Source organism: Melospiza melodia, chromosome 7 (assembly GCF_035770615.1).
Source record: "Melospiza melodia melodia isolate bMelMel2 chromosome 7, bMelMel2.pri, whole genome shotgun sequence".
In the NCBI taxonomy this organism is placed as follows: Eukaryota; Metazoa; Chordata; class Aves; order Passeriformes; family Passerellidae; genus Melospiza; species Melospiza melodia.
The window spans coordinates 10,149,890-10,221,649 of record NC_086200.1 but is presented as its reverse complement, the minus strand read 5'-3'; positions in this window follow the sequence as shown (position 1 = coordinate 10,221,649).

Genomic DNA, 71,760 nt, shown 5'->3' with positions numbered 1-71,760 from the left:
GCTCAGGGCTTCCTAGTTTTAAAAATCCGAGCCCTAGGCCTAAATCCACCACTAACCCTTGGGAGGTAAATCAGCCTGGTGTTAGGGTTCTTCCCAAGGAAAAAGCCGTGAAAGCTGCCATGTTGTGGCACTTTTGCACTCCATTTGGGATGCCTTTTGCAGCTGCATTAAGCCTGGAACTCAGGGCTTCCTGATTTTAAAAATCCTAGCCCTAGGCCTAAAACCAACCCTAAGACTCAAAGCCAAATCAGCCAGGAATTAGGGATGTTAAAAGGAAATAGCTGTGGAGGCAGGCATGTTGTGGTACTTTTGCGCTCTTCTTGAGTAGTCCATTGCAGCTGCTGTGTTCTTGGAACTCAGGGCTTTCTGGTTAAAAAACTACTAAAAATCCAGTATGTCTGGCAGGGAGAAACTCTGCCAGCACAGAAAACATGCCTCATCGTGTTCCAGAAGTTGCAGAGAGGTCTGCCAAGTGTTTGGATGGAAGAAAAGAAAAGATGTACAAAACGGCTTCCAATTGAATGTTCATGTGATTGGAAAAGTCAGGAGAGTGGTAACGTACTGTTTTCTATCAGTTCGCAAGCAGCGCACACAATCCCAGTGTTGTACAGCTTCCTTCTTCACCTTTCTGAAGGTGCCGCTCTCTCCAGCTCTCGGATACAAAGAAGCGCCTTCTTCGCGCAAAGACGATTGTGCCGGTCACGGTGCTCTCCTTAGCGCGGCTTCTGCCGAAAGAGGGCCATTAGCGGCGCTTGGCTGCGGGGAGCAACGTACCTTCATCTTTAGGGTCTTCTGTGGTCTACATCTAAGCAGAAAGCTTTTCCACTATGTCTAGTCGGGAAAAACGTTGCCAGCACAGAAAACATTTCCCATCGTGTTCTAGACTTTGCACGGAGGTCTGCCGAGTGTTTGGCAGGGAGAAAAGAAAAGTTATCCAAAACACCTTCCAATCGAATGTTCATGTGATTGGAAAAGTCGGGAGAGTGGTACGGTACTGTTTTCTATCAGTTGGCAAGCTGCGCACACAATCCCAGTGTTGTACAGCTTCCTTCTTCACCTTTCCGAAGCTGCCGCTCTCGCTGGCTCCCAGAGGCGAAGAAGCGGCTTCTTCCCGCAAAGACGATTGTGCCGCTCACAGTGCTCTCCAGATCTCAGCTTCTGCCGAAAGACGCCCGGGAGCGGCGCTTAGCTCCAGAGAGCATCGTACCTTCGTCTTTAGCGTCTTTTGTAGTCTACATCTTAGCAGAAAGTTTTTCCACTATGTCTGGCTAGGAAAAACTGTGCCAGTACAGAAAACCACACCCATCGTGTTCTAGAAGTTGCAGAGTTGTCACTTTTGCGCTCTCCTTGGGAAGTCTTTCGCAGCTGCAGTGGGCCGGGAGCTCAGAGCTTACTCATTTAAAAAACCCTTTCCCTATCCAGCACTGGTGGCAGGTAAATCAGCCTAGGTATAGGGATGTTCCTAAGGAAAAAGAGGTGGAGGCAGCCATGTTGCACCACTTTTGCTCTCCCCTGGGGATGCCTTTCGCAGCTCTGCAGTGCGCCTGCAGCTCAGGGCTTCCTAGTTTTAAAAATCCTAGCCCTAGGCCTAAGCCCACCTCTAACCCTAGGGAGGGAAATCAGCCTGGTATTAGGGTTCCTCCCAAGGAAAAAGCTGTGAAAGCAGCCATGTGTGGCACTTTTGCGCTCCCTTTGGGATGCCTTTGGCAGCTGCAGTAAGCCTGGAACTCAGGGCTTCCTGGTTAAAAAAACCCTAGCCCTCGGGTGAACCCTAACCCTAAACATAGGCAGATAAATCAGCCTAGGTATAGGGATGGTGCCAAGGAAAAAGCGCTGTGAAAGCAGCCATGTTGTGGCACTTTTGAGCTCCCCTTGGGATGTCTATCGCAGCTGCAGTGTGCCTTGAGATCAGGGCTTCTTCATTATAAAAATCATAATCCTACGACTATCCCTAAGGCTAACCCTAGGAAGGTAAATCAGGCTGGGATTAGGGATGTTCCCAAGGAAAAAGCCCCGGAGGGAGCAAGTTGAGGCAATTTTGCGCTGCCCTAGGGAATTCTTTCGCAGCTGCAGTGGGCCTGGAGCTCAGAGCTTACTCATTTAAAAAACCCTTTCCCTATCCTGCACTGGAGGCAGGTAAATCAGACTAGGTATAGGGATGTTGCCAAGGAAAAAGAGGTGGAGGCAGCCATGTTGCACCACTTTTGCTCTCCCCTTGGGATGACTTTCGCAGCTCTGCAGTCTTCCTGGAGCTCAGGGCCTCTTGCTTTAAAAACCCTATCTCTAACCCTAACTGGAGGCATGTAAATAAGCCTAGGGGTAGGCATGGTCCCAGGGAAAAAGCTGTGGAGGCAGGCATGTTGTGGTACTTTTGCGCTCCTCTTGGGTAGTCCTTGGCAGCTGCTGTGTTCTTGGAACTCAGGGCTTTCTGGTTTAAAAACCACTAAAAATCCACTAGTTCTGGCAGGGAGAAACTCTGCCAGCACAGAAAACATCTCCCATCGTGTTCTAGAGTTTGCACGGAGATCTGCCAAGTGTTTGGCAGGGAGAAAAGGAAAGTTGTCCAAAACAGCTTCCAATTGAATGTTCATGTGATTGGAAAAGTCAGGAGAGTGGTAAGGTACTGTTTTCTATCAGTTGGCAAGCTGCGCACACAATCCCAGTGTTGTACAGCTTCCTTCTTCACCTTTCCGAAGCTGCCGCTCTCTCCGGCTCCTGGAGGCGAAGAAGCGGCTTCTTCGCGCAAAGACGATTGTGCCGCTCACAGTGCTCTCCTTAGCGCGGCTTCTGCCGAGAGACGCCCGGGAGCGACCCTTAGCTCCAGAGAGCACCGTACCTTCCCATTCTATTTTTAGGCTCGACAAACGAAATGGTATACTTGCAGCAGTAGGGCGGGACATTGAACTGGACTTTCTCCTTTTAGAGAGAAGCTAATGGAAAAGTTTCACCGGAATCAGAGCAGGCTGTAAAAGAAGAAAAGTGTCATGAAAATAAGCCAGCCTTATCCTCTTAGTCTTGCTTGTTGTGATTGGCCAAGAATGAAATGTGTCAACTCTGTGTTTTTGGGTTTCACATCAGTAACAGGTACTTCAGCTGCTGTACTTCTCTCCTAAAGTTAAGAACAGAATCCAAGGAATTGTGATTCCATGGTCTCAATTCACCCTATGGTGCCGAAAAAGGAGTGGAAGGTGCACGGGTCAATTAACTTGAATGGCCTATGTAAATCAGCGGCCACTGATTTCCTGAAGGCTTCAACAGGTTAGTTGCCTATGTTTTTCTTGGAATTGTTTTAACCTTTGGTCATGTTTTTCTTGCGATTCTTTTACCCTTTCCCCATTAGTTCAGCCTTTGCTCTCAAGCCTTTGCTGACATTTCCAATATCTCGGTAGCCTGGAAAAGTGTTGTCTTTATTGATCACATCATTATTCCCTTCCAAGGGTTGTTTGCCTCAAGTCTCAGTTTGGCTGGTTTTCTGCTAGTTGATTGTCAGAGGGCAGCAGGTGTTTTGTAAGAGCAAGTACACAATCCCATAGCTTGCTTTTCTTTGGATTTGGCCTGTCTAGAAAATGGAATGACTGAACATCTCTGAGAGGCTTTTCTCTCCTCATTAGGTTTCACTGGAAGGGCAGATGCAAATGGTCTACCTGAAGTCTTGGCACAGAAGAAAGTAGTGGTTTGCTGCTGCATAGAGCTAGAAGCTTACAAAAGGAAGGCCTTGGGCTGAGGCCCATTACTTTGGCTAAGTAGAAAAGGACTGTGGGAAGGTGAGGCAGCTGAATTCGAGGTAGATCAACAAGTTCTAGAACCATCGTGTGTTCACAGCGTGGCGCATGGTGGTTGGTTGAATTGTGTTTGTTATGGCTTAAAGCTATGGAACTGAGAAAGGCCTAAGTGTTTCAAAAGCCTGGTTTTTGTAAGAAAGCAGCTCTCCTTTGTGTCTGCCTGGAGACTCTGCATCACCACGGACCCTCACTGCCAGTTTGCCAAGGAGATGATCAGTAGGAATGTTGCAGAGCTGCTGTGTGCATCTGAATGGAATGGCAGAGAGCGAAGCGCTGGACATTTCTGGCTTTAGTTACAATGCTGCTGCATTGGTGCCAGTTGAGTTGGTTTTCCATCAGTGGCCTTTCTGTCTAGAAGTACACTGCCCAGAGTATTTGATGCCATTTCCTTCCTGTTGTTTTCATACCTTCCTTCAGTTGAAAGGATGATACAACCTTTCCATTTTGAAGATCCCTGTTAGGAAACACTATGCCAGAGGAGTCATCGCTCCCTTTTCTTCTGCCTCCTTTGCCATTTTCAGAGACTCATTTCAAATTTCTGCTCATGTCAAGAAGAATACTGAGACTACTTAGCAGGGTTGACGCTCTCAGCTGCTTTCTTTCCTCTTTCATACTGCTTCATACTGGATGTGACTTCAAGGCCTCGTTTTGTCATCTGCATTTTGCCGTGATCCAAAGCTTCCAGGCCTGTGATTCCAGGCCTGTGAACACAAAAAGAACTCTTAGTCTTTTGCAAGAACTACCCCTAGGAGGATTTGTGTTCACTTTGATCTCTACAGTGTTTCAGAAAAAAGGAGATTGTACTCTCTTCTTGTGTACTCTCTTCTTGTGCTCTCATTTCCCTCTCTCTGCCTTGCATGCCCTAGTTAATCTACCGGCATGAATCATTTGGCATCATCTCACGGTGCAAATTCTGCATAGTTTCATGTCCTTACAAATGCCAGTTGCCAAGGAGCCTATCTAACCATTCAAGGGGCAAAGAATTGCAGGGCTGTCCAGTTCAGGTGCTGAAACTGTAAGTCATGCCATATCAAAGTGACAGAGCAAATCAATTGATCTAGGACTTTCAGCTGGACACCTCTGAGAATAGCAGCTTGTCAGCAATGACACAGCCATCTTCCTCGCTGTATTCCAGAAAGAGGAAAGGGATACCTTCAACGGTTAATATGTTTGGCATGAGAAAACAGCAAGAAATGTACCGCAAAATACTTGAGTCAGATCAAGTGCGTTTCTCTAGTGAGAATTTTGCTCTTGTTCTTTCTTGTCTGTGCCTTTACTTTTCACAGAAGACAGGGGAGCATTTCATTATTACTGTTCTTTTGTTTTCTCTTGTTGGCCTCCCTCTTTCCACCTGCAATTAACAAATTTGCCTTTCTTTACTGGCTTCTCTTTCTTTACTTCTACAAGTTGACATGAGGTCATCCAACCTTACCATCAATGTTCTCAGACAGTGGAGGGAAGTAGAAAGTACAGCTAAATGGATAAAAGAAACCCACAAAAATAGACAGGTTTTTACAGTCTTCTGTGAGAACATTAGGACACAAGATGTCTTTGAACTGAGTAATGCTCTATTGATTTAACTTTTAGTCCACTCTATTATTATTACTATTATTACATGTGTTTGGCCTTTAGTACAGAGCCTTGGAACTAATCCAGGCCAATACTTTGGCTAATTTTGTTTTATTTCTAGTGAGGACTTTGTTTCTTAAGGAATAGTCCAGAGAAAGAGCGTCCATGGTACAGTTACGGGTCATAAATTTCTGGTACAGTTTGTGCTGGTAATACATCTAGGAAAGAAAGGTTTGACATCTTGTTTGACTTTCAAATGGAACCATGATTTGAAAAACCTAAGAGTTGCGGTTCCCCCCCCACCCCACACCCCAAGTACTTCTCTTTGCACTGTTACTCAGGAATTACACATAAAAGCCCACCCTGTAAAATACGTTGCAGATACTTTGCAAGAAGTGCAGCTTAGCAGCTAGAGATGATAACGTGGGTTAAATAACATTGCTTCTGCAGTGATGGAAACTCTGTCTACGCAGACATACTCAACAAAGGTTACGATGGCTTAGCTCCTGGGCTCAAGTGAACGTGCATTTTAGAACTTCCCAAGAAGGTGAATTCAACCTCCTTCATTGCTCTCTGCTGGAGTCCCAAGAGAATTTCAGTCTGCTTTTTGTCATTTACAGCTGTCACTGCCTAGCTCTTGAACATGAGACTCCCTCATGACTGATGAAAGTTGTCTAGTTAAGAGTGGGTGAAAGACATGCTCTTGCTCTAGAAGGAGATGAGAAGGTTTCTGCAGTCTTTGTCATCTCTACTGCTTGTGATTTCTATACAAAACCAGCGGGAAGTTTTCTGAAGGCAGTCCAGAAGCTGGCAATATGGACAGCTTACAGCCGAACACTTGCTGCAGTGCAACCATGGTGACACCAGAAAGGACTTCAAAAATTTAAAAGGGCAAACAAAGCAGTTGGAAGGAAAAGAACATGAACCATTATTCCATTTTTCTAATCTATCTTTCTTTCAATCATCATTTTCGTGCAGTTTCGCGGCTTGCGTTGCTATCCCTCCGAAGGAATCTGAGACAGAGTAAGCTTTTGAATGGAGTAGAGGTGAGAAACGCAGGCCAAGTTGCCTTTTTTGCCATCAAATACCAGTTACGCTTGAACTACCCTTTGCTTAAGGTGCTTAGCTTACACTAAGAATTGATTAGCACATTTTGATGTGAGCAAATTTTACTGTCATGACTGAGTAAATTTTGCTGTCGTCTGAATAGCAATGTTTGTGTCAAAATAGTATTTTGTCTCCTGTATCTGCAGCAGGTAAGCCTTTTGCTGTCAGCAGTGTTGCTTAACCTTTCATGTCGTATCCCTCTTCACATCCATCCTCTGCTTAAGGCTTATTAATCTACTTTAGAATTGGCACGTGGAATAAGACTACTTTTCATTTTTGAAAGCTAATGTCATTTGACCTACTTACAGCAAATAATTCATTAATTGCAAGTCCCCAGCTAGCATCTTTTTGGCATATTCTAAACTTCTAAAGAAGTAACAAAAGCACTCTCCAATACTTGACTTTAATATCACAGTGGGAACGCTGGTCTTGTTTCCAATAAACAATCATGGGTATGGTAAAACAAAAGGAGGGGTTAGAGTTTTCTCTGTTAACCTATAGTGAGCTTGGATTTTGCAATATGCATGAAGTTAATTAACACTGTTATATAAAATGGCTAATTTAATCAATAAATTGGAGTCAATGCTGATCAACGACAAGGTGGATAGGCTTCCCTTCGCTTTCAACACAGTGCCAAGTCAGGCTGGTTTTATAGTACCAAGTGGCTCCTGCAATCTGCCATCCAGAAGAGGGGCAGGTGAGTTTTGTTTGCCAGAGAAAAGGGCCGTGGTTTGTGTTTGGGGGCCTGTGGCTGGGAGTGACCGGCTGGCCCCTGAAAATCCACGATACGCAGGATGGTTCCCAGACCCAAGGCGGCACCAGTGCCAAGTCGGGCTGGTTTGATAGTACCAAGTGGCTCCTGCAATCTCCCATGATCACATGAAGAAATACTTTCTGGTGTCTGTACTGGCCCATATGCTCTTTCTTCTCTCCCTCAACTTCTCCATCACCTCTCATCTGTTTCACATGCACTATCTTCAAGGTCCACAGGCTACTTTTCACAGAATCTTCAGGCCTGATGCAGTAAGATGGATGAATAAAACAGAGCTGGGATCTATTTTCCAGTTTGGATAAAATGCATTCTGCACACAAATCCAAGGAGAAGGTGCTGCCCGATGCCCAGAAAAACTTTCACTACTGCTAGTGTTCTACGTCAACCGCAACTTAGTCTGAAAGAAAAGCTTTTTCTCTGAGAGCATCTGAGAGGTTTGCATGAAGCACTGATATCTGACATATGCAATTTTGAATTGGAGAGGAAAAAGAAAATGGCAAGAAGTTTTTAATTTTAGTGGTTTCAATTTTAATTTCCGTGTACTTTTTCAAAACTTGTCAGCTCAAATGCCCATCTACATCTTTTAGTCATCTGTAAGTCAGTATTCATATAAAATGTGCTTCAAATCAAAAGAATTTCAAATTTGCACTCCAAGTTTCTATGCCTAGATTTATGATTTCCTACACATATTAGATGAAAGGAAGGCCTTTTTTACTGAGGGAGTGCTGGAACACTGGAACAGGTTGCCCAGAGAAGTTGTGGATGTCCCATGCCTGAAAGTATTCAAGGTCAGCTTGGACGGGACTTGGAGCAGCAACAAAGGAGAAGCTTGACGGTAGAGAAACAAAGTTGGACTATAGAAGAAACTGGGATTGAAGTATAGGAGCAAGTTTTCTCTCAGCTCTTGGGGTAAATTCAAAGTTGTACAAAATGACATTTATCTGTGATATTCACTACTGTAACAGAAAGGTTCATGAAAACTGTACAGAAGATAGCAAATTTCAAAAGAGATAAGAATTACAGCATAAAATCCACGGGATGGGTTACAACATGAGACACTCTCTAAGAGAAAATCTCTGTGTTTCAGCACTTCATCATGGTAAGATTTCATGAAGTGCCAAAGAAGGCGGCAAAATATCATTCGGGACATTATGGACTGGAATTCAGCCTGGCCATTAGTAGGAACTGGCTTTGAACACATCATGTAGATATACCACACACACTTTCCCTTCACTGAAAAATGACTGTTTACAACGAATAAGCAATTGACGATCACAATTGATTGAAAGCATCTTAAACATGTCAAGTATTTCATTGTAGATGATCTGTGATCCAAATGCTTCTTCCACCTTAGAGAGGGACAGAACAATTCTTCCATATCATGATGGTTTAAAATTGTATCAACCAATGTTTTCTGCTGAAAAGATATCATCTATTTTTTTCTATTTTTGGAAGAAAATATTCCTAGACATACAACAGGTGAGAACTAAGTAATTTTAAAGAAACAAATGAAATGAAAGTATTCTGTAAATAGAATTAAATGAAAAGCTGTGTTTTAAATAGGAGCTAAATATTAAACAGAATTTTTGTACCAGGCATTTGAATTACTGCACCAGCTCTTTTGCCCATAAAGAGAGCATTTCAGTCTTTTCCTGCCTGCTGCCCCTTTGGAGACAGCTGTGGCCCTAGGATTTGCGTCTGAGGGAGAGCTCCATCCTTGGACCTCCTGATCTTTCCCAAGTGGCCAAATGGGGATGCACCAGCAGCACTGCTGGGAAGGTGCTGGCTCAGTGGCTGTTTTTTGAGACTGTGCCCCCCATATCAGCTTTATGTGTGTGTGTGTGGGGGGGGGTGCTCTGGTGGCTGTGGTTACACACTCACTGGCCTTGGCAGAGCACAAGTCGGAACCTTTGAAGGTTCCAGCTGCTGTGAGGCGCAGGAGGCAGAGCTGGTGCTAGGCACAGTGTGGTACTGTGCTGAGGGAAAGGTGAATACAGTTAATAATCCACCCTCAGCTAATCACTGAGGGCTGATGGGAGGCACAGGCTTGGTGGAGTTGCTCAGACACTGCGGCTCCGCCGTGCAAAGCAGCATGGCTGAGCTGGTTGTTGGTCAGGTAAGGGCTCAAATATATTTCCTGCAACTTGCTCCAGCACAGTTCAGCCTGGAAAAAAGGCATTTTTCCAAGTGTAGGGGAGTCAAGCTCCAATAAATGTCAGCTGAGCCCTGGTGCTTGCTCCCCTGCATGAAGCCTCAGTGAGGCACCAGGGCCTCCTGTCAGCAGGAGGGGAAGGGAGATCAGAGTTGTTGGAAGAATACATGACTGAAGGCTGAGCACAGGGTTGGTGGTGCTTTGCGTGGCTCTTGCATGACATCCAGGCTGGGTGTTGCAGTGTGAGCTAACCTTTTGTTTTGCATCAGGCGTTATGCCAGAGCCAGCCCCAGGCTGCACATTTTCACCCAAATCCATTTTTGTTGTTGCAAGACTGCTATACCTGCCACTGGGTTTCAACCAGTGTTACCAGCAACACAGGTCTGTTGGTGTGAGTGAAACACCCACACAAGCTCTTTACAGCTTCAGCACAAATTGCAATACAGGAAAGAGGCCTTCTCCTCACAGCCCCAACAGATAAGGCTGAGTAAGAATCCCAAGCCAGGACAAACTTCTCTGCCATCCCTAACCCATGCCACACATAGATTGAGGGATAGGAGTTTGCAACAACTGGAAACTGCCCTTGACCCACTGCTTTACCTGGAGAGGATGCAGCTGTTCCAGCTGAGGGTTCCCACATGGGCGCAATGGCTGGTCATGGTTCGGAGACGTTTCTGCTGCTCAACGTCCCATAGCTTATAGGGGCCTGAGTAAATATATGTATTGCAGTAAAAGATCTCTGTATTGTATAAGTGACCCTGCCCTGATTCTAGTTATTGTAAATGGGCTGCAGCTGCAATGTCCTTGATTGGGCAGTAGCCTGTGGAGGTGGCTGGGATAAAAGGGGGTGGGGCATTCAGGGAGGGCTGTAGAGGAGCCCTGGCTGAGAAGGAACAACAGCACTGCTGTGAAGAGCTGCTGTGAGAAAACCACCCAGAAGGTATGAGACCCTAGAAATATTATATACAACAATGTAAATGCAACAATAGCTGGAGAGGCAAAGTAAAAAGTTCTTCAGAAGAAACCAAATCCTGTTTCTATGCCCTAGGAACCTCACTGCACAGGCTCTGGCATTCAGCTTTCTCAGTAAGGGAACAGAGAAAATGTGTATCTCATGACTATAGCACAGAAGGTAATGCTGCTTATCAGAAAACGCCCAAATCAAACCCTGCCTTGCACACTGGGCAGTTCCACCCCACACCAGGGAAGACAAGTCAGGTGCATGGCATCCTTCCTCTGCCAGCCAAGGTTTTGTCCCCAGGCCCCACAGTTCTGTCAATCCCTTGAAAACACCTCTAGTTTTACTCCTGCATTCACCTGAATCTCAGCACTACTTGTGCCAACAGCAAGGTAGTCTCCTTCTTTAATCCATGATGCAGAGGAAATGTAAACATCTGGATGCTCCGTCTGCAGCAGGGGGATAATCTCCCTAGTAGCGTGATTCCACAGATAAACAGTGTCATCCAGAGCCACTGCCAGGAAGTTCTGGGAGCTCCAGTCTATGAGATTCAGATCTACACTTTGAAAGAGCAATGCAGGTCACACCATGATGGCTAGAGAGCCCTGCCCTTCACCCGTGCTGCTGCAGCAGGTGTGGGTGCACACGTGCACACACACACGTGCAGGTGAGGGGCAGCCTTCTGAGTGTCACTATGCCCAGCTGCTGGGGCCAGGTACCCTGCTCCAAGGCACCTACACAGTGCCCTAGACCACTGTGCCTGTAAGGCCACACAGGGACACTCCAGAAGTGGTCTGTGCTAGCCTGGGTACACAAAATAATACAGACAGCCCAGTTACCCTGTCCTAGGAACAGCAATCCAGTGCAGAATGTTCTGGATGCCCAGCACTCAACCCTGTAGCCTACTTACAGTAGTCGTTGAATATCTCTGGTGCATCCAAGACCCGTTCTGGCTTTGAGGGAATATATCTGCTCTTCTTCCTGCTCAATCCAGGTGCCATTTTCTGACTGTAGAGCACTTTCAGGTTATTCTGATAGTCTGTGTGCAGGGGAACAGGTTTGTTAACCTGAGTTAGTTTCCTCCCAGCTGAGTGCTGCTCACCCAACTAGGAATCCCTTGGAGTGAAAATAAAGTCCTAAGAGAAACACTCACAAGCCTGCAGTGCACTAAAATCACTGGCAGAATGAACTGCTGAGCAGGGGTGAGCTACAATTTCCTCATTCATGGAAACAAATTCAACAAACACTTGGGTTTTTGAATCCCATTATATTTAGTTGCAGTTTAAGCTAGAAAGTGCACAGCAGAGGGTTTGATGCTCTTACAGACTTCATGAACGTTTGGAACCTGCAGTACCGGTAACTGTCACCGACATCTTTCCATAAAAATCCTTTCTTTAGGATTTTTCCCCCTTCTGAGAAGCTGTGGCCTCAGCAACAAAAGGTAAACAATGGTTATCTGCTGCTGGGGAATGCAACAGGTGGATGCGTGATCAGTCTTGGGTGAATGTTTGGATTTACTGACCACTCACAGCGGAGCTGGGTCTCACCCTCTGCTGAGAAACAGCCCTTTGTTTATTCATTCTTTTCCTATTCTTAGCTTAGCTAGCTTCTGAGAACTTTCCTTCTATTTGTTTTAGTATAGTAATAATGTAATATATATCATAAAATATTAAATCAAGCCTTCTGAACATGAGGTCAAGATTCTCATCTCTCTCTCCACCCTGAAGACCCTTGCAAGCCCTGTGACAGGTGACCAACTGGCAGTCATAGCAACTCTCCTAAATAAATTCACTTAACTGTTATGCCCTCCCTCGACCTCAGGAACCTTAAGAAAGGAGACTCCAGCCTGTACAGCTCTCAGAAACCAGTTGATTTCTCCTGTGACCACACACAGAGCCTCTGTGTTGCTGTTCCCCTGACCTGATCCCTCCTGCTGATTCAGCTCACACGGAGCCTGTATCATACCTTCTGGAGCATTCTGTGGTTTTCCTCTGAGGTGGAGGATCTTTGCCGCTTCCACATCAAAACCATTCAGATTCACTGCCCAGGCTTTCTGTTGCTCCTACAGAGACAAATCACCCTCAGTGCAATGCATTTAAAACAATTCCCACAGTACAATTTAAACAGACATCTAAGTCCCCTTCTCTTAGAATCTGAAGATGTTTGACTGTGCTGCAAGGGTCAGTCACACAGAGGCAGGTCAAAGCAGTTTTCCTCAGACTTTCATACATTGTCCTGCTCACATTTTCAAACAATGGCAAATTCAGTGTCATTGCCAGAGGGAAAAGCCACAGCCACAAAGCGACCAAATGCTTCACAAACAGATTTCAGAACACAGTGTAAAACATTCCAGAAGTGTTCCCGGTGGAGACCTTGTCCTAGAATAGCTACCACCAGCAGTTTCACTTTGCATAGGCTTACAGCTTTGTGTTTTTGTTGCCTGCTACATTTTAAAGCCTCGTTAGTCAAAAGCTAAATTTTGCTACCAGAAGCAGCATAGGCTTCGAGTGCATGGCAGTCTCTACAGCTTCAGTCTCATCCTAGGCTCCTGAAGCCCAGAGCTGCAAGTAGTGATGGCTGGGACTTGTCAGTCCCGTGTGCCCCCTTGATAGAACCTATTGTTCACTGCTCTGTAAAGGGGCAGGAAGGCGTAGCAGTTATTGAAGTAATTGTAACTTAGCAACATGCTCACCTTCTTGGTAGGGGAATCCTCAGCAGGGTCATTCTCTTTGGTTAGGAGGAAATTTGCCATCTCCATCTGCATAGTGCTGCGTTTGGGAATGTAGCGATCCCCCCCAGCCTTTGCTGGGGTGCTTTGAATTTTGGATCCAGATTTACCTGCATTCACATATGAAAATATTGTCTTACAGCTATTTAACAGCCTGTATTCGAGCTTTCACGGGAGCAAACCCAACACACTTGCACATCACACCCACCAGACAAGTAGGACTCTGAGGTCTCATGCCACCCAGTCCCAACTAACTTATATTTTCCTCCCTGCCACCAAGTTGGTTAGGGACTGTGTGGTGCAACTCCTTGGGTCTAGTGCAACAATTCCAGAGTCCAGAGATAAGGGGAAGATACAAAAACGCTCACAGGATGTAAAGCTGTCAGCTGACAGTCCTGCCCACACTCGTCCTAGCATACAGCTGTGCCAGCAAGGCTCAGCTGGGCGAACAGCAGCTCGCCAGCCCCAGTGCTCAGAGCTCTGCCCCTCATGCTGGCAAGGAGGTGGGTGGCTGTCAGGAGCACAGCCCACCTCCTCCTGCCTGAGCAGCAGCCGGTAGGGCAGCGTGGCAGGGAGCCCAGGGCCCCGTGGCTACGGACAAGCAGCCTGGGCCAGGCTCCCGCACTCAACCTCTGCCGCCGGTGGCCGGCGCTCACCGGGTGTCTTGGACGGCGTCTTGCTGGGGCTGTGGGAGCGACATGCCGGCTTTATGGGGGACACGCCGACAGGGCTGGGCCCGGGGCCGCTCTCCTTGGCCTTGCGCTGCCATGGCGCAGGCGGCGCGTTCGGGATCAGCGTGTCCAGCTTCAGCAGCCCGTGCAGGTCCGCCTCCAACAGGAACTGCACCGTGGTCCTGCGGGCGGGCAGGGTGAGCCGTGCCCACCGGCCGGGCTGAGCCTACTCCGACTGCCCCGCCGGCCTCCCCACCACCGGACCGTGCAAGCGCTCCGGCTGCTCCTCCCCACTAAGGGACACCCCCACTCTCCCCAGCCGCTCCTCGGGACACCCCATCAGCCGATACGCCCTCCCTCCGCTTCTCGGGGGTCCTTGATCAGGCAGCACCCCTTCCAGCCGCTCTTTGGGGCTTCTTCCGATAAGCAACATTCTCCCTTCCCCTGCCTTTCAAGGGCAATCTCGTCCCTGCTCTTTCTCCTCCCCACCGTGCTTTGCCTCTGCCCTGTGCCCCTGGGGCTGCTCTTGGCCAGGCAGCCTCAGTGGGAGCCAGCACTGGCTGCAGCCCCAGCAGGGCCCCGGGACAAGGCCCAGCATTTAGGAGGCCAATGAAAGCTCTGGGCAGCAGCAGAACCCTCAGCAGAGTTCTTTGGACAATCAAGGACTGGCCACCCCTACACTGCAACCTCACTGGGAATGTTTTCTGTCTGACGTAGACTTTCAAAAGAAGCTGTTTGAGGGAAAGGTGAACTAAACACTCACCCTTTTCTCTTCCAGCAAGTCCAACTTCGGACAGAGCATAAGATGAAGATCAGCTCCAAGACAAGCAGGCCTGCCAGTAACCCTAGCCAGAAGCCTGTTCCCTGACAGAAACCCCTTCCAAGGCCCTTCTGGGAATCAGGAACATGTGCTGTGGTTCCAGCTGCACCTGTGGGAGCGATGGGGAGCGTCAGCCCGTGCTGTGCTGCACTGCTGAGCTGGCAGCACGGTGGATGCGGGCAGGACATTCTCCGTTTCCCCCAGAGCTGGGGCCTGCAGGGACCTTGCCACCCCGTGGCACAGGCTGTGCCACCCAACAAAGCCCAGCAGGCCGAGAGGAGAGCCCGGGGGCAGCGCAGCTTTTTGGGCAGTCGCTGCTTGGAGGGACACGGGCCACACCCATCCCTGAGCAGCCCCTGCCAGCCCTGGCCCTCCCTGCCCCGTGACAGCTCCCCCCGCCCCAGGGCACAGAGTCAGGCCCTGTCAGGACCCAGTGCAGCCCCTGCCCAAACGGGAGCCAAGGGTGGCTCTGGCCCTGGGCTCGCGGCAGGGCTCCCGCTCGGGGCTGCTCCTGTGCCTTGGGCCTCTGGGCACTCAGGGCCAGCTCCAGAGCAGCTGCAGCGGGAGGGACGTTGGTGCACGAGTCCCCTTTTCCCAGGGCTGTGAACGAGCTCCAAAGGCACCTCCAGCTTTGCCGGGCTGTGCAAGGGAGGCCCTGGTAGAAGAAGAAGAGCTGCAGCCACACAGCTCTGCCAATGGCTGAGCCCTGCTGAGCCTGGCACAGCAATTACCTTCTGTGCCTGTGCCCATGCCTGTGTTTGGCTCGGACTTCCTTCCTGCAGCAGGGGCTGCCAATCGGCCTCTGCTTTGTTGGGGAAACACCTCCTTCTGTCCTAACTTTTGGCCCATCACTTGAGAAACAAAAAGTACACCTTAAAAGATGGAGAAATTCTCCATTTCTTTAATGGCATGTTCAGAACGTCATGCTTATGCAAAATCGGATAAAATCAACAAATCATCTGGGCTTTTTCAGCTGGGCCATGGCCCACCGTCCTTCAAACACCTGCCAGTGCTGAGCAGAAGTTGTGAGTGGATCGTGCAGGGTGAGGGCACACACATGCATGGCTCTGTCCTGGCACCTGCAGCGATGCCCCCCTGGCCGAGCTTTGGGCTCTGAGCTGGCAGGTCTCACAGGGGAAAGGCCTTGGCGTACCCTCACCATCTCCCAGAGGCTCAATCCTGAATGTGGGCTGGGAAGCCAGATCACCTTTAGCAACAGGCTCAGCTGCAAAGAAAGGCAGGACACAACAGCTCCAATGGCACTGCTGAAGATTCTCCTTCAGGCCCGAGTGGCAGTGAGGGCATCTGGGTGATTGGTGCCCTCCAAGGCACTCCCTTGGCTCTGCCTTCCACTCAGGAGCAGGGCCAGGGGGACCTCGTGCCTGCAGTGGCCCCACACTGGGATGGAAGGAGCCCCTTGCGGGGCAGTCGGGGCAGAAAGGACTCCCTGGAGCAGCCAGCAGCTTGAAACCCAGCCCCAGGCAGGGCCAGGGCTTAGCAGTGGCAGCAGAAGCAGCTCGGGCTCCCTGGGGGCTGCAAAGGAGATGAGAAAGGCTCAGCCCCCAGGCACAGCCCTGGGCCCAGCCCCTTCCCTCTCTGCTCTTCTCTGTGGCTGCACAGAGCACACAGAAGGACACAGTGGCATTGCACACGGGAGGAGGATGGACAGCTAAATGCCCCTTCCTCCCACTGACAGTGATCCTGTGGGATCCCTCAGGGCTCCAGAAGGGAGCAGGGTAAGGTTTCCAGAACTGATCTACCTTCAGTGAAATTTAAGGGAACTGGCTCATGGTAAGCTCTTGGCATACTGACACAGATTATTCTGTCAGGAAAGGTACATTCAGAACATGCCTCCAACATCTGACAAGGTCTTCAAAGCACCATTCACCAGCATTTCCAAGTAATCCAAGTCATGATCCCAGTCGAGGAGGGATCACAGATGCTACAGAACCATTTCCATGGTGTGCTGGAATCCCCTTCTCCCTTGGGGAATTGGGGACTGCAAGGGGGTGGGGTAAGGCTGTGGGAGCCTGTGGCTCCTGGTCACTCTGTACGCTCTTTGCAGGTCCTGTGCAACATGCCTGGAGGGGCAGCTGGAGCAGCCCAGGGCCCTGGGGCTCTCTCCCTGCCACACAGGAAACCCTCACTAAATGCTTGGGGAAATCTGCAGTGCCACAGCTGTCACTCCCAACCTCCGTCCCTCCCTCCTGCTTGCCCACCTGCCCATGGAACAGCTCCCACAGCCCACGGGCACATAGCCAGGCCCTCTCAGGACACACTGGAGCCTTGCTCTCCCCCTCTGCCCTTTCCCCACCACGGGCACCCTGTGCAGCCGCTCCCAGGTTTCGGGACATGTCTCCCACGGAGGGAGCCCAGCAGGACAGCTCAGTACCCGAGTGCCCTGAGCCTGCTCGGGACAATTCCTCTGGGCTGTGCCCATCTTATCCGGGCTGTGCCCGCAGTGCCAAGCAGCAGAGAGGGCAGCTCAAGCGTCAGCAGGGCTCAGGCCCAGAAGCAGAGCAACTACCTCCTGTGGCTGTGTCTGGCATCGCCTCCCTTCCTGCAGGAAATGCCACCTTCAATAGAGCCCCTCTGTCCATCCCTTGAGAAAGGAAGAGGCACAGCTGGATCAGATGGAATCATTGCACATCCAGGAGGTGGCCTGTTCAGGAGGCAATACTTGTCCAAAACATGGATAAGGATCAGGAAAATTGATCTTGGAAGGCATTAAACCAAGAAACAAGTACTTCAAAACCCCTGGAGGTGGCTGCCATGGTGAGTTCCCTGAGGTGTCAAAGGCCAAGCCACACCCATGGCTGCTTTCCCTGAGGTGTCACAGCTGCAGCCCCAGCCCCATGGCCGGGTTTCCTGAGGGCTGGCAGTCCCAGTCTCGCTCCATGGCCGGTTTCCTGAGGTGTCACAGTCCCAGTCCCACTCCATGGCCAGTTTCCTGAGGTGTCACAGCCCCAGTCCCACTCCATGGCCGGTTTCCTGAGGTGTCACAGTCCCAGTCCCGCTCCATGGCCAGTTTCCCTGAGGTGTCACAGCCCCAGTCTCGCTCCATGGCCGGTTTCCCTGAGGTGTCTCAGCCCCAGCCCCGCTCCATTGCCAGTTTCCCTGAGGGCTGACAGCCCCAGTCCCGCTCCGTGTCCAGTTTCCCTGAGGTGTCACAGCCCCAGCCCCGCTCCATTGCCAGTTTCCCTGAGGTGTCTCAGCCCCAGCCCCGCTCCATTGCCAGTTTCCCTGAGGGCTGACAGCCCCAGTCCCACTCCATGGCCAGTTTCCCTGAGGTGTCAGAGCCCCAGCCTCGCTCCATGGCCGGGTTTCCTGGTCGCTTTGAGGTGCTGTTCCTCTCTCTCTGTGGAGAAAGTAGAGGCCAAGGAGCTTGCAGAGCAAGCCCAGAGCCACGAGGGCTCTACTGCCTGCTCAGCCCTGTGTGAGCTCTGCTCCTTCATGCCTTCTCCTCCCGTTGTCAGGTCGCACTGACACTCGGCCTGAGCCCAGTGTTCCCTTTTGGGGCCAAGGGAAATCTCTGCTCCTGCCTCTGGCACAGGGTGCTCTGCCAGCAGGTCAGGGAAGGAGACAGCCCTGGAGAGAGGCATGAGCAGTGGAGGAAAGCCAACATCACTGCAGTCTTGCAAAAGGGCACCAAGAAAGAGCCAGGAAACTGCAGGGCCATCAGCCTCAGCTCCATCCCCAGAAAGGTGACAGAACAGCTCCTCTTGGATGCCATCTCTAAGCCTGTGGAATAACAGGAATGGAAACCATGCTTGACCAATCCCATAGCCACCTGTGCTGCAGTGACTGGCTGGGCTTGTGAGGGGAGAGCAGTGGTTGTTGCCAGCTGGGACTTCAGCAAGGCTTTGTCCCTGCCTCCCATAACAGGCCCCTGAGGCAGCTCAGGGACAGTGGGGCAGAGAAGTGGACAGGGGAGCTCCAAACTCAGGTAGCTGTGAGCTCAGGGCGCCGTGCTGGGCCCAGCCTTGTTTGCCTTATTCCCCAGTGACCTGGCAGAAGGGACAGTGTGTTCCCTCAGTGTTTGCTGATGGGACAGAATTGGGAGCAGGGCCTGAGGCACCACAAGGCTCTGCTGCCCTTCAGTGAGACCTGGAGAGGCTCGAGAGTTGGGCAGAGAGGAACCTAATGAAGTTGCACTGGGAAAAGCCTCTAGAAGAGCTTCAGGCTTTGTAATTACCAGGCAACAGAAGTGTTTTAGTATAGTGGAGTCTATAACGTTGTCTTGTAATGTCCAGTCAGGGAAACCACTGCGTCTCTGTATGTCATAGGACCAGTCACTTGTATGTATGTCAAGAAAGTCTTTGGGAGAAACATGAATGAATTCAGAAACTTCCCCTGATATTATTTTGGATTTTCACGATTTTCTGGAATGCTGGGTGAAGTGTAAGGATGCCAAAAGGAAAGTGAAAGCAAACCAATAAATCTTTAAAAACTCAGAAGCCTCTCCTGTCTGTTCCTTGAAGAAGTTGCCAAACAATGTCACTTTTGCAATCCTTTGAAAGATCTTATAGGAAAAAGCATTGGCCAAAAGTGCTGCCCTGTGTTTCTGAACAGCAACATGCATTTTGTGTTGATGCAAGGTTTGTACCAGGGTTTGGGGTTTTTGTGTGTGCTTTGAATGTGAGTCTTTGCAGGACTATTAATAATTAGACCATGTACTGAAGAGAACATGTTACTGTGTTGTGCTGTTCAGTGCTGAAGAGGGTTGAGACAGAGCAGGTAGCTCTGTGTCTGTGTGTAATTGCATGAGCAGCACGGGAGCAGTGCCCAGGGCCTGGAGAAGCAAACGGGTTCCCGGTGCTGAGGACAAGGTGTCCAGAGCTCGGGATTGTCCGGCCAAGCTCTTCTGGCTCCTTGTGCTTCGAGACCTAGCCGGGAGCCCTGCAGAGCCCCGGGTGCAGCTTCCTAACTTCCCCCCTCTTCCTCTGCCTCCTCCCTGCCTCCAGGGTAAAGGCGCTCCCTGGCATTGCACTGGCTGTGCCTCCCTCCTAGAGCAGTGAAGGGATCGTTTCCCAGCCAAGGTGGCTCTCCCATGGAGACAGGAAAATGGGCAAACTCCTGCTGCCCCAGCATCAGGCAGGTGCAGTGTGTCCTTGCCTGTCAGTCCCTGCCCTGCTTCCCAGAGATGCCACTGATTGTTCCACAAGTCATGGATCTGCATTTCCAGGAGCATGTTTGCAAAGACACGAAAGAGAAAAATTGACAAGAATTGTTTGTGCTTCTCTTCCTAATTTTTTCCAATGTATTTTCTAGTAGGAAAGCATGGACCAAACTGGCAAAGTTCCTATAATGTAGGAAAAGCATCCTCCTGTATTTGACTTGAGTTGAGGACAGTTGCAAGCTCTCCTGTCAAAGGTACACAGAAAATTCTCAGTGAATTTTCTGTCTTTCTGCTGAGTCAGTATAAAAGATGACGCTTCTCAGAAGCTTAATACTAATTTTTCCATTTATATGGAAAGTCAAAGTTGTTAGTTCATATGATGGCAGGATAACGGAGGCAGCTGTGGTGGTGTCCAGGTTTATCTCCTGTACCCAATGGTGATCAGCAGCAGCATCAAATCAGGTTCATCTTAGTTTTCTGCAGACAGGTCTTGATGAAAACATCAGTTCACCTAGAGCAGGGATGGAATCCCTGTAGTGCAGCTGACTCCGCACGGGCTCTCTGGGCCACCGCCTGCCAGGGGCAGGAGCAGAAATTTCCCTTGGCTGGGGCCGGAGCCCTAGTGTGGCAGTGCCTGAACAGCACCTCCCTGCCTACAGTGCCACCCTGGATGGCTGCCCCAGGGCCTGGCATTTGACTCTGCACTTGCTGCCGGATTCCCGGCCGTGCTTCCACCCTGAGCAAACGCTCGGACCATTTTAGAAGCTCGGTGCCCAAGGGGGCCGCCACAAGTGGTTGCCAGGGACCTGGGGCCATGGCTGCCCCGATTTTGGGTACACGGTGCTGATGTCAGAGTGGCCATTGTGACCTGTGCCACCAAGGCCACAAAAGGGAACGCGGGGCTCAAGCCGAGTGTCAGTGCGACCTGACAACGGGAGGAGAAGGTAGGGCGGGGATGTGGCTGCCCAGGGACCAGAGGGGCCCCACACCTCGGGGCTCTGGGCCTGTGCTGCAGGCTCACCTGCCTCTCCCTTCCCAAAATCACAGAATCAGCAGAGGAACAGCCAGAGGACACTGCAGTGTTACTCAAGGCGACGACGGGAGGAGAAACAGACAGGAGCAGGGCTCACGCAGGGCTGAGCAGGGAGTAGAGCCTCGTGGTTCTGGGCCTGTTCTGCAAACTCCCCCCCCCCCCTTCTTTCTCCCATAGACAGAGAGGAACGGCACCTCGAAGTGACCACGTCCTTCGAGGAGATAGACTCAGCGTAGACAGCCGCCATGTCTGACAGAAAGCAGGAGGGTCCTGGTGCCAGGGAGCCAGGTGAAGGCAAAGCAGCTCTCTGATAGCTTGGCCCAGGGGCTCTTGTGGTAGCAGGCAGCGTGGGGATCAGAACAGAGGCAGCGGGAGGCAGGAGCTGCTCGGCCATGCCAGGGCTGGGAGCCTCCTTCCTGCCCAAGTGGGGCCCAGCTGGGCCAGGGGGCAGCTCCTGGGACAGCCGTGCCCGCAATGGCCCCTGCTCTGCAAGGCCTCCAGCGCTGCCCATCAGCCAGGCAGGGACAGAGCAGCCTTGGGGCCGATGCTGCTGCAGGCTCAGAGCCCCGCACAGCTGCTCATGCCCGGTGCCATTGGCTCTGTCCCCTGCAGCCTGCATGCTGTGTCGCCGTGCCGAGGCTGACCCGGACATGTGCGGTGACAAACTGCAGAAGGGTGGGCTCTGTGCCCACGTGTTCTGCATGGTGAGTGGCTCCGGGCGCTCCCTCCACCTTTGCAATGGGCAGCTCCTCCCGCCCCCTCCTCATCAGCTTCTCCCCTTGGCTGCAGTTCTTCGCCACTCTACTATTTCGGCAAGAGACGGACCGCGGGGGACTCATGGACTTTCTCCCTCGAGATCTCCTAATTGCAGTGCGGCGGGCGGCACAGAAGGTGAGAGCCTGACAAGAGCAGGGAGATTTGTGCCTGGCGAGGTTTGCCAGAGCTTAGCCCAGACTGCAGGAAAGAAAGGCCGGCCCAACAGTCGGGACAAAGTCTGGCTCCCAGCAGCTCTGGCACAGAGGCCCTGGCACAGCAGCCTCCCTCCTCCAGCTGGCGGCTCTGTGGGCTGGGAGCCGGCAGCGGCCACGTCCTGCGCCCTGCCCTTAGCCCTGGGGCTGCCTGGGGAGGCCTCGAGGCTGCTGCTGCTGCTGCTGCTGCTGATGCAGCTGCTTGGCTCTTTCCAGCGCTGCTGCATCTGCGGCCAGAGCGGGGCAACCATCATGTGCTGCAGGGAGAACTGTGACAGATGGTTCCACTTGCCCTGTACCAAGGAGGGCGGCTGTGTCAATCTATACGTTACTCCGTTCAGGTACCTCATCTCTCTTTATGGCCACCCCTGGGGAATGATCCAGCATTTCTCACTTTCCCCATCCCTTTGCCCCCAGCTCTTTCTGCCCTGAGCACCGTCCAGAGCAGGAGGTGGATGTGACTCCTGAGCCGGACACCGTTTGCCTCATCTGCATGGAACCTGTGGAGGACAGAAAGACCTTCACAACATTGGTGTGCCCAGCGTGCAAAAAGGCCTGGTTCCACAGGGACTGCATCCAGGTAGGAGCCCTCCCCTGAGCCCTGGGGCACAGCAGGTGCTCAGCAGCAGCAGCAGCAGCAGCAGGGCCTCGCTCACCCTGCCTGTGTTTGCCCTGCAGGGACAGGCCTTGCGCGCTGGTGCTTTCTATTTCCAGTGCCCCCTGTGCAGAGACAGTGGGGAATTCCCTGTTGAAATGTTCATCTTGGGGATCCGAGTCCCCTTCAGGTTGGTGTCCTTCTGCCTGGCCCACCAGCCAGGAGGGTGCAAGTGCTGTGCTGTGCCAGGCCCTGCCCCAGGAGCCCTGGCCCTGCCCTGTCCTGTGAGTCTGGGCTTCAGCTTCACCCCCAACTTGGAAAAGTGCTGGAGAAAGAGCTGGGACACCCTGGACCTCCGTGAGGGAGAGCAGCAGAAATTCATCATCTCTTCCTTTCTCCATCAGACAGCCAACGTGGGAGGACAACGATGCCTTCGCAGATCTAGGAGTGAGGCACGGCCAATGCAATGCCAGGGATTGCCTTTACCCTGGGGGCAGGGAGGAGGCAGAGGAACAGGGGTAAGTTGGGAAGCTGCACCTGGGGCTCTGCAGGGAACCTGTGTCTCGACAAGGGCTCAAAGCAGGAAGAAGCAGAAGCGCTTGGCTAGACAACCACGTGCTGGTACACTTTTTGTTCTCAGTGCTATGAGCTTGTTTGCCTCCCCAGGCCCTGGCAATTGCTCCTGTGCTCCTCCTGTGCTGCTGAGGGCACCCACAGGCGCTGCTCTGGCCTGAGGAACAGCACACAGAGATGGGAGTGTGACAGCTGTGCTGGGCTCGGAACATGTATGAGTCAAAGTCCCCGGTGTCCCTGGGCTGGGGGCAGTGCCCAGGCCGGGCTTGGCAGAGCGCAGCATCCACTGCTGGAGGGCTGGGGGCACTGCTCTGGCCTTGCCTGGCCGGGGCCTGGGTGATCTTTGACATTCCTGCTTGCCCTTACAGCCTCCAGGGATGAGACAGAGCTCAATGGCCCCAGGCCGGCCAGACAGTCAGGACTACAATCTGCTCGTGGCTGGTCAGAATCTGAGGCCATCAGCCCCAGCTCCCACAGCCCTGTGCCATTGGTGCTGGTTTCCCCACCTCCATCTCCAGAGATGGGCAGCCACAGCAGGCCCCAACACGCAGCATGGCAGCAGGCGCTGCCATCTTCCTCACTGGACACCAGCAGCATCAGCAGATCAAGGGCAACACGCAGCACGTCCCCTGACCCTGAGGACAGGGTCCATTCCAGACGTGCTGGGCCCAGCCGCAGGCGAAGCTCCTCTCGCCGGCAAAGTCGCGCCCAGAGTCCACCTGTCCGGTCCAGGAGTCACCGTGACAGGAACAGTAGGACAGGGCCAAGGGCTGAGAGGCCCAAGCAAAGGGAGACACCATCACGGACATCCCCCAGACGCAGGTGCTCCCGCCAGCAAGGTCGTGCCCAGAGTCCACCTGTCCGCTCCAGGAGTTGCCATGACAGGAACAGAGGGACAGGGCCAAGGGCTGAGAGGCCCAGGCGAAGGGAGACATGGTCAGGGCCATCCCCCAGACGCAGGCGCTCCCGCCAGCAAGGCTGGGCCCGGAGTCCACCTGTCCGCTCCAGGAGCTGCTGTGACAGGAGCAGTGGGACAGGGACAAGGGCTGAGAGGCCCAGGCGAAGGGAGACATGGTCAGGGCCATCCCCCAGACGCAGGCGCTCAAGCCAGCAAGGCTGGGCCCGGAGTCCACCTGTCCGCTCCAGGAGCTGCTGTGACAGGAGCAGTGGGACAGGGACAAGGGCTGAGAGGCCCAGGCGAAGGGAGACATGGTCCGGGCCATGCCCCAGACGCAGGCGCTCCCGCCAGCAAGGCTGGGCCCAGAGTCCACCTGTCCGCTCCAGGAGTCGCCGCGGCAGCAGCAGTGGCACAGGGACAAGGGCTGAGAGGCCCAGGCGAAGGGAGACATGGTCAGGGCCATTCCCCAGACGCAGCCGCTCCCGCCAGCAGCGCCGGGCCTCGACTCAAACTGTGCGGTCCAGGAGTCGCCAGGACAGGAGCAGGAGGACAGCAGCGAGTGCTGAGAGGCCCAGGCGTAGGGGGACATGGTCGGGGACATCCCGCAGGAGCAGCCGCTCCCACCAGCGACGTCGGACCTCAACTGGGACCTCCAACAGCAGCACGTAGTGCCGTCATCTTTTCTTTCTAGGCCGTGTGTTCCTTGCCAGAAGTGAAGGTGAGAACGGTCAGTGCAGGGACCCTGAGATGTGCAGCTCTGTGGGCAAACCCTATTAGCTCTTGATGTTTCTACTGGCAGGAAGAAGTCTGGGCTAAATACCTTGATTTCTGTGTAACTGTGTATTCAGTGAAAAGTCACTTAAGGATGTGGCTAATTAAAAAGGACTCTTGTTACGGCCTTTAGACTTCAACCTCAGATGTTTCCCCACTGCTTACCCTTGATAATGAACCACTCCTTAATGGGCTTGGATATGCTTAGGGAGACATTCAGAGCAAGGTGGCTCTTAGGGAAGCTGTGTCCGAAAAGGACGTGTGCTGTGTTGCTATCCTTGAACAATCTCATTTCAGTAAAGCCAAAAAAAGAAGAAAGAGATGAGACACTGCCTCACTGTCTGAAGACAACTCCTACACCATTGCTGCGGATTTGAAAGAGGCCTTTCAAAGAACAAACCAGAATAGACGGTATTTCCTCCGTCTATTCTGGTTTATTCTTTGAAAGACCTTCAAAGAGCAAACCAGACTGAGGAAATACCCTGGGACAAAGAGGATGCACAGGACTCTGCCCCAGATGACCATTTGGGACCTTTGCCTGAGGATGATGCAGCTCAGGAGACGAGTTACTTCAAGTTTTCTTTCTTTGGAGGCACAGAGGAGTTGGGCATCAAAGAAGGTAACAGCAGAACCCTTCTAACAGTGCCATTGCTAAGGAAGAGCTTCTGGCAGGCACTGTAGGGCAATATGGTGTAATAAAGGTCAGGATGCAGGGGATTTTCAGCAACAGAAGTCAGTAATTAGGCAGAAGCATTTTGATCTTCATTTCTGCTTGCTAGGGTTGTGATTATTGAGAGGTGCCTCATGCTTGCATCTCAGGAATTCTGAAAGGCATGCTTTGAGAAGGCATTGGGGGTTTTTGCTGAGTGGTGAAAAAGCTTGTTCTCATGCCCTGAATTCCTCAAACAGGGAAAAAGGTGACACACCAGTCATATCAAGTTTCATAGGAACTCACAAGGCTTTTAAGGAAATGTGCGTTAATGTAGAGGGAGGAGCAAAGTCCGAGAGCTGGCCCCAAGATCCATGAACATTCTGTTTGTTACTGAATTCTACTCTTGGACCTTTAGAAAAAGGAAATGGAATGACACATGATCATTGGGGTGTCCTAACCTTAGATAAAATGAGGCCGTCTGAAATGAAGATGAAACAACATTAACTCAAGTCCCAGTCATGTAGGAGAGAAAAGAAACCCCGTGAAGTTACCCAAAATATTAAAAAACCCAACGCAACAGCACAAAGCAATGAGCCCCCCAGACTTGCGCTGAACTGAAAAGGTATTCAGTGTCTTCTGAATGCAATGAGAAATGTTTAAGAATACATAAGGGCTCCCTGGAACAAAGTGGAAAATACAAAGTGGAGCAGAAATGTAGCTTAGAAAATCTGGCAGGGTCAGATTCTGTCCTTCCTAAATCTCTCTTCTCCACTGTAAGTATTTCACGTGAAAGGAGGAATTCTTCCTGATGATTAGAGGAATAATCTGGTTTTGGCTTTTTTTCTCTATTGGTGCTGTCATTGCAGAGCCTCACGCGCTTGGGACAATAAAGCCAGTAAAAGCCACATGGCAAGAGGATCCATGTTTCCAGGACAGCAGTTCTGAGGGTGACGATGAGCCTGAGATGTCAGAAATTGAACAGGACCAAGAAATGCAAGTTCCATTTCTCTTTGTTGTCTACTTGGCTGTAGTAGTTGGATGCTGTGGGAATATTAATAGCAGCACTCAGGGAATGGGAAACTGACATTGCACACCTCTGAGCAATGAAAGTCATCTTAGAAAACCGTTTGTGCTGCACAGAGTCAAAACTCCCAGCAACCCATTGGATGTGAATGGGAATATGGAAAGAAAGAGCAGAGCACAGGAAATTAACTGGGTCATTTTGGTTTGACCAACTCCAAACTGAGTTTGGCCAAAAGCCAAAGACACAGTCAGTTTTCTCTTTAAAAGAGGATTTGGAAAATAAAAAGATTTATTTGGTTTCTAGGGAATAAAGCTTTTCAATGTATGGCATTTCTCTGAAGCACTACAGGATTAACTTGTGTTCATGAAATTTGATAGTACAATTTAGGATGCTCAAATCCCTTTGTCCTTTTCTAGGTTTCTTTCTTTACCATGCACAGGAAGTGCTAGAGTTTTTTTTTTTTGTTCTCCAAAGATGATGAACGCCTAAGAGGTATGATAGAATTTCTTTACGCTCTTTTATATTTTTTTTTCCTTTTAAACCCTTCCTGTAATTCAGTGAGGAGGAAAAAATGCTGCCTAGTTATCAAAGTTTTCTAGTCAAAATTTGCCACCCTCACTTGTGATCCAAGTTGTGGTAGAATCCCTTGAGAAAGTCCTGGCAAAATAAAGGTCAACCAGATTTTCTGGCTTTCTTTTCTTTCAGACAATTACCGAATAGGAATCTGGACTTTTAGAGTTTACCAAAAACTTAGTCACTTGACAGCTTATGTAGACATTTCAGATCCTTTCAGGTATTTAAATCATCTTTATCTTTTTCCTCTCTTTCTGGTGTTACCATTAGAAATGAGGAGTGTTCTTGTCAGCCACATATGTCCCTGTGGTTCTTTGTTCTAATGAATCTGGGGTTTTGCTTCTGAATCCAGTGAATTTTGTATTTAGAAACAAAGAAAACAACATCCAAAGGAAACATGCACAGTCCCCAAAACCTGCACAGGCCACCAAAACAATTGCTGGCTAGATTTTGTAGAATAGAGTCTTAAGCTTAAAGGATGTGCCTTCCATGAGACTGATTCCATAACTCTGCTGAAATGCACTGCTGTGTTCACACAGTTAGCAGCCTGCAATCTTCCAGGCAGCCTGATTTACAGGGTGTGTTGAAATGGAGAGCTCAGGCCTCAGCAGGCCTCAGTTCTGGGGGAAGATGTGGGGTGCTGGTGCTGAGCTTCTAATGCAACAGCTGCAATTTCACTGCAATTCAGATTGCAGCATGTTGAGGAAAAGTGCTGCTGCCTTTGATTGTTCTTAGCACACCAGGCTGCAGTAGGGAACATTTCTGCTGGAGCCAAGGCGTGGTGGGGGCAGGAGAACAGGAAGGATGTGAAGAATTGATTTCTGATTTTAGTGCTGTGGTGGTCAAGATTGTTAGAAGTAGCAGCACAATCACAAGTGTTTAAGGCTATTAATTGGATGTTTCTTTTGTGCAGAGGGTCCAAGTTATTTTGTAGATTAGTAGAAGTCAGTGAAGAAAAAGAGGGTTAGGAAGACAGACGTAGATTATTGCTTGAGGTGAGTATGGAACATCTGTTCCCTGGTAAGTCTAGGTGAAAACTGAGCATGGGGAGGGATTGCAGGTATGAATGTGCATGTAAAATTAAGTCAGGACCTCGAGAAGAGCTTTAAATTTGTGATGAACAGGGAAGAGAAGTTTTTTAGTGTAGCGGTGTGTATAACATCCTGTTGTGTGGTCCAGTCAGGTAAACCACTACATCTTTGTGTGTTACAGGAGCAGCTACTTAAGTGTATGTAAGGATAGTGAATGTAGAGACTTCTCCTCATAGTGGATTCAAGAACTTCTCTTTAGAATTTGTTAGATTTTCATTATTTTCTGGAACGCCAAAGGAAGCATTAGGATACCCTATAGGAAGTGCAAGCAAACCAATAAAGTTTTTACTGATTAGAAGCGAATCACGTTTGTTCCTTGAAGGAGTTGCCAAACAAGGTTACTTTCAACATGCTTTCAAAGGTCTAACAGGGATCAATATCAGCAAACCCTGTTAGGTCGTGTTTGGGAGCTGGGGCTGAGGCTCTCGTGCCCTGGGGAGCCATGGGAAGGCTCCAGACCTGAGTGTGCGGCCAGGCCGGGGCCATTGAGCTGCAGCCCATCCCTGGTGGATGCAAGGGCAAGCAGGAATGCCAAGGGACCCCAGGGCCGGGCCAGGCCAGGCCAGAGCAGTGCCCCCAGCCCTCCAGGAGCGGACGGGCTCTGCCAAGCCCAGCCTGGGCACTGCCCCCAGCCCAGGGACAGGCGAGTGCTTTGCCCAAGGGCTGGGCCCAGAGCAGCAGAGCTGTCACAGCCCCAGCTGGTTCTGGTCTGCGTGCGGCCCAAGCAGGGCCCGTGGGTGCCCTGGGCAGTGCAGGAGCAGCACAGGAACAGTTGCCAGGGCCAGGGGAGGCACAGGGCTCAGCCTCTGCACGGTGACACAGCATGCAGGCTGCAGGGGACAGAGCCAATGGCACCGGGCATGAGCAGCTGTGCGGGGCTCTGAGCCTGCAGCAGCATCGGCCCCAAGGCTGCTCTGTCCCTGCCTGGCTGATGGGCAGCGCTGGAGGCCTTGCAGAGCAGGGGCCATTGCGGGCACGGCTGTCCCAGGAGCTGCCCCCTGGCCCAGCTGGGCCCCACTTGGGCAGGAAGGAGGCTCCCAGCCCTGGCATGGCCGAGCAGCTCCTGCCTCCCGCTGCCTCTGTTCTGATCCCCACGCTGCCTGCTGCCACAAGAGCCCCTGGGCCAGGCTGTCACAGGGCTGCTTTGCCCTCACTTGGCTCCCTGGCACCAGCGCCGTCCTGCTTGCTGCCAGACATCGCAACTGTAAGCAGATAGTCCCTTTCCAGGAATGACGCAGTCACCTCCAGGCGCTGATCCTCTCTTTCTGTGGGATAAACAAGAGCTTGGGGCGCTGCCATGGGAGGGCTTCCCTCAGCTGTCGGCACTTCCAGCCCGGCTCTGCCAGGGGCTCTGGCAGTGCCACGGCGCACGGCAGCTCTGGCATGGCAGCTCTGCACTGCAGCCTCGGCCAGCAGCCAGATCTGCGGGCTGGGACTCCGCAGCGGCCGCACGCTTCTCCCAGAGCCCGAGCAGCGGCGGCTCGCTCCCAACACCGAGCCGGGAAGGCGCCGAGGTACAGCGCGGGCTCGGCTCTCGGCACGAACCGCCCCGCCCCTCACACCCGCCCGCCCTTTCCCGCCCTCTGGCCCCGCCGCGCGGCGCCCGCGCTGTCGAGGCGACTCTTGCCCACAAGGAGGCGCCCTGAGCCCTGCAATGGCGCCGCGAACCTTCTGGCGCTCTGGAAGGCGCGGGCCTGGACCTGGTGCAAGCTGGGCCCTACGTCCCATTTCCTGAAGAAAACATATCCTGTCATGCCTGGGCTGTCCGCACTTCCAAGCCTGATCAACAGGAAGAGACATTTAACCTGTGACACACATAGCAGCCTACAAGCTCGAAGTGATGGCCAGGTATTAGAAAAGCAAAGTAGTTGTTGCTAGAATTGTCTTTAAGACTCAGGGCTGGGCCCGTTTCACTGATCTCAGACCCAGAGGGAGGTTGACAAAGCTTGGGAAGAAGGATGCCCATTGATAGTGGACACAAAGGATGCAGAATTTAGGGGCCATAAGGACATCTGCTAGAACTGCCAAGTTAAGGAAAACAGTCCTAAAGTTGTCTCAGCAAATATGCTGAGCTGAGCACCAGCTGGGTAAAAAAGAGTGTGATGTTTGCAGGCAATGGGACTTTGGCACCCAAATTATCCTGGGCCTGGCCATGGGATGGTTCTGGTCACCAGAACACATGAAAAGACAGCATAATGCAAGCACTGGGCATTGTGCTTCATAGAACCCAGACAAAAAAGCTGGGAAGACTCTGCTGGATTCTTGTGTGGTATCTACCCCTTCTGTTCCTTCTTCTTCTCAAAATATATTGTAAGCCTGATTAAAAAAACTTACTTAGAGCCATGGTCAGTGCCATATTCTGAAAACTTACAGCTGACTTACAGGTTTAGTATCTCACAGAGCAGGTTTGAGGCCCTGGAATTGGAGGGACAGACAAGTGATGAAGTGGGCAAAAGTCCTTCTGGAATAGAGGAGCACCTAGGGCAGGTCAGGCAACACCATGCATGGTGACCACCTCTGTTCCAAGGAAAGGCAGGGTCCCTTCAGGCCTTCCTAAAAGCATCCCAAGGGAAGGTTTCCATCTCCCCTGCCCTCTTTCCTTGACTTTAGCTGAATCTTTCTCTCACTGAAAGACAGGAAGCTCAAGTGTGTTAGGAGAATACTGTGAGCATTGGCAGCGGTGAACAGTCAGTGTGAAAAACGCCAATCACTTGTTTTTAAAATGTCAAAAAGTTTCATAGTAATAAAATAGTTATAAAAATAGTAACACAATTAGAGTAATAACAATTTGGATAAATTGAATTAAGACAATATGAGACAATAAAAACAAAGAGTTACGGATGTCCGGGTACCTTTTTCTGGGCATCAGGAGCCTGAAAAAGGACACCCATTAACAAAGGATTAACGCTTAAGAACAATAGCCTGTTGCATATTCATATACTTCATACATGATGCATAAATTCCATTCAAATACAGGATTGTGTCTGGTCATTGTCAACTTCTTTCCTTCTAATCCTAACAGTGCCTCCAAGGTGAGAAGAAGTTCATTTTTTCTGATAAGAAGGCAAGAAATTCCCTTTCTCTGAAAGATTTAGATGTCCTGTGGCTGCTATCTCGCTGCAAGCCCTTTCTGTTAAACAAAGCATCTTACATAGCATAGTTTCTATTTTTCTAACCTAAAACTATATTTAACACAGTGCTTAAGAAAATTGATACAGCATTGCTTTCTCACACAACACATATAATATTCATTTTAATATTTGCGAAAAGCCAATCATAAAATACATGCATTTTTCACAATCCCCACTCTTACTCTTGGTAAATCATTTGGCTTGAGCAATATTTTTTTCTACTTATATCTTCTGGACTATGCTGGTAAAATAAAACACGGGATTACACAAGAAAGAAATATAAAAACAGTTGTAACACAAATGAAAGATCTTAATTTCTTCAAATACATTACCCCACCAGCTAGATTTTAACATTGTTTTCTAATTTTTGGACTGGTACCTGGGTTGTTATATGCGTATATATTTTTCTTTTTGATTTCTTTTGCTTTTGCTAGAATGACTTTTCTGTGGTCATCAATTTTCAACGATCTGATATATTGAACTTTCCACAAACACCCCCTTCTTTGGCCAATAAATAGTCTAAAGCGAACCTTTCTGATACCCTACAGTTTTTGTTTGGCTTAGCTGACTTAATGTTAACTCTAATGCCTGGGCAGCCTTATTTGCTATCATTTCTGTAACTGCTTGGAGTCTTGTAATACAATTCAACAGATAATTTGGAGTCAATACAGAGTTAGATTGCTGTGCTGGTTTTACCTTTTCCTTTATTATTTGGGGTTTTTTTTCCAAATCTTGAACCGCATCTTCAAGATTAAATTTAAAACAAATCCATCTCTCTCCTTTTGGACATTCAGTTCTAAATCTATTGCCACTTTTTCTTAAGTTTCTTGTAATCTAATAATTTACTCTGTTTTGCCTACAAGTTCTTAATTTGGCTGGGTTATAACAGTGGCTGTTGACATAGGTGTGTGTAATAAAGGAGGAACTTTGGTTTCTTTCTATGTGATGCTTTCTGTAGCATTTGTGACACAATCCTGCTGGTATCCCGAAAGGGAAAAGACAACAAGTGAGTGCCAGAAACAGGAATAACAGAGGTCCAGTATGGCTTATACTCCCACCTCCCATGCCTGTGAGGTTGCAACCCACAGCAGGTTTATTTGATCTTCTTGGTGGTGAAATACAGAGGCCAATCTGGTCTTGCCCTCTATTTTCTTGTCACTTTCTCTTAACTAATTGCTAGGCAAATTGGTTTTGACACTCTTTAACTGTGGTCTCTTACTGTTCCTCAGGTATCTCTCATTTAACAGGCACTAATAATTCCCATCCACAAAACCAAGTCAGTACTTTAACACTTTTTGCAATAAGAGCATAAATTTTGCGAATCACAACACTAATTACTCTTACAATTTAAGCATTTACTTATAACCCACCTAGCATGTCCAGTATTGGAATGAATCAAGTAAAGTTTACTAATGGAAATAGTAATTCCCCTTCTCCCTTGTACAGTTCTAGGGCTAAGGTCAGAATACAAAAACGTTCTTGATCTTTCTATCTGAGGTATTCCTCCCCCAAGGAGATGTTTTATTCAGGCAGTGCTCAAATCCAGTGATATAAGCATTATCTTATTTCTTAATTCAGTGTTATTCTTTGTACATTTCTTGGATCATTTGGGTTTTCTCAAACCATTACCACTCAGTCCCCATTGGAAAGTCAGTTCAGTATCACCCGGTTTAAATATGATAGTCCGTTCCTCAAGTCTCTTCACAAGTCCTTTGATTCTGCTGGCATGAATTCACTCTCTTTCCGTGATTTTGATTGTTGCTTCAGTAGTACCTGGAAAGGACTTCTTAATAGCATAGATAATAAAAGAAAGATAATACTGCATTAACTTTTACGATTCGCTTTCCTTCTAAACTTTCTGGGTTTAGCTAAAAGCTTTCTCTACAGCAGCCTCTTCTTCAGGAAAAAAGCCTTCTCGTTAACGGCAAACAAAACACACAAAAGAAAAAAAAACCAAAAAACTTCTTACTTAAGAAAAACAAACCGCTTTGTGAGGTTTGGAGAGTCAGCAATCTCTGCTTTGATTTTATCTTTTAGTGCTAGTCCCCCCTGCCCCTCTTTTCACAGCCCTGCTGTCAGTGCTGTTCTTGGCCCTTCCCCCGGTGCGGCCCCTTGGCTGCAGGGCCGGGGCAGGGGAGAGCAGCCCCGGGCATGGGGACCCTGGGGGCTGCCCTGGGTCTCTTTTGCCCTCTCCCTCTCCCTCTCCCTCTCTCTCTCTCTCTCTCCCCTTCTCTCTCTCGGCCTACTTCCAGGCTGACGCTGCCATCCTGGGCTCGGCACCCCGACAGTCTGGGAGCCCCCCGGCAGCTCTGCCCCGGAGCCAGCCCGCTCCTGGCCGCAAACCTGTGTCCTCTGCTGCCAGCCCCGCCCGGGGCACCTCCATGGATCGGTCCGTGCCGCAGCCCCCGAGACCCCGCCGATCGCAGGGAGCGCTCAGACACCTCCCAGCCTTGACAACCCCAAACCTGGCGTGCCCAGGTGCTCCTGACATTCTTTCTCTTTCTCTCGTCAACTTATCCTCTTTTCTCTTCAAGGAGGGCCCGTTCTGCTAAGGCTTTTCCGGACCCCAGTGTGGCATTGAATAACCTCTTAACAACCGTGTGTTAAGATACTTCTCTGCCTTTCATGCAAAAAACTTGCATTCACACTTCTGCTCTCTTCTAGCACCAAGATGTCATCACTTCACATTCTAACATCTCAGAGTTTCCTAACTACTTCTCTACTTCAACTTCTCTCCTTCTCCTCTCTCAGTTGTAACCCTTATGGGGTCGATATTTATTCTTCCCCTATTTCTTTCTCCAGCCCAAACTTCTTTGTTGATTTTTTTTTCTTCATCCTCTTGGCTTAATTTCAAAACTCTAGCTGTCATTTTCTTATTTTCTGATATAACTCTTACTCTTAATTGCACTTGTAAGACTCTTCCCAATAAATTGCTACCTGCCCCTGGGACCAATAACACATCTCCCATCTAAATTTTAGTTTCTTCCCTCAATTACCACATCTTTAATGACCAGAAATGTAAAACTTCCTCTTTTTGCCCCTGTTACTTTCACTATATGTTTGCTCACACTATAACCTTTTGGAACGTTTAACAGGCAGGTTTTCTCTGCCCCTGTGTCTATAACAAATTCCAATTCTTCTTCTTGGGGACCCACTTTTAAAGTTATCACAGGCTCCTGATGGTATTTGTTCCCCCCCAAAAAAATTAAAGCCTATGACTTTTTTTTATTTTTTTTTTAATGGGCCCATTTCTTTAAAGATTTTCAGATCTTCTGCTTACTTAGGACCATTTTCCTTTTTCTCTAAAGTTTGTTTATCTATTTAGTTGGAGTTTTTTCTTTCCCCTCTAAAAGCTGTCTCTCAAAAATCTTTTGTTTTCACATTTCGCCTTTGATATGCTGTCTCATTTGTTCTCTTGGTTATGTAATTACAATAACTGTTCATGTGTTTACTCCCCTCCTCATTATTTTAACCCGAATCAGGAGGTACAGTTGGCATTTTGTCTTCTCTGGGGGTCCCTGCAGATTATCTTTTTCTTAAGCTTTTATTTCAGTTGCTCTGATTAATTGCTTTTCTTCCTGAGAAAAATATTATTTTCATTACCAACCACATCTGTTCTCAAGTATACATGTTTGGACCTAAAAGTTGGTCTAATTGTTCAGCTATGCCTATGGGATTCTCCAAATATCTCTTTTATTTATTTCTTAAAATTTCAGACCTCAGACAAAGTCAAAGAAGCATTTACAAACTCTGATCCATCACCCCCCTTTGAGAACCTCTCTTAATGGAAATAGACCAATCTCTTTATCCCATTCTTTTTGGATTTTTATCTTCTACAGCCTTTCTCACGTATTTTTAGGAAGAATCAGGAGAGGGCTTTCTTCTAACTGATTTTTTAGTGTTTCAATAAAGTGATTCCTTTAGAGAGTTTCCTTAAGCAGCCGGAGCTGTGGTTACCAAGGGAATGGAGCTCAGGGCAGGACGGGGAGGCTCGGCACAGCTCAGGGTCTGGGGGCTCCAGAGGCGGGGTCTGTGGCTGGGATGGCCCGAGGGGATCGGCACAGCTCAGGGTCTGGGGGCTCCAGAGGCGGGGTCTGTGGCTGGGATCGCCCGAGGGGCTCGGCACAGCTCAGGGTCTGGGGGCTCCAGAGGCGGGGTCTGTGGCTGGGATCGCCCGAGGGGATCGGCACAGCTCAGGGTCTGGGGGCTCCAGAGGCGGGGTCTGTGGCTGGGATGGCCCGAGGGGATCGGCACAGCTCAGGGTCTGGGGGCTCCAGAGGCGGGGTCTGTGGCTGGGATGGCCCGAGGGGATCGGCACAGCTCAGGGTCTGGGGGCTCCAGAGGCGGGGTCTGTGGCTGGGATGGCCCGAGGGGATCGGCACAGCTCAGGGTCTGGGGGCTCCAGAGGCGGGGTCTGCAGCCGGGATGGCCCGAGGGGATCGGCACAGCTCAGGGTCTGGGGGCTCCAGAGGCGGGGTCTGCAGCCGGGATGGCCCGAGGGGATCGGCACAGCTCAGGGTCTGGGGGCTCCAGAGGCGGGGTCTGTGGCTGGGATGGCCCGAGGGGATCGGCACAGCTCAGGGTCTGGGGGCTCCAGAGGCGGGGTCTGTGGCTGGGATCGCCCGAGGGGCTGTTCCTGTGCAGACCGAGCTGGAGCGGGGATCGCCCTCACTCGGCTCACGGTGGCTGATCCGGCAGAGACAAAGCCGGGACTGACCCCGGCTGCAGCGGCGGGAGCCGACAGAGTCAGGGCAGCCGGGGATGGGACAGACGGGACCCTCTCGGTGCGATCAGCGCGGTGACCACGGTGCACACGGCAGGACAGACCCCCACCCCCGGCAAGAACGCGGGCCAGGCGGCCGGACCGGGACAGACGGACCGGGACAGACGGACTGTGCCGGAGCCGGCACAGGGGCTGGGAGGGCTGGTGCGAACGAGTCGGGGAACGAACGGGAATGGATGAGGTAATTTGTTCTCAGCTCTATACTTTCCCCGTTTTGCTTTTTGGATGCTTTGAAATGGTCGACGAGCTAACTGACGACCATCTCATATTGTTTTTCTCATCACCCTTTTATTTATCTTTTGGCAAATTATACATGTTTCAGGTACTTGTTTTTTACTCTAAAGGTCTCAATGCACCCATAGTTCTTTTAAAAAAATGATCACACCTAGCCTGTGTATCCCACCGGGCTTTTTGATACACGTCCTCTGCTATTCCCTCGTAAGCGTTTTATTATCTAATTGTCTTCCATATCAAGATGTTTCTAGTTCCCCGATTTATCTTGTTCGCCACAATCTTGTTTTAATTCCCCCCCCTTTTTTTTTCTTCATTTGGAGTTAATATTAACTCTTTCAGCTCTATTTTCTGCTGCATCTTTAGCTTCTTGATCTGCCAGTTATTTATTTTATTTCTTCTTATTTCTAGGTCTTTACCTTTTGGTGTCCTTTAATATGTACTATTGCTATCTCTCTTAGGTAATTGTAATGCCTCTAAAACCTCGAAAATAAGTTTCTCATGTACTAATCTTTTTCTTCTTTAATTAAGCAATCTCCCTTTTAAAATTTTTCTTAAGGTATGTGCTACTCTAAAGGCATACCTTGAATCAATATATAACTCTTTTGTGTTAAATTTTCTAATGCTGTTTTTAAGTATATAATTCACAAGTTTGCATGTTTTTTCTCATCAACTTCTGCATACCCTGTATTTTGCAATGAGTTGTATTTCTGTTTGTTAACATAACTCCCAAAGTGCTGTCTTGGGGTATTTCTGTTGGTATTTTTTTCTGCTTTTCTTTTCCTGTATCCACCTTACTGAATTTCTGTCTCATTTTTCAGTTTTCTATCTATTCGTCCCCTGCTTCTGTTTTTCACTTTTTACTAACAACTTAAATACCACTTTTCTTTCAACTACTTACACCCAAAAAAACCCCTTTTTCTCACACTGCTTTTCAATACAATCCAACTCCCTCCAAGGAGATATGGTAAGGCTTAAAATGCACAATCGACATTACCTATACTTTCATTCGTCTACATTCACTCACTTTTATTTCTCATTCACTTTCACACATTCCTTCACACTCTCAAGACACAGAGTGGATCCTTATTGCTAGAAAATCACAGGTCCTTGTGGCCCCCTCTTTCGCTTTGGGGTTTACCTCCAGGTCTCAGTGTCACCAGGCCCCCTAGAAGGGCCCTGACTCTGGCTGCCTCTGGTGCCCGTTCCCCTGTGAGGCTGTCTGCGTGTCTTTCACACTCTTCAGCTACGGCCCCTCACACGCCCAGGGAACGCTAGCTTGGTTCGCAGGTCACTCGCTCCTCTTGGGCCCAGAAGCCCCCACCCAGCCGGGAGCTGCAGCCTGGTGTGCAGGTCACTCGCTCTTTCCACACCTCCCCCTTCCCACCTGCCCAGGAAGCTGAGGCTGGCTCTGTGTGGGTCTCACTCTCACACACCACAAAACAACAATAAGGTACCTTTTACTTTCACATCGCCTATTACAAGTTTAGGTGTTACTGGCCAGTCCCGGTGCCATTGGATATCCCTCAACCCAGCTGTGTTATCCAACCCCAAATGCTCTTGGGCAATTTTTCCCTCAATCCTGTCGTGTTGTCCAACCCCAGATGCTCTCGGGTAATTTTCCTTCAATCCAGCTGTGTTGCTCAACCTCAGATGCTCTTGGGCATTTTCTGTCCCTCAACCCAGCGGTGTGGTACAACTACAGATGCTCTTTGGCATTTCATTTGTTCTGCTGTGTTGTCCAACCCTGGATGTTCTTGGGCATTTTTTTATCCCCCAATCTAGCTGTGTTGTCCCACCCTGAGTGTTCCCGGGCATATCCTCACTCGGACAGAATTCTGCTCAACCCTGCTCTTGGATGCTCTTGGAATATAAATCCCTCAACCCAGCAGGTTTTAGGAGCCCCTCCTGTCCTGTTTCCTAGTGGATTGGGCTAGGAAACCTTGCTCCCCACCACCGAGGGGTCCAACCCCTCCCTGAGACCCAGTCCCAGTCACCCCCGGGGATTCTTTCACTCTCTTATGAGTCGCTTTGTCTCTTTACTGGCCGCTTTTCCAGCGAAAAGTCGGAAACGCAGCGTGGGAGACTCCGCACTCACTTGGCAGGTCTGGGACAACCAGCCCGCCTCTCATTCACACACATTCATCCCCCCGTACCTGCCCCCCGAGAAATACTTACCAATCCTTTTTCCTTCCCGGGTTCTTCGTACGCACTACTACTCTTAGGGGGCAAATTACAGCAGTTGTAGGGACCCTTTTCCTGTTCTCTTTGTTTTATTGTCTCCTTTTGTCCACAGATCGTAACCTGCGTCTGTCGGTCACTTCAGGGGAAGCAGAGCGAGGCTGCCAAAGAGGGCAGGGCGCGCCTTCCCCACTCTGACTCTCCCAAAGCACCGGCAGCGAGGAGTTAGTAACCATCCTCTGCTACCAAATTGTGAAAAACGCCAATCACTTGTTTTTAAAATTTTTAAAGTTTAATAGTAATAAGATGGTTATATAGTAACACAATTAGAGTAATAACAATTTGGACAAATTGAATAAAGACAATATGAGACAATAAAAACAAAGAGTTATGGACGTCCAGGTACCTTTTTCTGGGCATCACGGGCCCAAAAAAGGACCCCTGGTAACAAAGGATTAACCCTTAAAAACAACAGCCCGTTGCATATTCATACACTTCATACATGATGCATAAATTCCATTCAAACACAGGATTCTGTCTGACCAGTGTCAACTTCTTCCCTCTAATCCTAATAGCACCTCCAAGGTGGGAAGAAGTTTGTTTCTTCTGATAAGAAGGCCATAAATTCTTTTTCTCTGAAAGATCTAGGTGTCCTGTGGCTGTTATCTCGCTGCAAGTCCTTTCTTTTAAACAAAGCATCTTACATAGCATAGTTCTATTTTAACAATTTTTATAACCTAAAACTATATTTAACACAGTACTTAAGAAAATTAATACAGCATTGCTTTCTAATACAACACATATAATATTCATTTTAATATTTGTGAAAAGCCAATCATAAAATACATGCATTTTTCACACCCCATTCCTGGACATCAGGGCTCTCTGCTCCCCTTTTCCCGGCCATCCCATGGCTCCCAGCCTCCAGACTGGCCATTGGCTTGACCCTGGGATGCCCTGGAATGCCTTGGTCCCCCATTCCTGCCTTTCCCAGTCCCCAGCCCCAGCTGTGTGCAAAACCAGAGACCCCCTGAACTCCTCGTTCTCGAACATCCCTGCTGTCCCCACCCTTGTCCCCCCTTTTTGGGAAACCCTGGACTCCCCTTTCCTGGGCTCAAGGACCCCCTGGAACTCCCTTCTACCTCTCCACGTCCCTGCCCCTGTCTCCTGTCCCTCAGCTGTCCCCTGTCCCTCGGCTCTGTGGGGCCCAGGGTGGCAGCAGGAGCCAGGGCAGCCCTGGGGGAGAACAACCCTGAGCCCCAGCCGGGCCAGTTCCCCCAGTTCCCCCCAGGTCACTCCCAGCATGGGCCCTGTGGCTCCCAGTCACCCCCAGGATGGTCCCAGTCACTTCCAGTTACACTCAGTGTGATCCCAGTATCATCCCAGTCACTCCCAGTATGATCCCAGGTGTTCCCATTCCGCCCTACTATAGTTCCAGACACTCCCAGTATGGTTCCAGTCCTTCCCAGTATGATTCCAGGATGAACCCAGTCACTCTCAGTACAGTGCCATTTGCCCCCAGTATGGTCCCAGTCACTCCAAGTCACCCAGTAGGATTCCAGTCACGCCCAGTAGGATTCCAGTCAATCCCAGATACTCCCAGTATTATTCCAGTGACTTCCTTTATGGTTCTTTTGTGATTCCAGTCACTCCTGGTCTCTCCCAGTACATCCCAGTTGTCCCTAATGTGTTTCCACTCACTCCCAGTTGCTCCCAGTAGCTTCCGGTATGATTCCATTTGCTCACAGCCACTCCCAGTCACCTCCAGCATGATTCCTGTCATTTCCTGTATATCCCAGTTGCCCCAACATGGTCCCAATTGCCCTCAGCCTGCCCCTAGTCACTTCCAGTATGATTCCAGAAGGATCCCAGTCACCCTCAGTGTGGTGCCAGTTGCTCCCAGTATGATCCCATTGGTCCCCAGCATGTCCCCATTTCCTCCCAGTGTGATCCCAGTTGCCTCTAGCACAGACCCAGTCCCTCCCAGTATGATCCTACTCTGATGCCATGATGATCCCAGTTGCTCCCAGCTTGGTCCTAGCTGCTCCCAGTTGCTCCCAGTCTGATCCCAGTTGTTCCCAGTGGCCCCTGTGTTACGTTTGGGAATGGGAGGAAATGTAGGGAAGTGATGCAAAGTTTTTTGTGTATCTGACAGTCTGTTGAGCTGCTGAAAAGCTAGACACGCTTTTGTGAGACACACATGGTAAAGACGAAAAAATTCAGAAACTTTTCTTTTCTTTGTTGGTCGGCAGGGAGGTGCTGGGTTTCGGTTTGGGCTTCAGCTCTGTGTCTGGGCTGGGCTGGGCCGTCTTGCTGCAGGCTGGGCTTCTTTTCTATTTCCTGGGCTGCTTGCTGGCTTCTCTCTCCATGGGCTCTGGTTTGGCCGGGCTGGGCTTCAGCAGCTGCCGGGCAAGGAGACAGGGGAGGCTGCGGAGCTTTAGCCAGAGCAGGGCTGGCTGTGGCTGCGAAGATCTCGCTGTCAGGCTGCTGCTGCTTCTTCTTAGCCTGGCTGAGACCAGAGACTTCTGTGGCTGGTGTAGAAAACTAAACACTAACTACAAAGCTGATCTGAACACAACTGAGCCACAGCTTTCTGTTAGTAGTTATTGGTGGGTTAGGTAGGCTTCAGGCGTGATGTTAACTTTTTCAGTGCTTCAGTCTTCTTCTGAGTGAGAGAAAAGAACAACATGCACGTATATTAAAAACAAGATGAAGATATTAAAGGTAATAAAGAAGAAGGTAAGTAAGTCCCAGATGGGAGGGGGAGAAGATGCTTTGTTTTTAGAGCTGAAATCCTCTTGTAAGCTATAAAGAAAAGACTCTTTTCCCTTATAACACATAAAACTATAAGGAAATGAAAGTGTTTGAATTGATATTAGGTAAAGGCTTCTATGTTAAAGTAAGCAGATGTTGAAATAGCTGTAATCTCATGAGAAGTTTGCACAAAGAAAGAGCACAGTCTTGTGCTTCTAAAAATGAAGATCTGTGCTCCCAGAGATGAAGATGATTTTAGAGATAGATAATGAGAACTTTTGCCTTTGAACAGATCATCTTTAAAACAATACCCCATCAATCAACATAGCCCGTCTCCAAGCTGTGGGAAGGTTTGTAGAAATAAGAAAGATTTCAGGATAGCAAGGTTCCCCTGGCAGTTGTTATTCATGACAAAATTGAGAACCACGAGAAAACTGTTTTTTTCCTTTTGTAGAAAAGTCTCCATAACTTTATCAAGAGGGACTTCTCTCCCTAAGTGAACTAAAAAAAGACTCTTTGAGAGGTAGTAAACTGACTAGAAATCTTCAGTTTAGTTTCTTTACATTGTCAGTGAGAAAAAAAAACTTGTGGGGAGAAGTATTCTAAAAAGTTTGCTTTGATTCTTACTACCTTTTTTTTTCTTTTTACTTACTATTATTAAAATTTTTCTTTCTACCCTTTTAAAGTTTTGAGCCTGCTTTACCTTTCTCCTAATCCTATCTCACAACCAAAAATAAGTGTATTAGTAATTAACCAACACCAAACCCACCACATTCTTTAGTGCATTAGCCAAAAAAAATCTCAAAATTAAAGAGATCTTATATTAGCAAACCAAAACCACGACACCCTAGCACAGACCCAGTCACTCCCAGTATGACCCCGGTAGGAATCCACTGTGATCCCAGTCTTCCCAGTTGCCCCCAATGTAGACTCAGTGACTCCAGTCACTCTCAGTGTGTTCCCAGTCATCCCCAGTATGGTTGCAGTCACTCCCAGTATATCCCAGTGGGTCCCACTGTGATCCCTTTTGCCCCAGTTCTGGCCCTGCTGAGTCCCAGTGTGCTCTGATCCTGCTCCCAGTGGGTCCCAGTGCTGGGCACGGTGAATCCCAGGGTGTCCTGGTGTATCCTGGAGTATCCTGGAGTGTCTTGGTATGTCCCGGTGTATCCCAGTATATCCCAGTGTGTCCCAGTGTATCCCAGTGTGTCCCGGTGTATCCCAGTGTATCCCAGTTTATCCTGGTGTATCCCAGTGTATCCTGCCTGGTGTATCCCGGTGTCCCAGTCCATCCCAGCCTGTCCCAGTCCATCCCGGTCCGTTCCCTTCACTGGGAGTGACTGGGATCATACTGGTGGGAAGTGGAATCTTACTGGGCCAAGTGGATGTGGGACTGGGAATGACTGTGAGTGTGCTGAAGGCAACTGGGATATACTGGGAGTGTCTGTAACCATGCTGGGGGTGTCTGGGAACACACTGAGAGTCCCAGCAGGTCCAAGGACACCGTGGTGGCACTATGGAACCTCATGGAACCAAGGGGATCATTGTGGCACCCCTGGAGCCCATGGAACCAAGGGGCCTTGGTGACACAGCGGGGCTTCATGGACTCAGAGACCATTATGGTTCTGTGGGGCCTGATGGAACCATGGAGACCATTGGGACCCTTCAGGGCCTCGTGTCACCAAGGGGGCATTATGGCACCTCAGGGACACATGGAAGCAAGGGACCATTGGGTCTCATGGAACTGAGGGAACGTGGAACAGGCCTGGCTGGCTTGGCCTCCCAGGGGCCACTGGACAGCTCTGGCTGATGTTGGAATGTCAAAGGCTGCCTTTCATCAGCTCCTGGAGCACTGCGGCTCTGTGCTTTCCTTGCTAGGAAAGGAACTGTCAATCTCTTCTAATTACTCATGGCCAGAACTGGGATTTCAACTCCAAATTTTTCCCATAGGAATATTGCCAGGACAAGTGTGGCAGGCAGTGTTTTCAGGAGAGTCACCTCCCATCTGTCCCCAAAACACTGGGGAAGGCTCCGTGCTTTCCTCCCTATGAGAAAGAACTGTCCTACTTCTCCAGGCATGCATGGCTGAGATTGGTCTTCCACCTTCAGAATTCCCTAAATCCAAAGACTGCTCCCAAAAAAAATCTGCCATTCCTGACAAGTCTGGCTGGCCTTGGCCTAGCGAGACTCTCACCTGCCTTCCAAACACTGAGGCTCTGTGCTTTCCTTCCTATGGAACAAAACTGTCCTTCTCAGCCAGGTGCCCATGGCCACAACTGGGATTTCACTTCCAGCATTCCCTGTTGTGACAGACTGGAGGAGATTGTTGGCTCTAAACATTTTGTGTGGGGGGGAGGAAGGGGCAGGTCCAGCCTTGCCCTGCCCTGGAGCCCCAATCCCCCCAGAGCCTCTATCCCAGCCCAGCAGTGGCTGCCAGTCCCTGGCACAGCACAGACAATGCTCCACAGCCACCTCTGCAGCCCCAGCCCAGCTCCTGAGGGACCAAATGAGCCCAAGCCCCACCTGGGGGAAGGGCCCAGAGAGACCAAGGGGTATTGAAGGCTGACCACAAGGCAAGCACACATCTTGACCCTACCTCCTGTTGTAATTTCTATCTGAACACTGCTGGAATCCAGCAGTTGGTAACTCTGTGTGTGCTCCTCTGTATCTTTTCAGCCAACAAAGCCAAGGGAAGGCACAGTTCCATCAAATGCAAAAGTCATTCCTCTGCTGGATATTAAATCCACTTTCCACAGCAGACAGCCTCAGAGCAGTGGAAAGCACCTTCTGTGCCCAGCACAGATCCCAAGGTCCCCCCAAACCCTCCCTGCCCCAATTCTGCCCAGATTTGCTCTTTGCACACACGAGTCACACACTGAAGTCAGGAGCTCCCTCCATGCCCAGAGGGAGGAAAAGAGAGAAAGGGGATGAAGAGCTCTCCTGTGCAGAGCCAAGGTCCAAGTGCTCTGGGATGTCCCAGCAGCATCTGACATGTCCACCATCCCCCAGAGATTTCCGCACAGGAACAGTTTTAGACAAAGGCAAAAGAAAAGGCAATTCTGTGAGATATAAACACAATTAAGATGTTGACTAATATGATATTTATTTCAGCTTCAGAAAGATTGGGCAATTCCCTGAAGCTCAAAGCATGAAACCAGTCAGCTGAAGGGCACTTGAATGACCAGAAAGCACCGGGAGGAGTGCTGAGGGTTTTTTGGAGGACAATGGACATATGCAACATGTTCACAATCCAGCCTTCATAGAACCTGAGTAAGGTCACCATGCCCTTGAAGGACACAAAAGAAGGAGAACACGCTCAGCAGCAGACGGTTCAGGATGCAAAGGCAGACAAGAAAACCACAGCGAGATGCATGAAGAAGAAAGACTAACTAAAATTAACTGAAATATCAAAATGCGTGCGTAAAAAGGATTTAACCAATCATGTATCAGCTTGAGGGGTGAACAATAGAGAACAGTATAAATATGGCTTGCTTTTTGTAATAAATTGGTTTCCCTTATCATATTAATCATGGTGTGATGTCCCATTAATGATCCTCTGCACCTAGGGACCAGAAATGCATGCAAGCCTCCACCCCAAGAGACATTATGAATTCAAAAAACATGGCCATTAACTGCTTTATACCAACACAGAGTAATGGCAACCAAAATGCAGTCAGAACAGGGTTTTTTCCACTCTCTCTCAAGCCCCACACGTTGGGCACCAAATTTTGTCCTGGTTTGGGGCAAATTTGGGAGAAAACCTCCAAAGGGGCTCCTCCAGAAAGCAAACGCACATTGCCCCTCCCCACAACTGGGTCAGGAAGGATTCCCTGGAGAGAAGTGGAAAGAACCTGTTTATTTAACAGGCAAAGCACCCCCAGCACACAAAATGAACAATACCAGGTGACAACACTCTTTCACCGCTCTGAAAAAGATGACAAATTCAGAAAGTCTCTCTTGGGAGTGGTCGCTCTGTTATCAGTCCCTCCGGTGCTGGGGCAGCTGCTGCAGCCACAAGGTGCAAACTCTCAGTGTTTCCCAGGTCCCAGTCCAGAGCAGGTTTGAGTGGTTCCAAAAAAGAGAAAGGAAAAACAGTCCAGGGAAAAATTCGGAGTGCTTAGCTAAACTAAGTAATGAGCAGAAACAAAAGCAAGAGCAAAGCAAAAAGCCAAGCAAAAAGCCAAAGCAGCACCATGCACTGCCCTGTCTCTGTGTCCCGCCAGCCGTGGGGGAGCGGCTGATAACAAAACCAAAACAAAACTTCGCTCTTCAGAGCCAGTCTTGAAGGCACAGAACATAATATCCAGCATAAACAGAACACATGGATGGGGATACAGGCATCATAACGTCACCATAGGACAGTCCTGCACCCAAAATTCTGTCCTGCACCCACTGCTGCATCCTGAGTCCTGTCCTGCACCCCGAGCCCCGTCCTGTACCCAAATTCTGTACTGTCCCATACCCCAAACTCAAAGCTGCCCCCAAACCCCAACCCCACCCCTCATTTATCACCACATTCCTGTTCCACACCTTCTCTTCAACTCCTCCCCCTCTCCCACCCCTGTCCCACCCCCAAATTTATCCCATGTCCCTGATCCCCTCCCTGTTCCCTCCCCAACCCAGCCCTTCCCCGCAGGCCAAGTGGGCGGCAGCAGCAGTGGCAGCTGGTGGGGGCCGGTGGAGTTGGAGGAGCTGCAGCCCCTGAGCCTCCTCACCCTGGACACGCTCCAGAAGTGCATCTTCAGCTATGAGACCCACGGCCAGGAGTGATTGACACCTGTCCCCACTGATCATCTGTAAGAGACACTCTGAGGTTTCCCTCAGCTGCCTCACGACCGCTGTGACGGAGACTGAAGCCCCCTCCCAAGGGCTGAGACTGAGACCCCTATAACTCTAACACAGGGGGCTGGCCGAACTGAAGCCAGATGTTTGCCAAGTGTTGCCTGCAGGTGTGTTCCCTGGACCAAGAAAACAATTGGTCTCACTCACTGCTGAGAACATGGACTGTCTGTAAACTCACCTGTTCCCTCTCGGTGCTTTCAATAGACTTACCTGTTCCCCCCCTTGGTGGAGGACTATAACAGAACCAAGACTTTGAGATTCTCCCTGACGTGACAAGACGGATCTATTGGCTGGACCACGAGGGTTTCATCTCTCCACTGGCAGCTATTCCTCCCCTCTTTCTCTCTCTCTCTCTCTCTCTCTCTCCTTTATTCTCCTTTCTAATCCTTCCATCACATCTGCTGTGGGCACTCAACAAGAGGTGCATTTGTTTTGATTAATACCAAAATCCCCTTCCGTGTTGCTTTTGCACTCAGATCAGTTAACAAACCATCATGACCCTCGCTTGTACGAGCGGATCATGACACCATCCTGGTGGCCCTACCATTGTCCCTGCTGGCCATCCTGGTGGCTGTGCTGGCTCTGCCATGGTCCCCACTGGCCATCCTGTCCAATCACTGTCCCTGCTGGCCATTCTGGTGGCCCCAATGGTCCTGCTATCATCCATGCTGGTGGCCACAGTGTCCCCACATGGTCCCTGGTACAGGCAGCCCAGCGAGTACATCCTGCTGCTCACCAAGGTGGGGCTGGGGTGGTGGCCATGGGGCATGAAAGTGGTCAAGAGAGTGGTGGTGGCCATGGAAGGATTGACCATAGAGGCCAGTAGGATGCTGGTGGCCATGGGAGGCTTGGACATAGACTGGTGGCTACAGGGGAACAGTGGTGGCCATGGGCAGCATTGACCATAGAGCTGGTGGCCAGTGGGATGGTGGTGCCATAGGGTGGTGGCCATGGATGGGATTTGGCCCCAGGTGGCCCACAGACTGGTGGCCCCAGTGGCCCGTGGCTCATCTTGCCTCTGCAGGACGAGAATGGCCGCACCCTGTCGGACGAGGACATCGCGGCTGAGGCTGACACCTTCATGTTTGAGGGTGAGCACGAGCTCCCAGGTGCCACTGGGGAGGAGCCACTCCAGTGTCCCCTCACTCACCCAGTGTCCCCACAGGCCATGACACCACGGCCAGTGGCCTGGCATGGCTCTTCTACAACCTGGCCGGCCATCCTGAGCACCAGGAGCGATGCCGCCAGCAGGTACAGGAGCTCCTGGCTGGCCGGGACACTGCAGACATTGAATGGTGAGATGTCCCCAGGGCCACCCCGGTCATGTGGCTTGGGGACACGATGCCACCCCCGCTTGTCCCCAGGGACAACCTGTCCCAGCTGCCCTTCACCACCATATGCATCAAGGAGAGCCTGTGGCTGCACCCTCCTGTCACTGCTGTGTCCCGGCGCTGCACCGAGGACATCCCCCTGTGTGATGGCTGTGTCATCCCCAAGGGTATGGCATGGCCAGGGTGTCCCCAGTGTCACCACCCATCCTCATCTGCTGTCCCTAAAGTGGCCATTCCCATCCCAGCAGGGGTCATCTGCCTGATGAGCATCTATGGGACCCACCACAACCCAGACCTCTGGCCCAAGCGTGAGGTAGGGCCACCCTATGAGGTGTCCCTGTCACCATGGTGGTGACAGCTGTGTCCCCTCGGTGTGACTGTGTTGGTGTCACCCCAGGTGTTCAGTCCTCTGAGGTTCAGTCTGGAAAACAGCAAGGAACGGTCCCCGTCGTCCTTCATCCCCTTCTCTGCTGGCCCCAGGTATGTGCTGGAGTGGGGACAGGAGTGTCCCCAAATGTCACCCCTGTCCCTGGCTGGGTTCACAGTGGGGTGACAATGGGGAGGAGCAGGGAATAAATGGCAGCATGAAAGGGACAGTATCATGGTGGTGGTGGGGATGTGTTGTCCTTGGCCATGGGACACCCCATGGCATGGACATGTCAACCCATGGACTTGTCTCTAAGCCACTTGTGTCACCATCCATGGCCATGTCCCCCATTTCCTCATCCATGGCCATAGAGCCCCATGTCACCATCTCTATCTGTGACACCTCCCATGCCCAATATCGCCATCCACAGCCATGTCCTTGTCCCCATCCCCACCATATCCCCACCCAGGTCCTTGTCCCCATCCCCACCACATCCCCACCCAGGTCCTTGTCCCCATCCCCACCATATCCCCACCCACGTCCTTGTCCCCATCCCTACCATGTCCCCACCCAAGTCCCACAATGTCACCATCCATGTCTTAGTTGAATGTCTTTATATTTACCCCAATGTTGGGTGAAGCATAATGAAAAATGAAAGAAAATAAAGGCCAAAATAAAAGCATTTATGTGTCCATGCTGGCTGAGTATCCGTGTGCCTGGGCGGGTAGAAAGGACCTTTTCTAGAAAGATTTCCACTCCACTGTCTCCAAAATCCTGGGTTTTGCCCCAGTCAATCACCATTTGGCTGTGGAAGATGCTGGTGGGCCAGAGAGAATTAGAATCATGGAATGATTCAGGTTGGAAAAGACCTCCAACACCATTTGGAATTCTGGATGCCACTCGAAGCAATGACTGGATGCAAAAGGTGAGACTGTTTTGGGGTCGAAAGTAAAAAACTGTGCTGTCCACTATGAAATTCTGATGTCTGTTTGCATCCCAATGGATTTTTCTCTGGCCGTGTCCAAGTGCCCAAGGAGAGCCAGGAAGATGTGGGGACCACCAGCCAGGCGTCTTCCCAACATGGATCACCAGGATCATGGATGACCAAGTCTCCGCCCAGCGAGGGTCACTGTGGACCATCCAGTGGGGGTCCCCAATGGGGGATGGAGTTGAAGCAGCACTCAAAGCTCTTCCTGTCACTGTAGGACACAAAACAACACGAGCGCACACACTGCTGCTCTCAAGGGGAAGAAAAGGGAAGTTTATTTCCTGACTCCAACATTTACAGTTTTCTAAAAGCGACCGTGGATTGGAGGGTGAAAGTGCCACCTCTCCAATGACACTGGACAAACTAACAGTCCATCATATTTTTCTTCTTCTATAAAAGAATGCCAAACAAGAAGTTATTTACAGAAAGTGTTTGAGAAAGTTTGCTACAAGAATGTAAACATTAGAAGGCTCAGAAAATCTTTACAAATCAAGGCAACACTCTTCCTGCACACAGGGCACTTGTTGGGCATCCCTTACTGCTGCCTCCCTTGGTGTTGGGTCATGGCAGAGTTCTGGGAGAAGTTCTTCCCACACTTGGGACACTGTCAGGGCCTCTCCCCAGTGTGGATCCACTGGTGGGTGACGAGAGTGCAGTTTTTCTAAAAGCCCTTCCTGCAGTCAGGGCAGCAGAAGGGCCTCTATTCTGTGTGAATCTGCTGATGCTTGAGGAGACGGTATCGGCTCTGAAACCTCTCCCCACACTCAGAACACTCATCGGATCTCTCCCCAGTGTGGATTCTCTGGTGGGCAATCAGCCTAGAGTTCTGCCTGAAGCATTTCCCACATTCCCCACACCTGTAAGGCCTCTCCCTGGTGTGGATCGTCTGGTGCAGAATCAGCCTAGAGTTCTGACTGAAGCTTTTCCCACATTCCCCACACCTGTAAGGCCTCTCCCCAGTGTGGATCCTCTGGTGGACACTCAGGCCGGAGGGGTCGATGAAGCTTTTCCCACATTCCCTGCACTTATAGGGCCTCTCCCCAGTGTGGATCCTCTGGTGGGCATTCAGATGGCAGCTCTGCCTAAAGCTTTTCCCACATTCCCTGCACTTGTAGGGCCTCTCCCCAGTGTGGATCCTCTGGTGCAGAATCAGGCTGGAGTTCTCAATGAAGCTCTTCCCACACTCTGAGCACGTGTAGGGGCACTCCCCAGTGTGCATTGTCTGGTGGATGATCAGGCGGCAGCTGTCACGGAAGCCCTTCCCACACTCCCCACACACAAAGGGTCGTATCCCAGTGTGGATCATCTGGTGGAGTTTCAAGCTGGAGCTCCTCCTGAAGCCCTTCCCACATTCTCCACATTTACAGGGCCGTTCATTGGTGTGGATCCTCTGGTGGGCGATCAGGTTGGAGTTGATCCTGAAGCTCTTCCCACATTCCCCACACTTGTGGGGCCGTTCATTGGTGTGGATCCTCTGGTGGACAATCAGGTGGGAGCTGATCCTGAAGCTCTTCCCACATTCCCTACACTCATAGGGCCGTTCCCCGGTGTGGGTCCTCTGGTGGATGAGCAGGTGGTCGCTCCTGCCGAAACTCTTCCCACATTCCAAGCACTGGCGGGGCTTCTTGCCATCATCAAGCTGCTGATGGACCACCACTTCAGCGCTCTGGCCAGATCTCTGGCTGCCTTCCAGGCACAGGCTGAGTCTCTCCTCCTCGGAGCACCCTGGGCTGGGTTTGCAGCCCCTCCTCTTGAGGGATCTCCGGGGCTTTTCCTCCCCAGTGGATTCCTGTGCCCTGGAGCCACTCAAAATGGCCTCTTCCACCAGGTTCTGCTGTGAGGATTTGTCCTCCCTGGTCTCCATCCTCAGCTCCTTCCCTGGGGGAGGAAGGACAAGGAGAGGCTGGGATTCGCCTCCGTGCCACAGGGAAGGGGAAGGAGATCCTCCCAGTGCATCCCTGGCTGGACAGCATCAGCAGTGGGGCTGTGCTGCAGCTGGGGCCGTGCTGGGCTGGGAGACGGAGCAGGACAGAGGGGAAAAGGGGCACTGACTTCCTTCTCACCTGCCTCAGTGCCGTGGGGCATCTTCCTCTTCCTCACAGCCTTCTCCATCCAGATGAGGTTTGGGAATGGGAAATCCAGATTTGGGGGAAAAACAAGATGTGAGTGCATTGCCTTCGGAGGTCCCACTGGCCAAGTCCATCTCTAGAAGTCACTGGACATCTGGTGGCCAGAAATACCTCCAAAAATCAAGGAGTCCAAAAACCTCTCCCAGGAGTTCCCTGTTTCCAGTGTCCTCACTTTGGGCTTATGGGGGTCCCTCTTCTCACAGCTGCTGGGGGGGCTGTGGGGCCTGGGCATTCCCCCTCTCCCGGGTCCTGCTTACAGAGGCTGAGGGTCTTTTGGGGGTCCCAGGGGTGAAATTATGATGCTCGTATCCCCATTTGTCTGAAATAAGCTTTGCACCTTTAACACTGGTTCTGAGAGCAGAGAGGGAGGAAGAAGAAGCACGGAGTTTGTTTTCAGAACCTCTCTCACTCCTCCACATTCCTGCTCCTCTCTTGTCTGCAGATGGACAGACAGCGGGACAGAGCCCTCCTTTGCTGTTAGTCAGTTTGAGCTAGCAGAGGAAGAGAAGCTCCCTGGACTGTGGTTTTTGGTTTATCCTTTTCTTTGGACCTGTCTAAACCTGCTCTGGATTGAACATCCAGAAGAGCACCAGGTGCTCACACCTGTGCCCCACCGGGGCTGGGCCACAGCATTTCCAGCACCAGAGAGACTGATAAGAGACTGATAAGAGACTGAGCAAGCCATGCTACAGCTCACGGAGGGACTTTGTGAGTTTGTCATCTCTTTTGGAGCAGCAAGAGATTTTATTGTTTAATACTGTTCATTTTTGGGGCTGGTGAGTGCTTTGCCTGTTCAATAAACAGTTTTTTCCACTTCTCTCAAAGAAAATACTTTTCCAGAACCAGCTGGAGGAGGGGCCACTTGACTTTGCTCTTCTACAGGAAACACCTTTAGAGTTTTTCCTCCCAAAATTGCCCTAAGCCAGGACATTGGCTTTGAAGGTCCCACTGGCCAAGTCCATCTCTAGAAGTCACTGAGTGTCTGGTGGCCAGAAATACCTACAAAAATCAGGAATTCCAAAAACCTCTCCCAGGAGTGCCCCGTTTCCAGTGTCCTTATTTTGGGCTTATGGGGGTCCCTCTTCTCACAGCTGATGGGGGGCCTGTGGGTCCTGGGCATTCCCCCTCTCCCGGGTCCTGCTCAGGCATGCTGAGGGGGTTTTGGGGGTCCCAGGGCTCACCCTCCCCTGATTCTGTGGAAATTGTTTTTGTGACACGTGCCAATTGGGAATGGAATCAGCAAATGCTTCTATCTGCTGTGTCCAAAACAAGACACAAAGAAAGGTTTTGAAACTTTCTGACCAAATAGACAAATAAAGCATCAAAATCAAAGAAGTATAGTAGAGCAAAAGAGATGAGGCAGCAAGACGACTGATGCTTAGAATAAAATAGAGGAAGTTGGGGTAAAGCTAAGAGATATTGTAACAAAGCAATTAAAAGCTTATGTATAATAAAAAACTTGATGCACTTGACAAATCATGTAGTAGACACCAGTGCAAGGCCTCCCTCCAGACAATCACAAGAAGGATAGCAATCAATGACCACCTAGAAATATTGTGAAATTACTGCTCCCAGCTTATTGATATTTGCTAATTTGGACTAACCAAGCATATTGGAAAATGCTTTGTAGGCTTAAAAACAGTATATATAATTTACTGAACTGTGTGTGCTATGAGTGGAGCAGTGACTCCCCAGCCACCCAGCGCTGCGTGCTTGCTTTAAAATAAAAGGTATAGAAGTAAAATTCACATTCGCTATTGAAATTTTACATCAGGTGTTCCAGGGTCCCCTTTCTCCAGCATCCCCCCACTCTAGGCACTCAGCGCTTCCCCTGCTCCCCTTTGCACTCCTGAGAGATCCAAAAGTACCCCCTTCATCAAATGAATTAAAAATACCTCTCTCAGCGACACCAAAATATATTTGGGACTCAACTCCTGTGAAAAACGCCAATCACTTGTTTTTAAAATTTTAAAAGTTTAATAGTAATAAAATGGTTCTAAAAACAGTAATACAATTAGAGTAATAATAATTTGGACAATTTGAATTAGGACAATACGAGACAACAAATACAAAGAATTATGGATGTCCGGGTACCTTTTTCTGGGCAGCACGAGCCTGAAAAAGGGCACCGGTTAACAAAGATTAACCCTTAAAAACAATAACCCGTTGCACATTCATACACCTCATACATGATGCATAAATTCCATTCAAACACAGGATTCTGTCTGGCCATCATCAACTTCTTCCTTCTAATCCTAACAGCCCCTTTGAGGCGGGAAGAAGTTCGTTTCTTCTGGTAAGAGAGCAAAAAATTCTTTTTTCTGAAAGATTCAGGTGTCCTGTGGCTGCTATCTGATGAGAGTGCCTCATTCCTTCCTTTAAAAAAACCTCACTGACATAGTTCTTCTTTTAACTACAAAAGTTACCTTTTAATTACAAGACTACATTTATTATTAAACTGTTAATACAGCACTACTAATCAATACACCAAAATACATATGGTAAATGTGAAAATGCCTGTATTTTATGATTGGCTTTTCGCAAATATTAAATGAATATTATATGTGTTGTGTTAGAAAGTAATGCTGTATTAATTCTCTTAAGTACCATGTTAAATATAGTTTTAGGTTATAAAAATTGTTAAAATAGAAACGATGCCACGTAGGATACTTTTTTAAAGAAAGGACTTCCAGCGAGATAGCAGCCACAGGACACCTGAATCTTTCAGAGAAAAATAATTTATTGCTCTCTTACCAGAAGAAACGAACTTCTTCCTGCCTCGAAGGTGCTGTTAGGATTCAGAGGAAGAAGCTGACACTGACCAGACAGAATCCTGTGTTTGAACGGAATTTATGCATCATGTATGAAGTGCATGAATATGCAATGGGCTATTGTTTTTAAGGGTTAATCTTTGTTAGCGGGGGTCCTTTTTCGGGCTCATGCTGCCCAGAAAAAGGTACCCAGAGGTCCGTAACTCTTTGTATTTGTTGTCTTGTATTGTCCTAATTCAAATTGTCCAAATTATTATTACTCTAATTGTATTACTGTTTTTAGAACCATTTTATTACTACTAAACTTTTACAATTTTTCACACACCATAAGCACACGTACCTTTGCTTAAAACAATGCTTGCTTATTTCGAATACAATACCTGCTTGTAAGCCTTAAAACACAACACACAGAGCTCCATTCTTAAGCTTTAACCTTCCTAATATCTTGCTTGTCGGCGGAAGGGAACCAGGACATCAATTTGATCATCACAGGCTCGATTTTATTGATCAGTATGGCGGGTTAAATACAGTTAATAATGAGCTTCATACATATTGCAAAAGTTGAGCTCAGGATTGGTCAGTTACATATCAGCACCTACGCCTACTTCTACATTCCTATGGTTCTACTTTTGATACTTTCTACATATTCTTAGGATATATTCAGGACTAATCTCAACTCCCTATCCTCATGTTGCAGCAAGGTCGCTGCTGACTCTTCCTTTCAGCTTGCTGACTGCTGACTTTTCTCCTTCAGTTTAACCAGTGGCATTATATCAGTGTGGCCTTTCTCAGCTAACCAATTATTAATAATACTCTCCACATTTCCCCCGTTTTCTTCTTGTGCAAGGAGATTAGTTTGCCATGTTTTTGCTATTGTACGGCTGACCATGTTTTGAATACAGTTAAAGATACAAGGCAAAATAAGCAAAAACAGTAAGATTACACCCAGCAGTCCTATAGCATAGATCACAAGGTTCCTCAGCCACGGTCCGAGTCCCAAGCCTTTAAGCCATTCGTCAATTCCTAAACCGTCTTCTTCCTTAAGTTTGTGAAGTCCCTGTTGTAATTCTTTTATCTTAGTGTGAATGGACACCGAATGATCAGACAGATTCACGCAACACATTCCCTCAAACTCTTCACATCCATGTCCTTGTGCTAAGAGCAAAAAATCTACAGCAGCTCTATTTTGCGAAACAGCATGGTTAACACTTTGCACATCTGCAGTTAACATGTCTAGAATTTGTGATGTCTTGTTCAGCTCATCCCTTGCCCAGCATCCTAATTGTTTTGCTAAATTCATGGCTTTATTGGCAGATCCTCCTGGTAAGATAGTTGAAACCACCACCTGTTTGAATGTGCCCCAAAACCATGGATCTCCTATCTTGCTGCAGTCTAAGTCATGTATGCTACGTTTTTTCCTGTTTGAATTTTGACTCAGCTGCATTAGCAAGGACACATTAGGATGAAACAGTGACAATTTTCCCAAAAAACAGGGTCCACCCTGTGGTTTAGCTGGTATACCATTCCATGCCCTGTCTCCACAAATCAAAAATATTCCTGTGGGTAATTTCATTGGTGCTGTGATATTTGTGCCGTTACATTGACTGTAATGCTGTGGAGAGAATTCACTCACATTCAGGGATGAATCTAGGGTGGCCCATGTTTCTTTAGGTTGGTTTAAATTCTGAGCACCCAAAAGTTTGAAGCTAAACCATCCACCAGCTGTAGTGTTAGATATGCTGGCATTTGTACTTCCAAAAAGATCCAGTTCTTCAGGAGGAGAGTGCAAAGAGGTGTTAAGTGATTGGATTAGTAAGCATTGACGATAGCCATCACTCTGACCTGCAGTATACCCTTGTTGCACCGGCAATGTGATGTTTGACATGTTAGACATACATAAGGTTTGATTGTTTATCAAACTGCAAAATTCTCCAGGAGACCACACCGGAAGTCCCACCAGGCATGTGCGAAATGGGTTAGTGACTCCTCCAAGACTAAGACAAAGTGATGATTGGTTAGTTTGATTAGCAAGTGTTACCCATAAATTTTCCCTTGGTTGACTAAAGTGTGTTACTCCTACTGCTTCACTTGCTACAGCATTGAGCAGTATTACAAAAACAAACCTCATTTTTCTTTCTGCTTGCTTTGCTTCTCCTTTTCTTCCTTCTGCTTACGTTGTTTTTCCTTTCTTCGCTGCCTTTTCCCTGGTTTGCTAGATTGTCTATTGTAAGGCTGAGTCAATTCTTGAATATACTGATCTAATTCTAAATCAGCATCCTTGCTCACAGGTATAGCACGAGGTAAGTTTGAAGGCAAATCAGCTTTGCGGCGAGCTGCTATGATGCGTGAGGCTTTAGTAATTTCAAATATTCTAAGGTTTTCCTGTAACTTCCACCTAAGATATGCTATAACGACTTGTTCTGCACTCTCAAAGAGCTGTAATCCTGTCCGTCCTGGCAGGCCAGTACTTTGTTCAAGAGGTCTAACCCAGATATGATTTCGAATCCACTTTCCAAAACAAGATGTACACCATAAATATCCCAATGACCTCTGTGGATACCAATAAACCTGATTACAATCTGCACAATGCAAAGCTACCCATGCATAGCATTAATCTTTATCCTTTTTGCAAACAAAACAAGGAAGTGAATGTAAATAAGGACCAGTATAAAATTCTGGTTCTTCAACCCAAAGCAACCAATTCAATGGTGGTGATCGCAAAGCCTCTTCAGCCTTTTTACTATATGAGGCTAACAGCTCAAGGTCTTTCTTTAACACAACGTGGATCTTATTTTGTAATCGTAGTTCTTGTTCGTTATCCTCCTCAACAACTATATCCTCCCGAGGGTCCCACAACAGTAAAATTGTTCTAATCATAGAAAATTAATTAGCAATCACTGATACCCCTATTCAAATGAGACCGTTCCCTTTTTTGCCTTCTTCTTCTTATCTGTCTTCAAACTTGCTGCTCCTAATTTCACTGGTCCTGCCACTTTAAAACTTAATTTTTGCAACTTATCAATGCAGCAATCTAATGCTCTATCAGGATCCCCTTGGAAGAGTCCTACAACTGAATGCTGTGTTAAAGGCACTAATTTCCTACACCTTATAGAAACTATACGTGATTTACTTTGAACCTTAATTCTATTTACAATACATTGTATTTCCCATCGATAATAAGCAAGAACCTTCTGTTCAGGAGACTCATAAAGATTTAAAGCTATATATGCGTTTTGCCCCGTTTGTCTCCTTAATTCATCTTGCCAGCTTTTACCCCACGTGTGCTCGTGTTTACAGGTATGACACCACAAATCCCGTAATAATGATTGTTCTATCCAAAAAGTTCTTTTACAACCCCCACAACGTAGAGCTATCCAGGCAGCACAATGTGAATTGTGACAGTCAAGGCAATGTAGTTTCGCTGGATCTGTTAAGTGAAAAGTTGATAATGAGTCAATGAAACCAATCAACTCCTGGGCCGTCCGGTAGTGACGTGTCAGTGCTCTGTCCACCGCTTCCGAGTACCCCTTCAATTGAAACAGTAGTGGTTGTAGGACTAGAAGCAGTTTCTTCCCCAGCCGCTCCTTGTCCTCCTCTGTAAGGCGATCCACCAGAGGCTGCATCAAAAACAGGTTTAGTCCACTTAGCAGGCACCCACAAAGGCCCTGTAGGTGAGGAAACACAAAGATACCCCCGACCCCAATATAATACCTTTGCAGGTTTTTCCCATAATCCTGTACTTGGGTTCTTATACTTAACCCAGACCTCTGTTTCCTTAGTATTTTCCTGACCTGACCTCGGATGATGTTTCATTGCAGGGGGGGTATCATCTTCCCCAAAAATGCATAAATGATTAATCACATACAAAACCTTAGCCAAACATGCTTGTGGATCTGTCAAATCTTGATGTTTTTCAATATACTGCTTAAGGGTACTGTTTGCTCTTTCCACTATTGCCTGTCCAGTAGAAGAGTGTGGAATACCTGTCACGTGCTTAACAGACCACTGATTCAAAAATTTCCGGACCCTAGCACTTACATAACCTCGACCATTATCTGTTTTGATACTCTTTGGAACTCCCATAACAGCGAAACAACTTAACAGATGTCTGATAACCTGTATAGCTTTCTGTCCTGCCTGAGCCGTAGCCCATATGTAATGACTATATGTATCTATGGTGACGTGCACATGCTTGACTTTACCGAATCTAGCTACGTGTGTAACATCCATTTGCCATATCTCATTTATTTTTAAACCTCGAGGATTAACCCCGATGCCTAGACCTATCCCACCATTATGATAACTACATGTTGGACATGCTCTGACAATGGCCTTGGCTTCTGACAAACTCAGCTCAAAGTGTTTTGCCAAACCTCTTGCATTTTGATGATATCTACTATGTGCTTCTCTGGCCAATGTGTGCTTGTCAATAGGACAAGAATTATCAATGGGTAGGGTAACCAATTTATCTGCACGTTCATTCCCTTCTCCTAAACCTTCAGACCACTTATGGCTCCTAATATGAATCACAGAATATGCTGCCTTTCTTTCTCGTAAAGCTTTCCTTAACTGTATCAGTAACTCATACAATCGTTTATTATTCACTTCCTTAATTGCTGCTTCCTCTATTCGTTTGACTACTCCTGCAACATACATAGGGTCTGTGACCACATTTAAAGGCTCCTGTGAGTTGGACACCGCCCATACTACTGCTAACAATTCCAAAGTTTGTAAGCTATCTGCAGGGTCTGCTGTGAGGAGTTGATGCTTCCATTGTCCTTTTTCTTGCCAGGTAACAGCAGCACGCCTTGATTTCTTTCCTGCATCTGTAAAAGCTGTAATAGCTCCTTCTATGGGGTTTTCTTCTCTCAAAGGTCGAGTAATCCAGTTCCATTCTGTCATCCATTGCAAAACTCTAGGCACTAATTTACTAGTCTCTACTTTAGCAGGTGACATCAATAATGCTTCTTGTAAATTCTTTGAATTTATCAAGTACCAGTCCAAGGTTTCTTTTTCCATAGGCAATCTAATAGTAGCAGGTTCTCTACCATCCACTTCAAGAATTCTGAGACGCCCCTTTTTGATTAATGCAGCCAATTGTTCAATTTTTGAAGATATTGTTTTCTTGTGCTGTAGCGGTGGTGACAACCATTCCAACACCCGTATCTCCCCCGTTTTCTTTTGCAACTGAGAGAGAGCACCAAGCAAGTGGCAAGGGCTATTCCAGATAGTAAGGTCAATGGGGTGGTCGAGTTGTCGACGAGACACATACCCTTGCTGTACACAGTTACTGATTTGCTGCAAGGCAAGACGATGCTCCTTTGTCAGGTGTACAGGAGTAGTAGGGTCCACGCCTTTTAACAAAGGCCGTAGGGCTTCTAATAAGTGATTTGGTATTCCCACAATAGGCTTCAGCCACTGTAAGTCTCCCAGCAACTTCTGTGCATCATGTAGAGTTTTAATGTCCAATTGTAATTCCAATTTTTGTGGTATCACTATTTGATCCGTCAAAGTCCATCCCAAATATTTCCAGGGCTTTGTAGTCTGAATTTTCTCTGCAGCAATAACAAGTGAATATGCAGCAAGAGTATTTTTAATGGTGTTAATCTGTAAAGAGGAGAATGGCTGTTGCTGTGCAAACAAAATATCGTCCATGCAATGATATATTATAGTTGCTGGCCATTTACGACGTAGTGGCTGTAATGCAGCATCAACATAAAGCTGACATAAAGTGGGGGAGTTGCGCATGCCCTGCGGAAGAGATGTCCATTCAAATCTTTTATCCGGTTCCCCACAATTTATTGCTGGTAAAGTAAAAGCAAATCTCTTCATGTCATCAGGATGCAGGCCAATAGTGAAAAAACAATCCTTTAGGTCAATAATTAAAAGTGGCCAGTGTTCTGGAATCATAGCTGGATTTGGAAGACCAGGCTGTAAGGCCCCCATTGGTTCCATTTGGTCATTTACAGCCCTCAAATCATGTATCAAACGATATTTCCCTGATTTCTTTTTGATTACAAAAATAGGTGTATTCCAAGGGCTTGTGGACAGTCGTAGGTGTCCCTTTGTATTCTGTTCCTGTACCAATTCATGGGCATGCATAAGACTCTCCCCTTTTAATGGCCATTGCTTAACCATCACCGGTGTATCCGTTTTCCAGGTGAGTGGAATGGGGAAAGTCCAAGCAATGGCAATTACCCCAAAGGGTGCTGATTAGTTAACACCACTCCCAATTGTGTTAAAATGTCCCTTCCAATTAAGCAGGAAACTGTAGGAGGCAGTTGAACAATTGAAAACACAGCAGATATTTGTTGATTCTCAATGCACACAGACAAAGATGGCGACCTGCTTGCCAATGTAAATCCTCCCACTCCTGTGAGCATGTTTGATGAAGGAAATAGAGGCCAATGTTGTGGCCATGCTTCTGGAGAAATGATGCTAGTATCTGCTCCTGTATCCAATAATCCATAAAGGGTTATGCTTTGATGCCCATAGGTAATTTCAACCTTTTGCTTTGGTCTATTTTGTAAATCCACAGTTAAAAGTGTAACACCAGTAGAGCCAAAACCTTTTTCATCCCGTGCTTGCCCAGTAAATGATTGCATTCCTGATGTCATTTGTGACAGTGGTACCAATTGAGCAATGCGTTGTCCTTTTGTAATTTTAATCAGAGGATAAAGGGTGTAAGGCATAATTTGTATTTCCCCTGTAAAGTCCGCATCGATAACACCAGGCAAAACAAATAATCCCAACATAGTTATAGAGGAACGTCCCAGCAATAATGCTCCACATGTTCGTCCATTTAATATAAGAGGACCCTTTACTCCAGTGGGTATCCTCTCAGGCCGGTTCGTCCTTAGTGCGACGTCTACTGCTGCTGGTAAGTCCAAGCCGAGGCTCCCGGTTGTTGCGGGTTGCAGACAGAAGGTAGCAGCAATGTCACGGCAGCTGCTGGTGTCTCCGATGTCACGGCGGCAACTTGTGTGATGAATGGTCTCGAGCCTCCTTGCGTGAATGCCAGTGAGCCATTTCGGAGAGAAGCAAGAGCAGCTAACACCTGATTTTGAGTGGACTCTGCTTGCTTTTGTAACCCTAATCCTAATTCCTTTAAGGCTTCTGCTATAAATGCCTGTGAAGTTGTTCTATCGATAAAATTTCCAAATAATTCTTCTCTACCTTGTTTAATGCCCATATAAGCCGGTAACCCTCCTGGCTCTTTAACCATATCTATTGCAGCACGCACTAACCACATAGACTCTCTAAGTTTATCTTCTCCCGATATCATCTGTGCCTCTGTACGCAAATATGCCCCTAAGCCCATCAGCTCCTCTACTGTTACTCCATGTAATGGGTCTCCCTGGGCTCGTTGTACAGCAACCGATTCATTTACCAACGCTTGCCAATGGGCGTTAAACAATAACTGCTGATGCTGAGTAAATATCAACCGAACTATTCCTCTTAAATCATTAGGACATAAAACCTGAGTATTAAAAAGATAATCTAACATTTGCTTAACAGGTTCACTTTTTACTCCAAACTGACTAAACGTAGAACGTAGCTGAGGTAACAGCTTCCAATCTAAGGGAGTATATTCTGCTATATTATGCGTAAGGTTCCCCTGTGCATCATATTGTGGTGTGTATGTAACTGGACATGCAAGACTAGAAGCTATTTCCACCGCCTCACCATCCCCCATTTGCATTACTTCTTTCGCCAAAGCAGCCCAAGCTTCCCTCCTCTGTTTAGCCATCTCCCCCCATGGATCACGGTGTGCCCCTGGGATGGGATCTGGCCCTTTAAGGGTGCTATGCTGGTGGCGCTTCGGTGCAGACACCGAGTTTTCACGCGGGGGGGGCAGTGAAGCAGAGGCTGGCTCGTGCGGGGGAAGCGGGAGCCCCCCCTCCCCCGCTGGAGCTGACAGTGAAACCGGAGCCGACTCAAGTGGAGCCGGCCTGCGGGGGGCAATCCGCCCCCCCGCTGGAGCCGGCTCGTGCGGGGAAATGGGCCCCTCCCCCACCGAAGCTGTAACCTGAGCCGGCTCACTGAGGGGCAGCGGCGGAGGCAAGGCTGGCGGCGGAGGCGAAGCTGGCTTGCCCCTACCCCCACCATCCGACCCGCCTGAAGCTCGTGGCTGAGGCAAAGCTGGCTTGCTCCTACCCCCACCATCCGACTCGCCCTCCCCCTCTGACAGGAAAGGTGCAGACGGTTCCACTGCGCCTATAGAGAAATCCTCCACACCACTTTGCTGGGGACTCTTAGGCATAAGTACTTTAGTTACAGAGGGTGCCAGGGGATCATCTTCACGACCATACCCTATATTCCTCTTATGAGCTTCTGTTGCCCTTTCTGCTGCCTTTCTCTCAGAGACCTGCTGAAGTAACGTGTTATACACCACCCGCCATAACTTCCTGAATTTCTTTGCTGACTTATCATCATCTAGTACTGTATCCCACAATATTTCCCCAAACTTTCTCCACTCTGATAACTCATGAACTGTATGAGGATTAGAAAAGATACCCTTAGCATGGCCATAAGCTAATAACCCTGGTAACTCCTTTTTTAAATCTATCCCTTTTATCCCACGCCGCTCTAAATAGGCGGTAAATAAATCATATGCCGCTTGCCTATCCATACCTATTAATCAGCGCGCGCTGTTGCAGCTCTCCAGGCTCCGGCGGACACGTATTGGCTTAAGTCACAGTTGTGAACCTCAAGGGTGCTTCAAATTCCGGCACCGTCCCGGCTGCTGGGACCCAAACCCAACTTCCTCGACCGTGGCGTAATCCCTTTTTCTTTTAATCCGAGAAAAAGGGCAGAGATTCGGTTATGCCCGCATTCTCCACCATTTGTCGACGGAAGGGAACCAGGACATCATTTTGATCATCACAGGCTCAATTTTATTGATCAGTACGGCGGGTTAAATACAGTTAATAATGAGCTTCATACATATTGCAAAAGTTGAGCTCAGGATTGGTCAGCTTACATATCAGCACCTACGCCTACTTCTACATTCCTATGGTTCTACTTTTGATACTTTCTACATATTCTTAGGATGTATTCAGGACTAATCTCAACTCCCTATCCTCATGTTGCAGCAAGGTCGCTGCTGACTCTTCCTTTCAGCTTGCTGACTGCTGACATTTCTCCTTCAGTTTAACCAGCGGCATTATATCAGTGTGGCCTTTCTCAGCTAACCAATTATTAATAATGCTCTCCACACGCTGTGAAAGCAGGCATGTTGTTGCACTTTTGAGCTCCCCTTGGGATGTCTATCGCAGCTGCAGTGTGCCTTGAGATCAGGGCTTCTTCATTATAAAAATCATAATCCTACGACTATCCCTAAGGCTAACCCTAGGAAGGTAAATCAGGCTGGGATTAGGGATGTTCCCAAGGAAAAAGCCCTGGAGGGAGCAAGTTGAGGCAATTTTGCGCTGCCCTAGGGAAGTCTTTCGCAGCTGCAGTGGGCCTGGAGCTCAGAGCTTACTCATTTAAAAAACCCTTTCCCTATCCTGCACTGGAGGCAGGTAAATCAGACTAGGTATAGGGATGTTGCCAAGGAAAAAGAGGTGGAGGCAGCCATGTTGCACCACTTTTGCTCTCCCCTTGGGATGACTTTCGCAGCTCTGCAGTGTTCCTGGAGCTCAGGGCCTCTTGCTTTAAAAACCCTATCTCTAACCCTAACTGGAGGCATGTAAATAAGCCTAGGGGTAGGCATGGTCCCAGGGAAAAAGCTGTGGAGGCAGTCATGTTGTGGTACTTTTGCGCTCCTCTTGGGTAGTCCTTGGCAGCTGCTGTGTTCTTGGAACTCAGGGCTTTCTGGTTTAAAAACCACTAAAAATCCACTAGTTCTGGCAGGGAGAAACTCTGCCAGCACAGAAAACATCTCCCATCGTGTTCTAGAGTTTGCACGGAGATCTGCCAAGTGTTTGGCAGGGAGAAAAGGAAAGTTGTCCAAAACAGCTTCCAATCGAATGTTCATGTGATTGGAAAAGTCAGGAGAGTGCCAAGGTACTGTTTTCTATCAGTTGGCAAGCTGCGCACACAATCCCAGTGTCGTACAGCTTCCTTCTTCACCTTTCCGAAGCTGCCGCTCTCTCCGGCTCCTGGAGGCGAAGAAGCGGCTTCTTCGCGCAAAGACGATTGTGCCGCTCACAGTGCTCTCCTTAGCGCGGCTTCTGCCGAAAGACGCCCGGGAGCAACCCTTAGCTCCGGAGTGCTCCGTACCTTCCCATTCAATTTTTAGGCTCGACAAACCACACGGTATACTTGCAGCAGTAGGGCAGGACATTGAACTGGACTTTCTCCTTTTAGAGAGAAGCTAATGGAAAAGTTTCACCGGAATCAGAGCAGGCTGTAAAAGAAGAAAAGTGTCATGAAAATAAGCCAGCCTTATCCTCTTAGTCTTGCTTGTTGTGATTGGCCAAGAATGAAATGTGTCAACTCTGTGTTTTTGGGTTTCACATCAGTAACAGGTACTTCAGCTGCTGTACTTCTCTCCTAAAGTTAAGAACAGAATCCAAGGAATTGTGATTCCATGGTCTCAATTCACTCTATGGTGCCGAAAAAGGAGTGGAAGGTGCACGGGTCAATTAACTTGAATGGCCTATGTAAATCAGCGGCCACTGATTTCCTGAAGGCTTCAACAGGTTAGTTGCCTATGTTTTTCTTGGAATTGTTTTAACCTTTGGTCATGTTTTTCTTGCGATTCTTTTACCCTTTCCCCATTAGTTCAGCCTTTGCTCTCAAGCCTTTGCTGACATTTCCAATATCTCGGTAGCCTGGAAAAGTGTTGTCTTTATTGATCACATCATTATTCCCTTCCAAGGGTTGTTTGCCTCAAGTCTCAGTTTGGCTGGTTTTCTGCTAGTTGATTGTCAGAGGGCAGCAGGTGTTTTGTAAGAGCAAGTACACAATCCCATCGCTTGCTTTTCTTTGGATTTGGCCTGTCTAGAAAATGGAATGACTGAACATCTCTGAGAGGCTTTTCTCTCCCCATGAGGTTTCACTGGAAGGGCAGATGCAAATGGTCTACCTGAAGTCTTGGCACAGAAGAAAGTAGTGGTTTGCTGCTGCATAGAGCTAGAAGCTTACAAAAGGAAGGCCTTGGGCTGAGGCCCATTACTTTGGCTAAGTAGAAAAGGACTGTGGGAAGGTGAGGCAGCTGAATTCGAGGTAGATCAACAAGTTCTAGAACCATCGTGTGTTCACAGCGTGGTGCATGGTGGTTGGTTGAATTGTGTTTGTTATGGCTTAAAGCTATGGAACTGAGAAAGGCCTAAGTGTTTCAAAAGCCTGGTTTTTGTAAGAAAGCAGCTCTCCTTTGCGTCTGCCTGGAGACTCTGCATCACCACGGACCCTCACTGCCAGTTTGCCAAGGAGATGATCAGTAGGAATGTTGCAGAGCTGCTGTGTGCATCTGAATGGAATGGCAGAGAGCGAAGCGCTGGACATTTCTGGCTTTAGTACAATGCTGCTGCATTGGTGCCAGTTTAGTTGGTTTTCCATCAGTGGCCTTTCTGTCTAGAAGTACACTGCCCAGAGTATTTGATGCCATTTCCTTCCTGTTGTTTTCATACCTTCCTTCAGTTGAAAGGATGATACAACCTTTCCATTTTGAAGATCCCTGTTAGGAAACACTACGCCAGAGGAGTCATCGCTCCCTTTTCTTCTGCCTCCTTTGCCATTTTCAGAGACTCATTTCAAATTTCTGCTCATGTCAAGAAGAATACTGAGACTACTTAGCAGGGTTGACGCTCTCAGCTGCTTTCTTTCCTCTTTCATACTGCTTCATACTGGATGTGATTTCAAGGCCTCGTTTTGTCATCTGCATTTTGCCGTGATCCAAAGCTTCCAGGCCTGTGATTCCAGGCCTGTGAACACAAAAAGAACTCTTAGTCTTTTGCAAGAACTACCCCTAGGAGGATTTGTGTTCACTTTGATCTCTACAGTGTTTCAGAAAAAAGGAGATTGTACTCTCTTCTTGTGTACTCTCTTCTTGTGCTCTCATTTCCCTCTCTCCGCCTTGCATGCCCTAGTTAATGTACCGGCGTGACTCATTTGGCATCATCTCACGGTGCAAATTCTGCATAGTTTCATGTCCTTACAAATGCCAGTTGCCAAGGAGCCTATCTAACCATTCAAGGGGCAAAGAATTGCAGGGCTGGCCAGTTCAGGTGCTGAAACTGTAAGTCATGCCATATCAAAGTGACAGAGCAAATCAGTTGATCTAGGACTTTCAGCTGGACACCTCTGAGAACAGCAGCTTGTCAGCAATGACACAGCCATCTTCCTCGCTGTATTCCAGAAAGAGGAAAGGGATACCTTCAACGGTTAATATGTTTGGCATGAGAAAACAGCAAGAAATGTACCGCAAAATACTTGAGTCAGATCAAGTGCGTTTCTCTAGTGAGAATTTTGCTCTTGTTCTTTCTTGTCTGTGCCTTTACTTTTCACAGAAGACAGGGGAGCATTTCATTATTACTGTTCTTTTGTTTTCTCTTGTTGGCCTCCCTCTTTCCACCTGCAATTAACAAATTTGCCTTTCTTTACTGGCTTCTCTTTCTTTACTTCTACAAGTTGACATGAGGTCATCCAACCTTACCATCAATGTTCTCAGACAGTGGAGAGAAGTAGAAGGTACAGCTAAATGGATAAAAGAAACCCACAAAAATAGACAGGTTTTTACAGTCTTCTTTGAGAACATTAGGACACAAGATATCTTTGAACTGAGTAATGCTCTATTGATTTAACTTTTAGTCCACTCTATTATTATTACTATTATTACATGTGTTTGGCCTTTAGTACAGAGCCTTGGAACTAATGCAGGCCAATACTTTGGCTAATTTTGTTTTATTTCTAGTGAGGACTTTGTTTCTTAAGGAATAGTCCAGAGAAAGAGCGTCCATGGTACAGTTACGGGTCATAAATTTCTGGTACAGTTTGTGCTGGTAATACATCTAGGAAAGAAAAGTTTGACATCTTGTTTGACTTTCAAATGGAACCATGATTTGAAAAACCTAAGAGTTGCGGTTCCCCCCCCACCCCACACCCCAAGTACTTCTCTTTGCACTGTTACTCAGGAATTACACATAAAAGCCCACCCTGTAAAATACGTTGCAGATACTTTGCAATAAGTGCAGCTTAGCAGCTAGAGATGATAACGTGGGTTAAATAACATTGCTTCTGCAGTGATGGAAACTCTGTCTACGCAGACATACTCAACAAAGGTTACGATGGCTTAGCTCCTGGGCTCAAGTGAACGTGCATTTTAGAACTTCCCAAGAAGGTGAATTCAACCTCCTTCATTGCTCTCTGCTGGAGTCCCAAGAGAATTTCAGTCTGCTTTTTGTCATTTACAGCTGTCACTGCCTAGCTCTTGAACATGAGACTCCCTCATGACTGATGAAAGTTGTCTAGTTAAGAGTGGGTGAAAGACATGCTCTTGCTCTAGAAGGAGATGAGAAGGTTTCTGCAGTCTTTGTCATCTCTACTGCTTGTGATTTCTATACAAAACCAGCGGGAAGTTTTCTGAAGGCAGTCCAGAAGCTGGCAATATGGACAGCTTACAGCCGAACACTTGCTGCAGTGCAACCATGGTGACACCAGAAAGGACTTCAAAAATTTAAAAGGGCAAACAAAGCAGTTGGAAGGAAAAGAACATGAACCATTATTCCATTTTTCTAATCTATCTTTCTTTCAATCATCATTTTCGTGCAGTTTCGCGGCTTGCGTTGCTATCCCTCCGAAGGAATCTGAGACAGAGTAAGCTTTTGAATGGAGTAGAGGTGAGAAACGCAGGCCAAGTTGCCTTTTTTGCCATCAAATACCAGTTACACTTGAACTACCCTTTGCTTAAGGTGCTTAGCTTACACTAAGAATTGATTAGCACATTTTGATGTGAGCAAATTTTACTGTCATGACTGAGTAAATTTTGCTGTCGTCTGAATAGCAATGTTTGTGTCAAAATAGTATTTTGTCTCCTGTATCTGCAGCAGGTAAGTCTTTTGCTGTCAGCAGTGTTGCTTAACCTTTCACGTCATATCCCTCTTCACATCCATCTTCTGCTTAAGGCTTATTAATCTACTTTAGAATTGGCACGTGGAATAAGACTACTTTTCATTTTTGAAAGCTAATGTCATTTGACCTACTTACAGCAAATAATTCATTAATTGCAAGTCCCCAGCTAGCATCTTTTTGGCATATTCTAAACTTCTAAAGAAGTAACAAAAGCACTCTCCAATACTTGACTTTAATATCACAGTGGGAACGCTGGTCTTGTTTCCAATAAACAATCATGGGTATGGTAAAACAAAAGGAGGGGTTAGAGTTTTCTCTGTTAACCTATAGTGAGCTTGGATTTTGCAATATGCATGAAGTTAATTAACACTGTTATATAAAATGGCTAATTTAATCAATAAATTGGAGTCAATGCTGATCAACGACAAGGTGGATAGGCTTCCCTTCGCTTTCAACACAGTGCCAAGTCAGGCTGGTTTGATAGTACCAAGTGGCTCCAGCAATCTGCCATCCAGAAGCGGGGCAAGTGAGTTTTGTTTGCCAGGGAAAAGGGCCGAGGTTTGTGTCTGGGAGCCTATAGCCTGGAGTGGCCGGCTGGCTCCTGAAAATCTACGATACACAGGATGGTTCCCAGACCCAAGGTGGCTCCAGTGCCAAGTTGGGCTGGTTTGATAGTATCAAGTGGCTCCTGCAATCTGCCATCCAGAAGCAGGGCAGGTGAGTTTTGTTTGCCAGGGAAAAGGGCTGTTGATTATGTTTGAGGGCCTGGGGCTGGAAGAGGCCGGCTGGCCCCTGAAAATCCACGATACGCAGGATGGTTCCCAGACCCAAGGTGGCACCAGTGCCAAGTCAGGCTGGTTTGGCTGTAAGAGGTGGCTCCTGCAATCTGCCATCCAGAAGAGGGGCAGGTGAGTTTTGTTTGCCAGGGAAACGGGCGGAAGTTTGCGTCTGGGGGCCTATGGCTGGGAGTGGCCAGCTGGCTCCTGAAAATCCACGATACGCAGGATGGTTCCCAGACCCAAGATGGCACCAGTGCCAAATTGGGCTGGTTTTATAGTACCAAGTGGCTCCTGCAATCTGCCATCCAGAAGAGGGGCAGGTGAGTTTTGTTTGCCAGAGAAAAGGGCCGTGGTTTGTGTTTGGGGGCCTGTGGCTGGGAGTGACCGGCTGGCTCCTGAAAATCCACGATACGCAGGACGGTTCCCAGACCCAAGATGGCACCAGTGCCAAGTCGGGCTGGTTTGATAGTACCAAGTGGCTCCTGCAATCTCCCATGATCACATGAAGAAATACTTTCTGGTGTCTGTACTGGCCCATATGCTCTTTCTTCTCTCCCTCAACTTATCCATCACCTCTCATCTGTTTCACATGCACTATCTTCAAGGTCCACAGGCTACTTTTCACAGAATCTTCAGGCCTGATGCAGTAAGATGGATGAATAAAACAGAGCTGGGATCTATTTTCCAGTTTGGATAAAATGCATTCTGCACACAAATCCAAGGAGAAGGTGCTGCCCGATGCCCAGAAAAACTTTCACTACTGCTAGTGTTCTACGTCAACCGCAACTTAGTCTGAAAGAAAAGCTTTTTCTCTGAGAGCATCTGAGAGGTTTGCATGAAGCACTGATATCTGACATATGCCATTTTGAATTGGAGAGGAAAAAGAAAATGGCAAGAAGTTTTTAATTTTAGTGGTTTCAATTTTAATTTCCGTGCACTTTTTCAAAACTTGTCAGCTCAAATGCCCATCTACATCTTTTAGTCATCTGTAAGTCAGTATTCATATAAAATGTGCTTCAAATCAAAAGAATTTCAAATTTGCACTCCAAGTTTCTATGCCTAGATTTATGATTTCCTACACATATTAGATGAAAGGAAGCCTTTTTTACTGAGGGAGTGCTGGAACACTGGAACAGGTTGCCCAGAGAAGTTGTGGATGTCCCATGCCTGAAAGTATTCAAGGTCAGCTTGGACGGGACTTGGAGCAGCAACAAAGGAGAAGCTTGATGGTAGAGAAACAAAGTTGGACTATAGAAGAAACTGGGATTGAAGTATAGGAGCAAGTTTTCTCTCAGCTCTTGGGGTAAATTCAAAGTTGTACAAAATGACATTTATCTGTGATATTCACTACTGTAACAGAAAGGTTCATGAAAACTGTACAGAAGATAGCAAATTTTAAAAGAGATAAGAATTACAGCATAAAATCCACGGGATGGGTTACAACATGAGACACTCTCTAAGAGAAAATCTCTGTGTTTCAGCACTTCATCATGGTAAGATTTCATGAAGTGCCAAAGAAGGCGGCAAAATATCATTCGGGACATTATGGACTGGAATTCAGCCTGGCCATTAGTAGGAACTGGCTTTGAACACATCTTGTAGATATACCACACACACTTTCCCTTCACTGAAAAATGACTTTTTGCAACGAATAAGCAATTGACGATCACAATTCATTGAAAGCATCTTAAACATGTCAAGTATTTCATTGTAGATGATCTGTGATCCAAATGCTTCTTCCACCTTAGAGAGGGACAGAACAATTCTTCCATATCATGATGGTTTAAAATTGTATCAACCAATGTTTTCTGCTGAAAAGATATCATCTATTTTTTTCTATTTTTGGAAGAAAATATTCCTAGACATACAACAGGTGAGAACTAAGTAATTTTAAAGAAACAAATGAAATGAAAGTATTCTGTAAATAGAATTAAATGAAAAGCTGTGTTTTAAATAGGAGCTAAATATTAAACAGAATTTTTGTACCAGGCATTTGAATTACTGCACCAGCTCTTTTGCCCATAAAGAGAGCATTTCAGTCTTTTCCTGCCTGCTTCCCCTTTGGAGACAGCTGTGGCCCTAGGATTTGCGTCTGAGGGAGAGCTCCATCCTTGGACCTCCTGATCTTTCCCAAGTGGCCAAATGGGGATGCACCAGCAGCACTGCTGGGAAGGTGCTGGCTCAGTGGCTGTTTTTTGAGACTGTGCCCCCCATATCAGCTTTATGTGTGTGTGTGTGGGGGGGGGTGCTCTGGTGGCTGTGGTTACACACTCACTGGCCTTGGCAGAGCACAAGTGGGAACCTTTGAAGGTTCCAGCTGCTGTGAGGCGCAGGAGGCAGAGCTGGTGCTAGGCACAGTGTGGTACTGTGCTGAGGGAAAGGTGAATACAGTTAATAATCCACCCTCAGCTAATCACTGAGGGCTGATGGGAGGCACAGGCTTGGTGGAGTGGCTCAGACACTGCGGCTCCGCCGTGCAAAGCAGCATGGCTGAGCTGGTTGTTGGTCAGGTAAGGGCTCAAATATATTTCCTGCAACTTGCTCCAGCACAGTTCAGCCTGGAAAAAAGGCGTTTTTCCAAGTGTAGGGGAGTCAAGCTCCAATAAATTTCAGCTGAGCGCTGGTGCTTGCTCCCCTGCATGAAGCCTCAGTGAGGCACCAGGGCCTCCTGTCAGCAGGAGGGGAAGGGAGATCAGAGTTGTTGGAAGAATACATGACTGAAGGCTGAGCACAGGGTTGGTGGTGCTTTGCGTGGCTCTTGCATGACATCCAGGCTGGGTGTTGCAGTGTGAGCTAACCTTTTGTTTTGCATCAGGCTTTATGCCAGAGCCAGCCCCAGGCTGCACATTTTCACCCAAATCCATTTTTGTTGTTGCAAGACTGCTATACCTGCCACTGGGTTTCAACCAGTGTTACCAGCAACACAGGTCTGTTGGTGTGAGTGAAACACCCACACAAGCTCTTTACAGCTTCAGCACAAATTGCAATACAGGAAAGAGGCCTTCTCCTCACAGCCCCAACAGATAAGGCTGAGTAAGAATCCCAAGCCAGGACAAACTTCTCTGCCATCCCTAACCCATGCCACACATAGATTGAGGGATAGGAGTCTGCAACAACTGGAAACTGCCCTTGACCCACTGCTTTACCTGGAGAGGATGCAGCTGTTCCAGCTGAGGGTTCCCACACGGGCACAATGGCTGGTCATGGTTCGGAGACGTTTCTGCTGCTCAACGTCCCATAGCTTATAGGGGCCTGAGTAAATATATGTATTGCAGTAAAAGATCTCTGTATTGTATAAGTGACCCTGCCCTGATTCTAGTTATTGTAAATGGGCTGCAGCTGCACTGTCCTTGATTGGGCAGTAGCCTGTGGAGGTAGCTGGGATAAAAGGGGGTGGGGCATTCAGGGAGGGCTGTAGAGGAGCCCTGGCTGAGAAGGAACAACAGCACTGCTGTGAAGAGCTGCTGTGAGAAAACCACCCAGAAGGTATGAGACCCTAGAAATATTATATACAACAATGTAAATGCAACAATAGCTGGAGAGGCAAAGTAAAAAGTTCTTCAGAAGAAACCAAATCCTGTTTCTATGCCCTAGGAACCTCACT